Here is a 72,089-nt window from a genome sequence, read left to right as displayed (position 1 = left end):
ACAGGGCATTTCCCCCTCGTCCTCGACGCAACCGTGCAGAAGGTGCTTTTCAGAAAGGTGCTCGTTGACGATGGGAGCGCTCTGAATCTCCTCTTCGCCGGAGCCCTAAAGGAGCTAGGCCTCGGGTTATCAGATCTCACACTCTCCGACTCCTCCTTTTGGGGTGTGGTACCTGGCAGGGCCTCCAAACTGCTTGGAGAGATCACCCTACCAGTACAGTTCGGCACGGTGAGCAACTACCGCGTCGAACACATCAACTTCTACGTCGCCGACTTCAACACCGTCTACCACGCCATACTTGGTCGGCCAGCTCTGGCCAAGTTCATGGTTGTACCGCACTACGTGTATCTGGTGCTGAAGATGCCTTCGCCTACAGGAGTTTTGGCCCTACGGGCCAACCTCTCCATTGCCTACGCCTACGAGACAGAGAGTCTTGCTCTCCCCGATGCCACCGACCGCTCCATCCAGATGGCCAGCGTGGTCACCGAAGCCAAGACGTTGCACGCCGACGACATGGAGATCCTAGATCTAGAGCCCCCCGTGCCTCTACCAAGTCTAAGGAAATAAAGGAGGTCGGCCTCGACCTCAACGACCCCTCCAAGAACGTGAAGATTGGGGCTCACCTTGACCCCAAATAGGAAAGTGAGCTCATCTCCTTCCTACGTGCCAATGCCGATGTGTTTGCTTGGAAACCTGCAGACATGCCGAGGGTACCACGGGAGAAGATTGAGCACTCCTTAAATGTCTCGCCGACCGCCAAACTGATCAAGCAGAAACTCCGCCGATTCACGCCAGACAAGGAGACTATTAGGGTAGAAATAAAATGGCTCTTAGCTGCCGGATTTCTAAAAGAAGTGTATCATCCTGAGTGGTTAGCAAACCCTGTGCTCGTTCAAAAAAAGAATAAAGAATGGAGAATGTGCGTTGATTACACTGATCTTAACAAACACTGCCCTAAAGACCCCTTCGGTTTGCCTCGGATAGACGAGGTTGTAGACTCCACCGCCGGCTGTAAACTGCTCTCCTTCCTTGACTGTTACTCCGGCTATCACCAGATCTCCCTCAAGGAAGAAGACCAGATCAAGACGTCATTCATCATGCCCTTCGGTGCATACTGCTACACCACCATGTCCTTCGGTCTCAAGAATGCCGGGCGACCTATCAAAGGGCCATCCAGATGTGCCTCGATCAACAGATCGGCCACAATGTCGAAGCTTACATCAATGATGTGGTCGTCAAGTCCAGGACCACCGATAATCTTATCTTCAACCTCGAAGAAACGTTCGCCAACCTTAAAAAGTACCAATGGAAGTTGAACCCTTCAAAGTGCATCTTTAGAGTTCCGTCCGGTATACTGCTGGGCTACATCGTCAGTGCTCGTGGCATCGAACCCAACCCTGACAAGGTCTCCACCATCACCAACATGAAACGGCCAACATGCGTCAAGGATATACAGAAACTTATAGGCTGCATGGTTGCTTTAAGCCGCTTCATATCACGCCTCGACGAAAAAGGGCTACCGTTCTTCAAACTCCTCAAGGCCTCCGAGCGCTTTTCCTGGTCGGAGGAGGCAGATATAGCTTTCGAGCAGCTCAAGGTATTCCTAACAAAGCCTCCGATCATGATAGCACCATGGCCAGATGAAACTCTCCTGATCTACATCGCCGCTACTTCCCGCGTCGTCAGCGCAGCCATCGTGGTTGAACACGAGGAGGCCGGGCATGCCTATAAGGTGCAATGTCCGGTATACTTCATCAGTGAGGTCCTTAATGAGCCCAAAACTCGTTATCCTCAGGTCCAAAAGCTGCTATACGCCATCTTGATTACATCGCGTAAGCTCCGCCACTACTTCGAGTATTACAAGATCGCCATGGTCACCGAGTTCCCTCTGGGGGACATCCTTCGTAACAAAGAAGCCAACGGCCGTATCATCAAGTGGGCTATTGAGCTCGACACTTACTCAATCAAATTTAGAAGCAGGCCTACGATCAAGTCTCAGACGCTTGCTGATTTCATCGCTGAGTGGACCGAGATCCAAGAGCCCATCGCCGCCACCTGCCCCAAGCACTGGGTGATGTACTTCGACGGCGCCCTTAACATCAACGGTGCTGGTGCGGGCATTCTGTTTATTACGCCGACCAAGGATAAGCTCCGATACATTCTCCGGATACACTTTCCGGCCTCCAACAATGCCGTCGAATATGAAGCATGTCTCCATGGACTCCATATAGCCGTTGAGCTTGGCGTCAAATGCCTCATGGTATACGGGGACTCCGCGCTGGTCATCAACCAGCTTAACAAAGATTGGTCTTGCTCCAGCGATAAGATGGATGCATATTGCGCCGAAATCAAGAAACTTGAAGGAAAATTTTACGGCACCGAGTACCACCACGTGGTACGCGACCAAAATTAGCTCGCCGACCACTTATCCAAGTTGGGCTCTTCTCACGCCACGATCCCACCGGGAGTCTTCATTCAAGATCTCCAGGCGTCGTCCATTAAGGAAGATAAGGAAGTTCAGGAAGTTCCCCCTGCCGAGCAGCTGGTACTATCGGTACCTTCGCCGGCCGCCGATTGGAGGGAACAATTCATCAAGTACCTCACCAGCACCGAAGTACCTGCCAACGAGACTGAAACCGAACGCCTAATTCATCATAGCAAGCATTACATGCTGGTAGACGGTAATTTGATGAGGAAAATTGCCAATGAAGGGATACTGTAGAAATGCATCATCCAAGAAGAGGGAGTGAAGCTACTTCTCGAAATTCACTCTGGTTCCTACGGCAACCACATAGCCTCGAGAACACTAGTCGGCAAGGCCTTCCAAGCTGGTTTCTACTGGCCCATAGCCATCTTCGATGTAGAAGACCTCGTACGACGTTGTGAAGGATGCCAATTTTTTGCTAAGCAAATACACGTGCCGGCACAAGAGCTACAAACCATCCTAGCTTCCTGGCCCTTCGCATGCTGGGGACTGGATATGATTGGGCCTTTCAAGCCAGTGCCAGGTGGTTTCCGGTACGTATACATCACCATTGATAAGTTCTCCAAGTGGATTGAGTATAAACCGCTCGTCTCAGCTACTACAAAAAAAATAGTCGAGCTCTTCGAAGATATCATCCACAGATTCGGTCTCCCGAATAGCATCATTACCGACCTCGGAACTACATTTACTGGCCATCACTTTTGGGACTTCTACGAAGACCGTTGCATCTCTGTCAAATATGTCTCCATTGCTCATCCTAGAGCCAACGGCCAGGTCGAACGAGTGAACGGCATGATCCTTGATGCTCTCAAAAAGAGACTATATCAGAAAGACGAAAGGCACCCGGGCAGTTGGCTCAAGGAGCTACGAGCTGTAGTCTGGGGACTGCGTACTTAAGCTAGTCATAGCACCGGTGTGTGTCCATACTTCTTGGTTTATGGCTCAGAAGCCATACTACCAGCGGACATTGCCTTCCGAGCACCTAGGGTGGAAAACTATGATGAAGAGCAAGCCGCAGCTGTTCGAACAGAGGACGTCGACAGGGCTGAGGAAGAACGCCTAATCACCTGCGTCCGCACAGCCAAATATCTAGAAGGCTTGTGGAGGTACTACAACCGCAACGTCAAAGGTCGTTCATTTGCTGTCGGCGACCTCGTTCTCCGTAGAAAACAAAAAACCGAAGGGATGCACAAGCTCTCCTCCCCTTGGGAAGGGCCTTATGTCGTCAAAAAGGTCACCCGACCAGAGTCTTATCACCTATGTGGCTTAGAAGGAATTGGTGTTCCCAACTCGTGGCACATCGAGCACCTCATACATTTCTATCCTTGAAACACCATAGATATGTACTCTCCACTTTATAATGAACAAAGTTTTGGTCTCCGTAAATTGTCTCTACTTTTTCTCCATTATGGTCTAATCTCCACTTGTGGTTGCCGAGCTCCATGCTACTCCATTGCGAACTCCAATACGAAATCACCATAACTGCGCCGACCAAGTTTCTCCAAATCTCCAACGTTATCGCCGAACGGTTTTCTCCAATATCGCTGAACGATTTTTCCTAGTCGCCGACACATTTTGGCCTAAAATCACCAAATAAGTCTTCTCCAAATCAACGAACACGTCTTCTCCAAATCGCCAACGTATTTCGCCACGCGTTTTCTTCAAGTCGCCGAACACTTTGCTCCAAATCTCCAAGATATTTCGCCGATCAGCGAGCAGCATACTTCCTTTTCTGTTCTCTTCGGAGAAGACCCAGTCTTCAATCTCTCCCTACATGTGCTACGGGCTCCGCGCTCTGCGTTATGGGTGGTTGGCTGTGATTCCTTGGTCTCGCCTGTTCATCCTACACGTCCATAGGCTCCACGCCCGACGTTAAGGACTACGGGCTAGCCAAGGCCGAGAGCTCAGCACAGAACTAATTGCTCGGACGCCGCTTATACTATCTATATCTCCAAGTTATTTCGATAACTGCCGAGCAGCACACATTATGTACTTTCGAGCAAACCATAGCTATTCGGACAGAGGACGTCAACAGAGCCGAAGAAGAATGCCTGATCACTTGCATCCGCACAACCAAATACCTAGAAGGCCTACGAAGATACTACAATCACAATATCAAAGGTCGTTCATTTGCGGTCGGCGACCTCGTTCTTCGTAGAAAGCAAAAAACCGAAGGGATGCACAAGCTCTCCTCCCCCTGGGAAGGGCCTTACATGGTCAAAGAGGTTACCCAACTAGGGTCTTACCGGCTATGTGACATGGAGGGAATTGATATCCCCAACTCATGGCACATTGAGCAGCATATGTGTTTCTATCCTTGAAATGCTCCAGATATGTACTCTTCACTCCATAATGAATAAAGTTTTTGTCGCCATAATTTGTCTCCATTATTTCTTCACTCCAGTTTAATCTCCATTTACAATTACCAGCTCCAAGATCCAAACTCCGATAATTATACATGATCTCCATAAATGCTTCACCCCGTTTCTCCATACTAAAATATCTTTAAGATATTCCGCCAACCATCGAGCAGCACACGTTTCGCTCTGTGTTCTTTGGAGAAAACCATGTCTCTGATCTCTCCCTACACGTGCTACGGGCTCCAGCGCTCTGCATTATGGGTGGTCAGTTGTGGTTCCTCAATCACATCTATTCCCCCTACACGTGCATAGGCTCTAGCGCTCGGCATTATGGGATACGGGCTAGCCGAGGCCAAGAGTCTAGTAACGAACTAACTGCTTGGACGCTACTTATACCACGTATAAACATGTTAGGGTTAACAACACGTCTCTTTTTCACTGAAAACGCTAGCAAGCCACCTGAACATGCACATGTCGTCTACTTACAACATTTATACAAATACACAAATGTTTGCTTAGGCCCTCGTGCATTTAACCCCCCCCTTTCTAGTTGTCCCATACAAGTTCCTCTCTACTCAGGTTATTGGGCTTGGCCCTCACCGTCTACCTTGCCAAATAGATCGACATCATCGGCCAGCCTCTTTGCCGCGTCCTCCACCTCATCTTTTAGTTGCTCCTCTTTCGTCGCACCCGTCCCTCTAGTGAATCCAGCCCCTATCGCTCAAAGATTGATTATAGGGTAGTGAGACCAGACCACCGCCAGGGCATGTGTCATGATGGAGACATCGGTGTCTCAGTAGAAGCCTTTGAAGTTCTCCCACGCCGCCTTGCACCTATCAATGATGGCGTCCGGACATGGCGGCCTATCATCGGGCTAAGGAGCTACCTCCATATCGATACAGTCGAGCACTGGCGTGACTCTGGCCACCACGGCATCAAGTTTTCCCCTCTAGATTTTGGCCTCTAGCTCTAGCATGATGAACTACGCCTTGGTTCTTCGATGGTATTCTGCAGACACCAAAGGGATCTGTGAACGAAGAAATCATTATAGCAACAACTCCGACCATGAACTACTCACCTTCTAGATCCTCGGTCAGTTTCTCCGCTCGCCCAGATCTCCTTCTCCTCTTGGAGTTGACCGATGACTTGACGCAACCGGTCGAGCTCTGCATCTTGCTCTACAAACATAATGGTCGACGGCAACATCAAGACTGTTTGGCAATGCGAGAACAAACTCACCGATCCGCAATACCTTTCTTCTGTTCGGAGATGCTTTTTAGCTACTTGGAGGTGCACTCAAGCTGTTCGGAGACACTTTTCTTCTGCTCAAAGGTGTGCTCCAGCTGCTCGGAGACGGTCTTCAACTGCTCAGATAAGGTGCCCTTTTAGTACTCTAGGTCCTTGGTGTTTGATTCAGCAAGATCCCTTTCATGCTGGGCCCTCTAGACGTTCCTCTCCATCAGTTTCATTGCCTCCCTCAGTTTCTCGTTCTCCTCAGTGCGGGGCTCCATCCTCTTGATCAACTGTTGTCGTTGCGTGGCAGTCCGCGCTATGCCCTGTAAAGCAACAAGGTTATAACAGATCATAGTCTCCAACACCAAAGACAGACACCGCTAATGCAACACTAACCTCAATCTACTTCATAGCTATGCAAAGGGTGGACCGTAGCATCTTCACCTCCCTGGTGGTGTCCTCCTCTTCTACGACCACAATTTCCTCCCCTCGCCTGCAGAGGATGCGAACGGCTTTAGGTCATGATCCTTCACGCTCAATCTCCTCGACCTCATCCTCTTCCTCCACAGCCGGTGGTGCTCCCTGGGGGCTTTGTGGCCGCATAGAGCGACCGACCACATCCTGTGGCATCTCAGGGCACGCTGCTTGCTCCTCCGACGCTGCCGGACTCTATGGCCTAGATTCCAACATGACATCGGCAGCTCCCGCTCCTGCTCTCACCTTTGAACACTCAGCGGCTCTCGCCATTGCTCCTGGTGTCTTCGTCGAATCACCCGCCATTGTTGCCAAATGCTCTCCACCTCCAATTCCATCAGCAGCGGTGGTCGAATCCTCCACAAACCGACAAACGCCCAGGGACTCTGGGACAAAGTCTGTCCACAATGTCTCCACACTGAGAACAGCCCTCGGCTTCTCGCCAGTCTGGCCTGAAGGATTCAGATCCTCCGCGCGCCCCGTTCTGCATCAGATTAGCTCATCGATCAACACAACTATAAAAATCGGATAGCTACTGATCCCAAGGCAAAGATACTTACATGTCAGCTTCCCGATAAATGGTTCTGAACCAGCGCTGTCTCTTCGAGCACCCAGGCACTACTCTGGGTCAACCAGCGTGTCCTGGGTTGGAGGTCTTGTGGCCCCCGCCATCGACGTCTTCCCTGCCTGCTTCTCGGGGACTTCGTCTCCTCCCTTCGATTGCACCTCCCCGCACATGTTGCGCGATGACGCTTTAGTGCTCGGAGGGGGAGCTACTGGAGTCTTGTCGTCGTCTGACCACTCGGACATTGCCGCACTCTACGTTCGAGCGGTCTGATCACCACCAAATGAGATGCCGACCGGCTTGTGGGGAGCTACATCCGCCGTTCTTATCTTCTTTTGGGCCGGCTCATCTTTCGCCACCCTTTTCCCCCGAACTTTCTCTGATGTCAGGTGGGAACTCTCCTTTTGACCAGCACCTTCGCCTCTGAATTCGAATGAGGTGCTGACGGCACCTTCCTCTCGTTGAGTGGTCGGCCTAGCGTCCACTGCTTTTGCCCAATCGCTCCTCGACACGCCCGAGAAGTATGTCACTCGTTCCTGCCAATGGATCTTCCTACAAGTGAATCATTCCATTGCTCAGCGCTGGCACGGGATAAAAAGCACCAGGAACAACAGATGAGATTTTTGCCTAAGGAGGTGGGTTCATGCAGTTGAAGGGTTTCGGCTGCCCTGGCATGGTGTATGACATATTTGGAGCGAATAGTTCAGCAGCCTGGTGAATCACAACCTCCTTCCCCAGACTCTCCGTCCTCTCCCAGGTGCCATTAGTATCTCCTTTGAAGTCAAAGCCCGCATGAGCCCTCTCCTTGTAGGGCTGGATGTGGCGCAGTATGAAGTTCACCGCCACCACCACTCCGCTAATCTTCATACCCCTCATTAGCTCGAGGAGCTCCTTCACCTACTCCATATCGGTACTGGTCGATTTCTCCGACCAGCTCCTTTGATTCTCCGAAATCTGGTCGACATCGCATCGGATGGCAGGATCACTTTGCTTCATGTAGAACCACATGGTATTCCACCTCTTCAACAAGGTATTTAGCAGCATAGGAATGTATTCGACCGCCATCCCATCATGGAGCTATAGATACACATCGTCGACAACTTTGGAACCGCCCCCTCCTTTCTTTTTCAGCCAAAAAAAGTGTTGGAAGACATTGAAATGGGGAAGAATGCCAAGATAAACCTCGCAGAAGTGGATAAACATAGACATATGCAAAATAGTGTTCAGATGAAGATTACATAAGCTCACTCCCCAATACTTCAGCAAATCCCGCAAGAAAGGCTATACCAGAAGTCCTAATCCACGCTAGAAATAATCCTCGAACATAATGAGTTCATCAGTGTGTGGCATCGGATAGGGCTCACCGTCGGTCGGATGCCATCTGGCGTTGACACGGTTAGGAAGAATGCCTGCCTCCACCATCTCGTTGAGCTCCGTCTCCCCCATGAGTGACGGTACCCATTCCTTGTCACAGCTCGCCCCGGTGGTCGTCTTCTTCGCGTTACCACCTCCCCTCTTTAGCGCCATCCCTCAGATCTGAAGTGCGTGTCAATGCGAATAGGGGAGCGCGAGAGTGAGGAGGAAGACGAAGTGATGGAGTGGCAAAGGTGGGAGCATGAAGTATGGTGACACAGTTATAAAGACACCCTCCCCACTTTTTACATTCAAGGGTTTTTGGGAAACCGCACCATGCTGATTTTGTGCCCTTCTGAATTCCCCAAAGCAGCGTGCTGGGTCATTATCTGGGCTTCCATGCAACTGTGGACCATATCGCCCATCTTTCGACGCAACTTTGTACTGCACACCAAATATTCGCCGATCACTCTGCAATACCATCAAGGCTTAGTAATTTCTACTATACAGTCATTACTTCAGCTTTTTCTCCACGATTTGAGTAATCAGCACTTCCTGATTTATCCGAGATTTTTACTTGTGGCTCAGGGACTATGTCATCATTATGATTCGGTCACTCACCATACTGGGGACTTTTTTTTGTTACTATTGTTTCTGACCCTGGCACCACGTGACCACGTCACCTACTGTTAGGCTTGAGAACTAAGTGGGCACACTTCACCTTGCGGTGAATGTATGCTTTTCATTTCAGGGCTCAGCCCATGGATTGGTTGCCTACTCAGCTGGTCTTTTGCCTTTCTTCTACTTTCTAGACCCTGGCACCATGTGACCACGTCACCTACTATTAGGCTTGGGGACTAAGTGGGCACACTTCACCTTGCGGCGAGTGTGTTTTCTTTAATCTGTTCATTGGAAGACTCTGTGCCTCCCAAAGTTGAAGATTATCTCCCTTTCTCGTGGTCGGACTCTAAGTGGGCACACTTGGTTCATAGCGAGGAAATTTTTGATTTTGAACTTGAGCTCCTTACATCCTTCTGGCAAGCCTTATTTGGGTAAACCCGTGCTCAGCCGGACAGTTAAGCTGGTCGGTTACGGTCCACAACTGCTCGGTGACTCATTAAGGTGGTCAGACTATGAGTTTGACTGCTCGGCTTTGTTTACACCTGCTCAGAAAAGCTCAAGACAGTGTTGCACAGTGGATACAAGGTGCTTAGGGACTAGCTGTGGGGGGTACGACCCTGGATACCCACGGTAGACTACATGAGCTACGCCGCTAGGGGTGGTCCAGCCCATAAGATGAAGCCTTGCGAAGCACGGTGTTGCTTGGCGCGCCCCGCAAGTCTCCAGGAAGATATCCTGAAGATACGGTGTAATCTGTTAGGATATGTTACGATCCCGTGATCCGTATAATCTGTTATTACTTACCGGTTATCTCCTAGATCTAACCGACTTGTAACCCTACCCTCTGGCTATATAAGGCGGGTAGGGAACCCCCTCAAAACACATGCAATATCATATGATAGCCAATATAACCAACAGACCATAGGAGTAGGGTATTACGTCGTGCAGACAGCCCAAACCTGTCTAATTCTTGTGTCTCTGTTGCCTTCTTGTTCTTGATTACGCGCACCACTGTCGATCAATCTACCATTGTGGGATACCCCTCAGAAGACTGCCGATAATATTCTGTCGACATGTATTATGCATCCACCCCCTCATTAGTGTTTGTTTAGGTTTAATTTGAAAGGTTTAAGTTTAATTCGACTTGTGTTTGTCATCTAATTCATCTGCTATGCAACAAGAACTTTAAATTCTGGTGTCGTATTGGTCTCAAACTTTTTTCCATGCTGACATGTGCCACGAGTGAAGGAAGCACCAAGTTTGGGATTTTTCTGAGATAGTTTGGTACTTTCTTCGGTTTAATTAAATTTTCGCACGACGTCATCGATTAATTAGAGGTTGAACTGAGCCTACCCCCAAAATGATCTGGAATGGGGCCAAAATTTTCCACAGGGTCTTATGTGCCGTCGGGACCAAATTTTGATCGAGGTGGATGCAAAATTCTAGTGTGTCCAACATGTAATTGGGCCTCTTTCGTCCCTTTTAGCACAAAGAAAAATATAATAATAACGAAAATGATTAGAAAAACCTAAGATCTTGTGTGGGGCCATAATTTGGGTGTACATGCTTGCAAAAAAAATTTCAAGCCATTTGGACATAGGCGGTACATACCTGCTTCACAAACCTATTCGAGCCATCTCATGTTACAATGACTAAACACATAGGTTCCTAAGGTTCCAGTTGTTCAAATGCATTCCGGTGTCGTATTGGTCTCAAATTTTTTCAGGCTCACATGTGCCACGGGTGAAGAAAACACCAAGTTTAAGATTTTTCTGAGATGGTTTGGTACTTTCTCCGATTTAATTGAATTTTGGCCTGACGTCACCGATTAATTAGAGGTTGAACTGAGCCTACCCCTAAAACGATCCGGAATGGTGCCAAACTTTTCTACAGGGTCTCATTACCCTAGGGACTATTTTTTGTCAAGGTGGATCCAAAATTCTAGTGTGTATAGCATGTAATTAGGACTCTTTTATCCCGTTTAGCTCAAAGAAAAATATAATAATAAAGAAAAATGATCAGAAAAACCTAAGATCTTGTGTGGGGCTATAATTTGGGTGTACATGCTTGCAAAAAAAATTCAAGCCATTTGGACATAGGTGCAATAGGAATATAAATGCGTGAATTTATTTAGTTTAAAAAAGGGGGGAATTATATATAATCATCACCATCGGTTCCAAGAAACCGGCACTGATGGGCCAAAACCTACAGTGACGATAGCTATCACTGTTGGTTCCATTTTGAAAACCTATAGTGATTGCTATATTTTAAAAAAAAATCAAAAAATTGTGCCCACCCTCGGGTTTGAGCTCGAGTCTCGGGGTCCAAAGTAGTGTGTCTTAACCGCTGCGATATGATAGTAGTTGTGTTAGCTTTAGTTTTTTATTTTCTTTTATTTAGTTATAGCATAGTTAGTTTATATTCAAAAATAAAACAAAATTAAAAAATTTGGCCCGTCCAGGGTTCAAACCCGGGTCTCAGGCTCCAGAGTGTAGTGCCTGAACCGCTACGCTAGGATAGTAATTGCATTAGGTTTAGTTTTTTATTTTCTTTTATTATTAGTAAAGTAGTTAGGTTATTAAAAATTAAAACAAAAAATTTTGGCCCGCCTGCGCTACACAGGGTTTGAACCTAGGGCTCAGGGTAAAGAGTGCGACGCCTTAACCGTTGCGCTACTTGTACGAGTTCGTTAGGAACTCGAAACTAAGTCTACATAAAGTGTATGCGGAACTGGCTGTGTTGCATCTCATCACTACCGGTTGCAGGCTTGCCCTGGCAGTGATGCACCTATGCTATATAGGCCGAGCGCGCACTACCAAAATATTTCGCCCCCATTCGAACGCCCACGCCGCTGCCTACTGCGCTCGCGCCCTCCTCTTCCTCCACACCGGCGGCCGTTCTTCACCATGGGCCCCACCGTCCCCAACGAGGAAGCCACCCGACGCCGTGCCCTGCCCCGCGGTCCTCCATAGCGTGGTGCTCCATGCCACTATGCCGCCATCAGCGCCGCCGTGCCGCTCCCCGCGCCACCGTCCGATGCCCGACGCCCATGTCTTCCTCGACACCGCCCGATGCCGCCCATGCCACGCCGACGCCCTCGTCTTCCTTGACTCTGCTGGAGCACCACCGGACCACCGCCGTCGTCCGTGCCCTTGTTTGGTCATCCACGCCGGCCGTGCCCTCATCCACGCCTGCATCTGCCAAAGCCAGCCATGAACCGAGGCCCTCAGGAGCGCGCGGAGAGCTGCTACCACCCCCACCCCCACGGTGAGTGCATCCGACGCTGCCCCTTAGGTGTTTGTGAAATGCCTGCGAGGATAACAGCTGTCTGTTTATCCCTTTTTCTCAAGATTTCATGTAGGAACACTTCAAATTTCCTTAGTAGCAAATGTTCTTTGATTTATGGCGAACAAATTAGCTTAAAACACTATGGTCATTTGAAGCACGGTTGAAGACATACTAGTGCTCAAAGTGGTATTGAAATGAGTTAGATGTTGAAATTCATGATTTAGTTGTGTTGTAAATTGAAGTTTGAATATCTGAATATAGTCTACAACTTTGCTTAGTCTACAACATGTTTGAATGACATAGCACTATCAACCTAATTTGGTTAAATGTATAGGCAACCATGGCATGGTATGTAGTTCATGTTGGTAGGGTACCTGGGATCTACCTTACCTAGGAAGATTGCTATGCTTAAGTCAATCGCTACTCAGGGAATTGTTACAAAAATACAACACAGAAGCTAAAGCTTTGAGGGCCTACTATGGGGCAAGGAGTGCAAACCATGGCCATCAGCCGGTACTAGAGATTGAAGAGGAGCCACCCGCCGGAGATATGAAGATTAGGATAATTGCTCCTTGGTCTAAGAAAGATGTCATGCTTTTATTTATGGCTACGGTCATTGCTTTTCTTATTTGAAAGTTGATGTAGGCTTAGTTTCGTAGAACAATAGGTGGACTTTGTTGTATGCAGCCAATCAAATAATGAATTTGTTCTATGTGAACTGTATGTGGACTTATTATTAAACTTTGCATTAAATCTCTATTAGTTTGGTAATATATATATGCACAAATGCTACTAGTAGTTGTATGCAGCCAAAACTGACCACGATCATGTCACAGCCGTGACTCATCGTCGCTCATTAACCCATCGCCCAAGAACCATTAGGCAACAAGGAGAAGCGGCTGATATCATTGGGATGCGAGAGCTGCATGATCCGACAAACGATGGCGGTGTCAATCAGGACAGTGAGAACAAGGTACCATGGAGCCCTACCACTTGTCTCTAGCTGGATCAAGATGACCAAGATGACCAGGTAACTTAGGTATCATGTTACTAGGTAGCCACACACGCTAATTAATTGAGAGGGTTTAGCTTACTTGGTGTCTCTAGCAGGAGGTTCAGCCGACCGAGCGGCCATATGGTTCGGGTAGCAGCAAGGCCAGAACCAAGTGAGGCATGTCAAAGCTTCCTACTGGTAGGAATGCACACCGGCACATCATTGATTTTGACCAAGTCGGGGAGCTGGTCAAACCACGTATAGTTTTGGGCAATTATAAGACTGTCATTGGGGCACTTGTAAGGGACTACATTCCGATTAAGTATAGGAAGTGGATTGGGAAAGATGATGACCTGGAGGGTTCCCGAAAGTGAGAAGGATGACATATGGGAGAACAAGATCCCACTATATTTCACTTTCCCACGAGACTATGACAAGGAGCAAGTCAAGAAAAAACAAAAGAAATCATGGGGACATGCTTCGAGACTTTCAAGGGGACATTGTACAAGAAATTTATCCTTGAGGGTAAAGAGCCAAATTGGGATGGTGGAGAGTACACCAAGCAAGAGGACTTTTGGTAGGAATTCAAACAATATAGGCAATCCAAGGAGTACTTGGAACTGAGCAAGAAGAATAAGGAGAATTCGCTTAAAGCGATGAATCCTCATAAACTTGGCTCTCGTGGCTACGCCAGTAAGATGGATGAATTTGAAAGTGAACTTGAGCAGGTGGAATGCCTTGGCGTTGAGCCTGAGACTGCCAATTGGGAGCCTAGATTGATATATTTCTATATGGCGAGGGAGGTACACCACGGCACGAACGGGAGCTTTAGCTCAACAAATCCAGCCATGAGCAACCTCGTCTAGAGGATCTCCGATGTAAATGAAGAGGTCAGGCAAGGGACCCGCACTTCTGAAAGGGTGAATGACGTTCTCACCGAAGCACTTAGAAACAAGAAGCACCCTGGTCGCGCTAGAGGAGCTGGTCTTGTTCCTTGGAAACTAGCATTCGAGGAAGAATCTTCCACTTATCTGAGCCGGTCGAGGGGTAGAGCGACACAAGGGTTCTGAAAGAAATGGAAGACAAATTTAAAAAACGGATTGATGAGAGGGTTCAAGAACGAGTCAATGTAGTTATGCAGTCCATGGGATCAGGAGTAGTACCAAAAGCTCCTATTCTGACTAGCTTTAGCCAACAGTTTAGGGGTCGCAGCAGTTGCGGATCGACCCCGCTCGATGATGAAGTGGCGAATGTGCCTCATCCGGTGGACAGCGTCACCAAACCCGTTAATGTCAGGTTGTACATCCGTCGGTAATGGACAACTGACAAGGTGGCGAACGGCCCGGCCTGGCCTACAGGAGACTAGACCATTAATGGCCGTCCAATTCCACTTGGTTATGCCTACGTCAGCATTGATACTATATTTGATAAGAAGTATAACAAGATACACATTGAATACCCCGCACAGGAAGACAGACTGCGCCTTGTTCAGAACAAGGGTGCTCATGTGGCCTAGCGCAAGCGCTTCATTAAGCTTGATCACTAGTTGTCTTTGGATGATGATGAGGACGACGGCAAATCGCCACCCAGAGAAAACTCTCCTACACCTCAACATCCTACCTCTCCCTCTCCCCCACTGTAGAGAAAAGAGAATTCTCCTCCTCCTCCTCCACCTCCTCGTCCATCCCCACCAAGATCCAAAGAAGTGCCATCTCGGCCTAGACAAAGCACAAGGGCAGGGTCAGCCTTGCAGAGAGTGTCATCTGCTTCGGTAGATAATGTTCCCAAAACAGCTAAAAGGAAGAAGCCGGTGGATGCGAGCGTTACGGCAATGTTGAATCAAAACAAAAAGGCACAGCCTGACAAGCCTGACTGCACGAAGGCATGCACTACTTGGTTTAACAGAATAGCCTCGCTTCTTAGGTGGATGAAGGTCACCGATATTGTCCAGGAAGACATGAGCAGGTATAATACAGAGAGATTCCTAAACCAAGACTTTAATGATAGGATAAAAATAAACAAGACTGCTGAAGAGTTGGACATAAGCGTTGAGGAAGCTGAGTTGATTTATCTACAAGATAAAGAATTTGAAAAGGCGAGCCTCGCATACCAATTTAGACTTGGGCATCCTTTGTTGGCCAGTGAGAGTGAAGTAAATGATTTGCCAACAAATATGCGTCAACTACATCAATATTACTTAGCTGATAGCATGAGCCGACAGTACACTGGTTTTGAAGCTCTCATCCTATCCAAAGTGGTGTTCAATCGACCTGAAGAAACACTGCATCATATCAGATATGACTGCTTTTTCAGCTCTTCAACAGGTGCGACCTCGACAACCAAATGATGATGTTGTGGACTTTGTAAGTACCGTACCAGTACGATGTTATAATAAACTACTTCTTCAACATTTTAACATATCCCATGCTTTATGCAGGTGGATGGCAGCATATTGCGATAAGGCTAAATATCATCACATAGGATTCATGGACCCAATTATAATAAACGAGAAAACATGCAGAGGCGATAAAGGATATGACAAGGCCCATATGAAAGAACTATTGACCACAGCTGTCAAAGGGTACTTGAAATAGAAAAAAAAATGAACATCCATCTAGCCTACAATTACGAGTATGTGTTCTCATCCTTTATTTTGGTCATCACTGCCGTTTTTTAAGATTTTGATTAACTAAGACTTTGTGATTGCAGTTCCCATTTCATCTTCGTAGATATCAAACTTTTTGAGTCACGTATTGAGGTGTGGGACTCCAAGATGAAACCACTTTCTCATGTCGATCCCCTATGTGCAGTGCTAAATGAGTAAGTGAACCCAATAACATATTTTTTAATCAAATAGCAGATTCTCTTATTTTTTATTTTACACATTATATGACAGTGTCAAGGCAAAAGTGGATGGGCTCTCGACGCCCCCATTCGAGATTTTCTGCATGGAAATGGATACCCTAGAGCAGCCGATGGCAAACAACGAATGTGGATTCTACGTAATGTGGACAATGTACCATTACATCGGCGGCAAAACAAAAACCTCAGATGAACTGGTGTGTATCCTTCCCATCTCATGTATTTCCATAAAACAAATTACTATTTTTCTTACATTTGTTGATTTCGAGACAGCGGCAAAAAAATAAGCGCCGCTGCCTGTTAGAACCCGAGATCCGAGGATTCTAGGATGCGCTAGCAGGCTTCATCTTGGACGAGGTGTGTAGTAAAAATGGGGTATTCTCCCTTTTTCGGGCCAAGAGCAAGGACAACAAGTTATATGCAAGAGCTGCCACCGATAGATTACTGTGATAGGGAATCTTGATGGACTTGTGATCATGTCGTCGTCTTTTATTAGTACTTTTTCATTATAACGTCTCATTTGTAATATAAATCGCGTGGGATTTGTAATGTTTAATGTTGATGGATTTGTTGGTCTACTAGCAAATACGAAACGAAACCCAATTCCACCAAAAAAAATATAAATAAATTATATAAAACAATAAAATGCGAAAAAAATCACTGCCGGCTAGTACCAAGCTATTTTTACTACACACCTCATCAAGCCGGCAGTGTTGTTGAAGCCATCACTACCGGTTTGAGAGAACAGCCGACAGTGTTTCCTTCACCAACACAGCCTGCTCGAACCACCATCCGGCAATGATGGCTTGACCAACACAACCGGCTAGAGCCACCAACTGACAGTGTTGGCTGGCTCAACACTGCCGCCTAGAGCCACTAGCCGACGGTGTTAGCTTGAGCATCACTGTCGGCTTGAGCCATAAACCAGCAGTGTCGGCTTGGGCATCACTATCGGCTTGAGCCACAAGCTGGCAGTGTTGGCTCATATGGACAGTGCTGGGTGGTGCCAGGAACTGACAATGTTCATTGCTCATCACTGGCGGTTTGAAGTTATCGGCAGTGATGCTAGCCCCCATCACTGCCGGTATGCCACTATCGGTTCAAAATCCGACAGTGAAGGCCGGTTTTGAACCGATAGTGATGAGCTAGTCTGGGGAAAGAGGTCCATTTTAGAGAGTGGGGCATCCTACAACGACGACAGATCACTCTCACCAGGGGGTAGAAAATCAATGTAGGAGCTCATCAACAGGGTTGTCCCAGTGCATGAGGAGGCTGCCCAAGGGAGGTTCAAATCCAACACGGAGAGGGACGTGTTGACCTATATATGCACTTCGGAAACAAGTAGCATTCTAGACACACAAGAGGGGCGGTGTTGTTCCTTGGAAGATTGCACTCGAGGATGACTGAACAACATACCAGAGCCACTCGAGGGTTGCTGTTGAACGAGCGGTCGTGGAACAGAGAAGGGTGGAGCAAATCGTGGACAAGGTTAAGACTTTCATGAGTGTCGATTTTGAGTGGAAGATTGAACAGATCGTCATGGCAAGAATGGGTATTGCTCGGGCATCACATGATGTGACATCAGACAGCTATGACACCCAGGGCAGTTGCTGTCACTACTACATAAAGGGTTTGTAGGGGCGGCTCAAGACCATTTGTAGGGGCGGTTTGGCCAGCCGCCCCTACCAAATCGTCTCTACAAATCATGCATTTGTAGGTACGGTTCCCAGACCGCCCCTACAAATCGATTTGTAGGGGAGGCTGGTGTTATCAGCTGCCCCTACAAATCGATTTATAGGGGCGGCTGATACCTATTTGTAGAGACGGTTCAATCTAGAACCGCCCCTACAGTACGTTTTTCCACCAAAAAAATCAAATTTATAATTCAAATTCAACCAGAACCGCCCTGTTTGTTTCCGAGTATTCCCGTGTTCACGTTGCGAGTGAGCGATCAACGTCCCAAACCGCGTTCGCTCAACGTCCCGCCGAACGCCCCACGACCAACGTTCCGAACCGTGTTTGCTCAAGAGTATTATATAAACTACAAGCACAAGAGTATTATATAAACTACAATTACAAGTCTAATTCACAAGAATATATACAATCCATCATTAAATAGACATAATTCACAAGATAAAACCAATGTCAAATTCCATACACATTGTTATCAATATCCTAGAGCTAGCCTTTCAGTCTCACGGAGGTATTGGTACTGAGGATTTCTACCTAAGTCAGACTCTCGATCATGGTAGGTGCCTTTGACGTGTATAATCTGGTCCAATATGAAGTTGCAAAGGTCGCCGACGAGCTCTAAGAGTTGGTCATCCTTGTATGGGTCTCTTTTCATTTCTTTCTCTTCTTTCCACTACAAGAGAACAAGTTTCGGTTTAGTATTTTATACCATGTACGAAGTTTTTATACTACAGGTGAAGAGGTTCAAACTTACCCTTAAGGGGTGTCTCCTGTAGGCACCGGTGTTACTCATCATAGAACATACATAGTATCCACAATGTACACTCCAAGGTTTCTGCTTGGGGCATTGTGTGTTTTGCATATGGAAATGTTAAGTAATGCTTTTAACAGCCATGTAATGGAGTACTGAAGAAGTAAGTTACACTTACCGCACATAGTGTTTTTATAGCCAGCTTTTCCTTACTGGATCATGCCTTCCATGATGTTTAGTGACAAAGAACCTAAATGCCCTATTCGAATTATTTTAGCAAATATAACTTGTTAGTATCCAAAAGTGAACGTTACAAGTATGTATACAAACATATAAGCTAATGAGGATTGTCGATATGTATACGTCTTGAGAATCGATATGAAGTCTTTGTATGTCACCGAGTCCCTATCTATTGAATCAAAGACCCATGCCATGCTCCTTCCGACATCGACGCCTATACAATTCAAGTGGTTGTTGCATGGATTTAATCATAGAACTAGATAAGCTCTTTTGCATTGAATAAAATATATCGAACAAAGCTTTAAGTATAGAGTTGAACTTACTCGAAGTTGTATGGTAGCCATATAGTAGAGTGTTGTTGGAGAATTTTAAAAGCCAGGGCAATGTATGCTGAAACCTTAAGGGACTCTTCCCTTAGTTTCTTTGTACGGATGTGCTCTTTCTCCCGAATGGTCTTTCCAACAGCTAGCTCTTTGTCATCCAGTTTCCACTGTTTAGGGTAATTAAAATTTGTTTGTGCTATATCTTGAGGGTCTATATACCCGGCTTTCACACTTGGCATTTGTTTTACAATGTGCACTTGCATTCTACAAATCACGGCGTGGGTTAGTTACAACAAAATTCAAAGATTATAGTCATATCATATTGGGAGGCCAAGGACTTACATGCACCACGTGCGAATTAGATTCATCTCCATTGCTCCGAGGTGAAAGCATGTCTGCATGTCATTGAAGTCAAAGACAATTTTCCCGGCTGGGCTTCCAAATGTGTCAGTGGGGAAGCATGCTTGTACGAGGTCTATGCTCGTTGGGAGAACACGCAAGTACCAATCATGGAACCTTCTCATTCCAAGTGGTAGGCGTTGGATGTCCCGGTTTGGTAGGAAGGGCATGCCTCTTTCATATGTTTTTGGGCAATCCTTTGACCATTTGATGGCATCAATATTTGGATACTGCTTTGCTATTTGGTGGAGTTTGCTAGTGACGGCCTCCTCAGAAGCCCATGATGAGACTTTTTTAACTTGGTTCTCAGGCTTGAACTGGTCATGGGAATACCACTTGTGCACCGACAAGACGTCTTTCATCAGAACATAAATTGGTCTTATGGTGATTGGATGCTTCTTTTAAAGTTCCCATTCAGGCATGTCCTCATCTTCTTGTGCATCACCTTCTTCAGGAGGCACTCGTTGTTCATGTATCGGCTGTGCTTGTTGAGAAGACTATGGCATCTCATCATGCACTTGCTCGGTATGAGCTGGAGAAGGTTGTGGCTTATCAGGCACATGCTCCCTAGGAGGCAGGAAGAATGTGGCATCTTAGGAATGTGGTGGTCACGAGACGGTGAGAATATCTCCCCGACCTCAACAACTTGGTCCAAATTTGGGAGAGGGGGATGCGGCGAAGAAGCAGTCAATATAATGTCCCGTTTCTGCTAGAGGATGAACTGCCCCATTACATCTCCGAGTAACACCAGCCCCTCAGGAGTTGCATAGTTTATCCTCCACTGCATGAACTCGGGCTTCAAGGTATGCACCTCGACCTAGTGTAGTCCGGCGGTATCTTATTATTGTGGTGTAAGCCACTAGGAGGATGTGCCACACCCGTTGCCACCTCCATCATAATGTTATGTCGGCCGCTGAGAAACACCAAGGTGCAACTAGTTCGTTCTTGTATGCGATCGACAGGGGTTGTGGCTGCAGTGGAACCTTGGCTGCTAGGAACTTCTGGAGGGCTGCCAACTAATACCAGTTCTCCCGGCAGCGTCATTAATATCCGTGGCTCCATAGACAGTCCTTGCTCCTCCAGCGCCTTCGCAACTAGAGCCTTCACTTGGAGCTCAAGATTAGTCTCCCTGTCTCTGCCATGTTTCTTGTACATGTGCATGTCCTCTTTGAATCCTTGCTTCTAGGTCGTCCTTTTCCCTAGCCCCCTGGTGCGGCCTGTGTGCTCCTTGTTTCCCAAGCCAAGGCTAAGCTCGTCCCTCTCTCTGGAAGGATTGAATGAGCCCTTCTCCTTGTCTTCAGCATATTTCAGTATCCTTCATACTGCCTCTTGGGTCTTCGGCTTAGCAACAGCGGAGGACGAACCAAATGGGTGCGTGGAAGCAAGCGAGCATACCAATCCAAAAAGCAATTTAAGACTGAAGCACCATAATAATACAGTGTTGGTGATGCAGTTGGCTACTTGGATTGCATCTAATGTTTACTGAGGTATTATTTTTAGGCTCTTACTGCCCCAATGTCAATGTTGAACGCGATTGCTATAGAAGCTTACAAGAAGTATGTCCTAGTTTCACTCATTGTGAATGGACAGGTACACTTCCACTCTGCACTCTCTACTGTTGTCTAGTGCAGTCCTATAGGAGTGAATTTTTTAGGAAACTTTACCTAATGACTTGATAGTGACAGGAGAGGATTCTGTAGAGATTGATGTGTTTAAGAAACAGATGACCTCAGAGTTTGAGATGAGTGATTTGGGGCTACTTTCATTCTATCTTGGGATTGAGGTTGATCAGTAGAAAGATTTTGTCACACTCAAACAGTCTAGCTATGCTAAGAAAGTATTGAGTTAGTTTGGTATGGAGGATTGCAATCCTACCAAGATCCCAATGGATCCAGGAGCTAAACTAGATGACGATAAGGGTGGAGAAAGAGTTGATGTCACTAAGTACAGGAGGGTCATTGGTTTGAGATATTGGTTGCATACTTGGCCTGATTTGTCTATCTCAGTTAGGATGGATAGTAGGTACATGGAGAAGTCTACTATGAAGCATCAAAGAGTAGTAAAGCAGATACTGAGATATTTAAAGGGAACTGTGAATCTTGGGTTGGTGCATACTCAAGGTGGAAAGGAGGAAGAAATAGTGGGATACACTAATAGTGATTTGGCTGGTGATCTAGTTGGGAGAAGAAGCACAGCAGGTATGAGCTTAGAGACATAAATGACTCTTAGGAGGGTCATAAATGACTCTCAGGAGGGTGTAGAGCAGGTCGATTGGCCAAGAGCAAATCTAGATCAGCTTACATCATTGACTTAGCAGATAAGGCATAACCAAGATATATATACATTAAAAATGATTGAATTTTTTGTAACAGACTATAACCAACTTGTAAACCAATCAAGATAAGACTATATTTTTACCCTTATTTCACAGTTTACAAGAAGAGCTACGGAGCCCATCTATAGCAATATGCCAATACCTATAATAGACAATAGTTGCAACCCTTCTACTCACGATTAACCCGAATATAAAACATCATGACACATGACACCTCTTATTTGAACTAGTATAAAAATATGTGTCCCATTTACTGCTAAAACACCGATAGATAAACTACAAAACAACGATAGCAGTATACTATGAGAGATACGGGAGAATTGACTTAATACAGAATATTCATGCTCCATTGGCCATTGCTTTAATTATTAGTGCATACCATAATATTACGGGGAAAAAAGATTGAACACCATAATATTATCAATGATCTCATGCTAAAGAAGCAACTTACTTATAAGCCAACAGTGAGCGATGGACTTCCAAATGGTCGAGGAGGGAGCAGGGATGTCGGGGCACACCAGCACCAGGGCCAGCGGAGGCTGAGCAGACACCGGAGCGCATGGCGGGTACCAGAGCCGCTAGGGAGGGAGCAAGGACATCAGGGCGCACCAGCACTGGGGCCGGCGGAGGGAGAGCGGACACCAGAGCGCATGGCGGGTACCATAGCCGCTAGGGAGGGAGCAGGGACGTCGGGGCGCACCAGCACCGGGGCCGGTGGAGGGAGAGCGGACACCGGAGCGCATGGCAGGCTAGGTACAAGAGTCGCTGGGGAGGGAGCATGGGCACCGATAGCGGAAACCCTAGCTACCGTGGGAAGGGGAACGACGGTGAAAACCCTAGCCGCCGGGGGGAACAGCGGCACGCAGGGCAGGAGACAGACCGGGGGTTGGAGGCGGATCGGGGGAGGTACGACACAACGGAGGTAGGGCACGGAGACAGTGGAGGTAGGGCACAGAGGTGGCAGAGGGAAAGTGCACAGGCACCAGGGCACCAGGGCCACCGAGGGGAGGGAGCACGGGCATCGGCAGCAAAAACCCTAGCTGTCGTGGGAAGGGGAACGGCGGCTGAAACCCTAGTCGCCGGGGGGAACGGCGGCGCGTAGGGCAGGAGACGGACCGGGGGTTAGAGGCGGATTGGGGGATGTACGGCGCAATGGAGGTAGCGCATAGAAGCGGTGGAGGTAGGGCACAGAGGTGGCGGAGGTAGGGCACAGAGGCGGTAGCCTGCCGGTGTCGTGGAGGAGAATAGCGCCCGGACTTAGAAAAATTTCTGCCTGCTCGTGGGCTCTGGTTTATATACCAGAGTTCATTTATAGGGGCGGCTCCTGAGTTAGCCGCCCCTACAAATTGATTTGTAGGGGCGATTCCTGAGTTAGCCGCCCCTACAAATATTTTTCAATTTATTTTAATTACTAATTATGTAATTCATAAATATATAAAGAACACAATGTAAATTTTTATATTAGTTTTTTTATTATTCTATATATATAAATATATGTATATATAAACAATTTTATTATATATATAGATATAATTCTATATTTTCTTCTTTACAAAAACAATATTTTAAAAATTAAAAATTTGAATTTCAAAACAACTAATAGAATTTTAGCACAAGAAATGACCTCAAATGAAAATTTTGTAAACATAAAAGTTGTAGAACTCATCAATATGTACAACTTATATTTTGGTCATCTTTTTATTTGACAAAATTTGAAAAGTTTAAATTTTGAATTTCAATAAATGGTAACTTCAAACAAGATTTTGAAACCATAATGATTTCAACTAGAAAAGTCATGAACATAAAAGTTGTTGAACTCATCACTATCTACAACTTTTATTTTGATCATTTCTCGATTTAACAAAGTGTTAGTAAATATTGTTCACAAATCCACATATCACTCGTAGTTTCATAAACTATACAAGAGACATGTTGATTTGTGAACAATGTTTACTATCACTTTGTCAGATAAAGAAATGATCAAACTAAAAGTTGTAGATCTTGATGAGTTATACAACTTTGGTATTCATCGCTTTTTTAGCTGAAATCATTTGGTGTTTTTTAAATTTGAAAATTTGAATTGTTCAAACTTTGTCAAACGAAAACAATGACCAAATCAACATAGTAACTTGATAGGGCATGATTTTAGAAAATTTTAGGGAAAAAACTATCAAATTTGGAGTTAGTATGAGGGAGAAAGACTAGTTGCAAATTTTACCCAGAGATTAAAAAGAAAAATCATAACTGTTCATGATGATCAATGATGAACAAGTGTGATTTCTCTTTAATCTGTGGCTAAAACTGTTTTTCTCCCTCATACTAACTCCAAAGGTGATGGGTTTTTTTCTTAAAATTTTCTAAAATCATGATCTATCATTTTAGTCTAGTCATCTATCTTTGTTACTAATTTTGAACAATTCAAATTTTGAATTTCAGAAAATGACAACTTTAAACCTGATTTTGAAGCAATAAATGATTTCAGCTATAAAGGTAATGAATATAAAAGTTGTTGAACACATCACTATCTACATCTTTTATTTTGGTCATGTTTTTATTTGACAAAATTTGAACCATTTAAATTTTGAATTTCAGAAAATGACAGCTTCAAACCTAATTTTCAACCACTAAATAATTTCAGCTGTAAAGGTGATGAATATAAAAGTTATTGAACACATCACTATCTACAACTTTTATTTTGGTCATCTTTTTATTTGACAAAATTTGAAAAGTTCAAATTTTGAATTTCAGAAAATGACAGCTTCAAACCTGATTTTCAACCACTAAATGATTTCAGCTGTAAAGGTGATGAATATAAAAGTTGTTGAACACATCACTATCTGCAACTTTTATTTTGGTCATCTTTTTATTTGACAAAATTTGAATAGTTCAAATTTTGAATTTCAGAAAATGACAGCTTCAAACCTGATTTTCAACCACTAAATGATTTCAGCTGTAAAGGTGATGAATATAAAAGTTGTATAACTCGTCAAGATCTCCTACTTTTATTTTGACCATTTTTTTATTTCATAAAGTGTTAAGTGATTTCATAAAGTTTTAGTAGTAATAGAGTGGATGTTGAAATAGATTCATCTGGATGTTGCAAAGGGTAGTCTCACACACATGCATAAATATAGTCTCACACACATACATAAATATATAGTCTTACACACATACATAAATATATAGTCTCACATGCATGCATAAATGAAGTCTTACAAACACACACTTACACAAACGCTCCACGTTCAACAACTAGCTAGCCCGCTATAACGACTTTCCCCTTGACACCTTTTCATTCCCATGGCAATATGTCTTTGGGCAGGTTCTTTTTCACAACACTGATCTTCTTAGGAAAGTCTATGAATAGCGGTATCTCATCATAGTTATCGTAAGCTTCAACATCGTCCACGCCATCAACTCCGATAATGTGCTGTTTCCCGGAGGCAACTACGTGCTTTGTCTTCTTCTTCGGGGGAAGGTTACTTTGTGGGTCAGACATATAGAAAACTTGTGTGACATGTGAAGCGAGCACCCAAGGGTCATCTTGGTTGTCTAGATTCTTGAGGTCCAGAACTCTCAATCCGATCTCGTTCAGTTGGTGTTGTTTGATCCAGCGGCATCGAAACAGGGCCACCGTTATATTCCTTCCATAGTCAAGTTTCCATATCTCTTCAATGATGCCAAAGTATTGGATCTTTCGCCCTAATCCATCGAGAGCCTCTATTCGAACGCCGCTATTTTGGTTCACATATTTACTATCCTTTGCGTGGGTATAGTACGTATACCCATTGATGTCATAAGCATTCCAAGATGTCACTTGTCTCGATGGCCCCTCCGCTAACCTACTGATGGTAATAGAGTCTATGGTTTCTCCAAGCGGTATGTTTTGGTCCTTCAACCATGTAGTTAGTCGTTGCTTATGTTGTTTCATGACCCCAATCATCCGAACGACCATTTTTCTCTGATATAATGATAGCCAAGTGTTCATCAATGTACGGTTGCATCAGTTGTGTACTCTGCAAGACATTGTAATGCACCCGACTCACCTCTTTATAATCATGGTCGATGAACACTTTTCTACCACTGGTGCCCTTCCCAGCCAGCCTACCCTTGTGACGAGAATCAGGTTTACCAATCCCTTTCTGTACTTTTAGGTACTCTTGACAGCACTCGATGACTTTTTTAGTACTGTAACCCTCTATCATGGAGCCCTCTGGGTATGCTTGATTATGCACGTATCGACTTAGAACCGACATGAACCACTCGTAGGACCACATTTTATGAAAGTAGCAAGGGTCCAGCACCTATATCTGATGAATCATGTGAATCATGAGATGAGGCATTATATCAAAAAAGCAGGAGGTAAACACATCTCTAGTTGGTTTTGTGTCTCCACCACAAATTCATGTAGATCACTCAACTCTTGCTTGCCAATCGTCTTCTATGAGATCTTCAAAAAGAAATAGCACATGCGGGTGATGGTCATTTTCAAGAACTCTAGCTTTATAGCCCTGATTGCAATAGGTAGAAACACTGTCAACATCATATGACAATCATGAGCCTTGCAGTGTGTTATTGATAAATCCTTCATCGACACTAGCTTCTTCACATTCGCTGAAAACCTAGTCGGAACTTTGACCCCCCTCAGGAAAGTGCATATAGCTCTCTTCTCGTCTGGTGTTAGGTTGAAGCACGCTGCGGGCAGAGTGTATTTTCCATTAGCCTCAGGTACCGGATAAAGTTGTGGCATCATGTTTAGTTGCACCATGTCTTTCCATGATTTCAGACCATCCTTTGACTTGCCTGTGTCCATCAAGGTAGCAATGAGACTCTCAAAGACATTCTTCTACACGTGCATAGCATCAATGGCATAGGAGACCTCCAAGTCTGGCCAATAAGGCAGATACTGAAAGAAGATAGATTGTTTCTTGAAAGGTACGCCTTCGACAAGAGGTATGCTTCTATCTCTGTTCATCCCATCTGGATTCTTCTTTCCATAGACGACGCATATGTTTTTCACCATTCTATACATGTGTTCTCCGTTATGATGTCTCTCTGGAGGGGGTTCAATCTCCGGGGTGTTGTCATAAAATCTAAAGAACAACTTGTTGCGGTACTTGTGACTTGTCTTTAAGAAGTGTTGGTTCCTTAGGTAAACTATCTTCTTGCATGCATCCAGGTACACCCATGTAGTACCATCCAAGCAAATCAAGCATCACGTCTTCCCTTTGATCTATCCAGACAAAGCAAATAGTGCAGGGTAATCATTGGTAGTAACAAATATTATTGCTCTACATATGAAGTCCTCCTTTTAGAACGCATAGTACATTGGCTCCCCATGCCTCCATAGCCTCTCCATTTCTTGTATCAAAGGCTCGAGGAACACGTCTATATCAATGCTTGTTTGTTTAGGGCTAAAAATAAGAATAGTGAGGAGAAGGTACTTTCTCTTCTGACACAACCACATTGGGATGTTGTACATGGTCAAGATCACTGGCCAAGTGTTGTGGTCACTCATCCTCTCATTGAAGGGATTCATTCCATCGGTGCTCAAGCCAAACCGTATATTCCTTGGGTCATCGCTGAATTCTTTGTGCTTCTCATCGAACCTTTGCCACTGACTACAATCAGCCGGGTGTGTAATCTTATCATCATCCACCTTATGCTCATCATCCCACCATGTCATGAGTGCGGCTTCTTTAGGGTTTAGGAAGATACGTCTCAAGCGGTCGGTCACTGGCAGGTACCACATTACCAAGGCAGGAATTCTTCTCTGCTTTGCATCGTTGCCTAATGGAGTGTCCTCTAGGGGCTAAGATTCTTGTACCACCTTTTTTGTACCCTTCTTATTCCTCTTTTTCCCATGGAGGCTTCGTCCCCACCATAAAGGTCATTGTTCTTGTACCGGCTGGCCCCACACCGGGGACATTTATCCAGTGACTTGAACGTTTCACCACGAAAAAGTATACAGTGGTTGGGGCATGCATGAATTTTTCAACCCCCATTGTCAATGGGCTTATGACCTTCTTCGCTTGGTACGTGTTGGTGGAAATAGAGTTTGGTTGTGGCAGCACCCATGATAGGAGATGCAATAGATCATTGAAGCTACAGTCTAACCAGTCGTATTTAGCCTTCAGCATGAGTAGCTCAAGCACAAAACGTAGCAATGTCCAATGTGTCGGACAGCCCTTTTCAACACCATACACAGTCTCCTTCGATGCTTTTGTCACCCTTTCCAAATTTTCTAGACCTTTTGGGCTCTTTAGTAAAATCTCTGGTCCAAGGGCTCGAATCATGTCCTCCAAATCATCTTCATCCCCAATACGTGCTCCACCATCATTATTGACACCACCTTCATCGTTACCATCCCAACCACCAGCATCACCACCTTGTTCATTGCCAAACTCGGAATCCATTCGTGCATCAAGCTCTGCTGAATATTGGGACAGGGATTCTAGGGTTTCATCATCGTATTCCTTCCCATCCTCGTCGTTAACAATAACCGTTTCACCATGATGAATCCACACTATATAGTCCTCAATAAATCCTCGCATAATCAAATGTGATCTGATGATAGTCACATCTGTCCATGCCATACGGTTCTTGCAATCTTTACTAGAGACAAATAATTGTATCATTATTCTCTAGTCAACGTCGTTGCATGCTTCTTTGCAGGCTTCAATAAATTTATCCACCTCTTTACGGAAACCTGCCTTGAACCTTAACGAACCATACATCCAAGAGTTCATGTACTCCATCTTTTACAACAACAACAAAACAAACATTAAAGGACTACTTGTTCAGATATATATATATAAAATAAATTAAATTAATAATTACTTGAGAATAATTGTATATACTTTAGATATATATGAATATAAATCAAATATAATTACATGAAGCATGCAAACACACCATGATAGAGAAAATTAATTAATGGCTCATTTATCCATAAATAATTAAAATACATATTTGTTTATTATAATAAACAATTTCAAAGACAATAATTAGCAATAATTATATTTTACCCAATATCTTTCATGCAAACCCTAGTTCAATTTCATCAAACATAAATTTATAAAAACGAAATTAATAAAAAAAACCAAACCCTAGATCTAGATCTACATGCACATGAAACATCCATAAAACTAACTAATTGTTCACTAAAATAAGAAACATGGACCAAATAAGGGTATGATCTTGTTCCCCTACCTAATTTACCCTAGTACATTCAAAACTTGGGTCTAATTTGCTTCATAAGTAGTTCAAGCACCATAGAAGAGAGAGAAAAACAAAACTCTAATTACTCACTAACCAACCATTAAAACTTCAAAAAAAAGTATGGATTAGCATTTTCTTACCTTCTACAACCTCTCCATCAAAGGATTTGAGACCAAAACCTTCCCTCCTTAGTAGAGCAATTTTTGGGAGGTGTCCAAGACCTCCCCACCTTTCTTTCACGGGTTGGAGTGAGTGACCCAAGGAAGAAGAAGGGGCATGCAGCCATTTATACAACGGATATTTGTAGGGGCGGCTGGTGATTGAACCGCCCCTACAAATCCTAGGTATTTATACGTGGAGCATTTTTAGGAGCGGCTCAATCACCAGCCGCCCCTACAAATAGCAACACCGGGGGCGGCTGGTGAGTGAGCCGCCCCTACAAATCCTACCCATTTGTAGGAACGGCTCGTATCACCAACCGCCCCTGCTCTTCCATTTATAGGGGCGGCTGGTCTCGTGGATCCCGAGCATGCCACTGTAGAGGTAGCTTCATCACCAGCCGCCCCTAAAAAATTTGACCCGTTACTACAAACCATTTTTCACATAGTGTGGATCGACCCCGGTTGATGAGAATGAAGCAACTGCAATGTATCCGGTGGATTTTCGGTGGACAGTATCAATGAACCCACTCCCCGCAAGTTGTATGGGCCCCAAGAGTACTTCCCTCTTAAGGTGGCGCTAGGCCAAGCCTGGTATTTCGTCCAAGAAGGGCAGCTACTACACGGTGCTGAAATACCAAGAGGGTACGCCAAGGACCCAAGGTCGTTATTAGTGCTTGACCATCCCACCTGAGGAAGACAACAAGACACTTGGTGGGAACAAGGGGGGGCGCTTTGTGGCGTTCAAACAGTTTAGTAATAATGATTCCTCTTTGGATGAAGAGGGCAATAACGACGGTTGTTCCTCGACACTGCCTAGGGTTTCATCACAACAGCCTCCTATGCCGTCGCCGCCAAGGAGGGCTCCTTATCCTACAGCACTACCTCCTGTGCCATCGCCGCAAAGAAGCAATCATTCTCCTACGCCATCGCTAAGGAGAGATCCATCTCCTTCTCCGTAGCTGCTGCCACCGCAAAGGAGGTCTATTGGATAAGAAAAAGGTCCAACCCATTGATAAATTAGGATCCAGAAACTCATGGGAAGAAAAGTCATATGAGTGGGAGCACAACTAGCCTAATGCAAGGCTCATGTTGGCAGAACCCATCCTCCAAGAAAGCACAACTACCTGTGTTCAAAGGTTTAAATGACCCACCACGGAAACCCACATATCCATCGGACTTCAAATGGCAAAGCAACAAAAACTCTAACAGACAGGCTGGCTGGCGAGTACCTACACGAAAAAATAGAATTCTAGAAACAAGCCGAAGCCATGGGTATGACAGAGCAAGAATTGCGGGATATACAGGAAGGAAGACTAGAGAATTTGACAAGGCACCTCTTGCATACCAGTACGAGGCAGGCAAAGATCTCTTGGAGAACGCGGATGGGATTGCACAGTTGACGACAACTTTGCGTCGACTGCATGATTATTACAAAATAGAGACCGGTAAGAAGGAGCAACTAATGTTCAGAGTTAGAATCCCAGTAGAGATATTTCGTCATATAGAGAAGAAATAATGTGGGTCTTCTGGGACTGCTTGTTTAATTTTTATCAGAGGCGCCAACTCAACCTTCTGTTACATTCCTTGTGGACTATGTAGGTACCCTCGCCACACGATGTCACACTGTGTCTTGTATTTATGGATAAATATAAGAATTATTGATCATTTCTTGCTTATGCAGTATGGAGGCAGAAACGTGCATGGCCAGAGGGATTGATAATGTGGCCTTCTTGGACCCTAATAATAGAGTAAACCAGGACACATGCAACAAAATTAATGTCAATCCGCTTGATCTTATCAAGGATGTGACCCAGATATTCCTAAATTGCGAAGGAGTACCATGCATACTCCTGGCCTACTATTGTGAGTACGTGATTCTTGCCTTGCTCCATATTATAATTTAAGTACAGACTAATTTGCATTGGACTTTCGTGATTGCAGTGCCCATTACGTCCTCATAGAAATCATTCTAGAACAAAACAAGATGCCAAAATCATACTTATTAACTGCTTTTGGGAAACATTTTTATTTTAAGGATAGAGCACATACATTTAACCTTCTCAGTTTCTAATAATCTCACGCAGTGCCTTCATGGAGTACAGAAGGAAAAGCGTGATGTATAGACTGTACCAGAAAACTTTCCTGATGGACACTATGGAGAATTATACCCTACATCAGCTGCCGGCCAACGACCTTTGCAGTTTCTCGGCGGCGCATAAAATGCAGAAATTCATCGATGATGATTTGAGCGCAGTCGAAAAACTAGTGAGATTCATCTTTCCATTTTATTTACATTTGCCAATTCAATGAAACATGTCATTTTTTCGGTAACACATGTTAATTGTGCATCTTATTAATATCTTTTTGCTTCAATGACAGTACGAGCGTGAGCTGCTAGAGTCCGAGATTAGCGGAATGCAAGAACAACTTGTTGGGTTTTTCATGGATGAGGTGTTCGAAGAGAAATCACAGTTTTACATTTTATATGAAAGCGAGAACTAATTCAGAGTGTTTTATTTATTATTCGAGCTAAATCTTGTGTTATATACATTAAGATGTTTTAGGTGTGTTGTGTAACTTGAATAATCTTAGATATTTGGTTCATTATATTTGATGTATCTAGTGTATTATTATAATTCTCTGCTGCGTTATATATCTGGTTCATTATAATTGTTTGCTTGGTTACATATCTGGTGTATCTGGAGTCTTATAATACTCACTGCCAGGTACGGTATAGGCCGGCAGTGACACTCACAAATTCACTTTCGGGTGTGGTACCAAGCCAGCAGTGATGTAGTGAGTATCAATGTCGGGTTCAATCACGATCCCGTAGTGATATCTTAAGTCTTACTGTCGGGTAATATCGTCCCAACCCAGCAGTGACACTCCTTATATAACTACCGGTTCATGCGTCAACCGGACAGTGACACTCCAACCCGGCAGTGATGGTCGTGGATATCACTGTCGGCTGATGCTTTGACTTAACATTGATAGTCCATTACCATTGTCGGGTCGCCAAACCGGCAGTGACAGGACACCCCAATCACGGTCGATTAACCTTTGCCGACATCAATTCCGGATAGTGATGAGGGGCTTCCAATCCTTGATGTAGTAAATCATGAATTTCCCTATTGGTACAACTAAAACCCGACAAATATTCTGTTATGCAAAGGGCATATTCCCGTTTTCCATTATTAGTTTCAAGTAGTGCACAGGGCAATTCCCGTTTTCCATTAGTTTCAAGTAGTTGAAGTGCGCAAAGTGAGCATAGCTCACTTGGTTAGTTTCTTACTGGTGGAAGCTTTTTATCTGGATTCAGGTAGTCGACTTGATACCGGTGCTTGCATTTTTCTAGGTTTATTACAAGATTTAGTGGCAGCATTCTTTCAGTGCTAAGTGACATGGGCAACCATGCTAGCGCCTGGACGTCGGGACGGACCCTCAGCTCGCGTCCGGACGCCCGTGTATGTTGCTGCGCCTACCCATCTGCTGCTGCCCCTGACGCGTCCCGCGCCTCCTCTTGCTCTTTTTTGGAAACACGCGCCTCCTCTTGCTACTGCTGCGCCCCGCACCTGCCCGCGCCTGCTGCTGCGCCTGCACGGGAGAGCATGTGCGTGGGGCCCGTCCAGCTGCATGCGAGAGAGATGGAGCACAATGCGCGTACCCATGTGTTGACCTGACCGCATGCTGCACCGTGGGGGGGGCCACACCTGGTGGTGCGCCTAGTTATGTATCCATTGGGTGTTGGCCTGCTGTGGCGCTCTGCATGTGTGCATGCACTTTGACCAGGGAGTGCTCGGCCATTTGGGTAGTGACCGCCCGTTGCGTGCATGCTGACTGCAGCGCGTGCGTGCCCGTGAGTCAGAGCGCGTGGGGAGCATCACTTGTTGCAACATATATACTGAAACAAGGGGAAACAAATTGAAACATATGCTTGCAATATATGTGTATAGTCACTGCAACATATGCAACATTCAGATAAAATACTTGCAACATATGTTTGAAACAGTTAAAACATTTGGAACATATACTTGTCGGTGTTTTGTAAACCTAAATTTATAAGATTGCCGTGTTGCTCTAGAAAGACGATGGTAGCATCCAAAAGACATGAAGATTTATACTGGTTCAGTCTGGAGCCCTACGTCCAGTCTCAGAGATGATCGAGTCCGTGTTCCTCGCTTGAATGCTCTGAAGTTCTTATAGTGGGGATGCAAGAATGGTGGAAGAGAAGTTTTAGGAGCCCTACTACGGTGTGAATGAGTTGAAGATGTCTCCGATTCAAGATGGTGGGAAGGATGCCCTAGCTGCCCTTATATAGAGTCCTGGGGCCAGGGCATGTATAAAGAAGAAGGTTCTCTCCGATCGAGGTGTCGTAAGCCTGAGAGAGGAGCCTAGCTAACTTGGCTTGCAAGCTATGCCGTCTTGTGATACACGTCTGGGTGTGGTTGTCGTCATGGTCTTGTGCCCACATCAGTGGTAAGGTATGGCGTGGTGCTACTATGCCGGCCGTGGCGGCACTGTAGGCATGATGGTGGTTCGCCAGCCGTCCTTCAGCGATGTGGCCTTCGCCGTGATCTTTGTCATCGTCTCCTGGATTTCCTAGGGGCATCGTACAAGAGTTGGTGACCGCCCCCCGGTCATCGATCGCCTGGTTATCTTGAGGAGCAGGTGGCTATGATCCTGAGCTCCAGGGTCGTGGCCTACTGTTCGGTCTAGATGGCCTCCAAGTCAAGGCCTCCGTCATGGATCCCATCCCATAGTAGGTGGAATCATACATGAGTCTTGTTCAGGACCGTATCTGGACGGTGGGCACCTGTACCGGCCGTCACCGCTGAGGCGGTGTTGTCTTGTCTGAGCTGCATGGCGCAAGGATGGCGTCTGACCAGACCGAGGTGACCGTTGTCTCCTTGGTCCTTGCGGGGTCAAGGCGGCATGTCTGTTCTTGTCAGAGCAGGCGCGCCTAGCTGGGCTCAACCTCTCCCCATTCCTCCCAGGGGTCGTGACGGTGGAGAGGTTGTGTGTCTCTTGTACGTCGTGCGGCTAAGGCAGAAGGAAGGGGTCGTGGCTGACCCTACCCTTGGTGTTCGGCTTGGTTTACTTGGCTCAGCTGGGCCTTGGTCGTTTGGGCCTTCACTAGCTGATGTATCGTGGGTCGCTTAGCCTGCTAACTAATCGATGCCTTGAGACACCCGGGGATCATAACCCCAACAACTTGCAACATACACATATAGCCACCACAACATATGCAACATCTAGATCAAAACATGCAACATCCAGATAAAACAGTGACACATTTGGAAAATATACTTGCAACATATGTGTATAGATATTGCAACGTATGCAACATCTGGATGAAACATACAAAACATACACCTTAAACGCATAGACCAGTGCGGACTTCGATGCCCACGGTCACTAGTCACGGAGTAAAAATGGCGCATGAAGATGCGGGCCCCGTGCTCCTCTCACGAATTCCCAGCGTCGGTCATTTTCTTCTCTTTGGTCACCGCGCATGCACGGCCCCATATGCTGCATGCTCCCCACGCCGAGCAAGTGGTCACACGTGCTCCCATGCACTGACCACGGAAAGGACGGGTGCAGACCCTTCGACTGCAACATGTGCCCCTTTTTTTCTTGGTCATCACACCGCGCGGGTTGGTCCATCCAGACAGAAGGATGCCCTCAACCAAGCATTTCTGATATCTGTTTACGGGAAGACGCTTACGATGACTTCATCAGTCTCAAGATCTGTTGATCTAGCTTAATCTTTTCGAGATGTTCCTAGAGACAGGGATTATCTTCATATAAGGCCATAAGGGTGACTAATTGAGTATACACATGTATATGAGCGTATGATTTTGGGGAAAGGGAAAGCTATTTGTTTTCAAACTATTAGACAGAAATTATAGGATAACGAGAATAGACTCTCTCTCCCCCGAGCTCCCCCCAACGGGTGACTCGGGGGGGGGGGGGGGGCTCGTGCCACCGCCCCTAGAGCTCCCCTTCATGCCTTCCCTCCGACCGCCGTCGTCGCCCTCGGCGTGCGATGGCGGCAGCCCACGGCGGCCCAAAAAACAGGCAACCGTCCACAATCCCCGTTCCCTCCCCTACTTCCTCTACCACCCCTCCTCCTCCCATTCAACTCCGGTGATTCACGTGGCCAGCGGGGCAGATCCGGGACCTCCATGGCTGGATCCGGCGCCTCCCTCTCTGGATCCGGTGGTTTGGCGACGTCCATCGAGGTAGTGTCCGCCCTTTCCCGTCCTGATGGCGTAGGTCGCCTGCACGGCGGGTTCGGTGGCCCGGCAGTCCGTCGGGGCCGGTCTCGCTCCTGGCGGCTGCTGGTTGTGCAGTGGCCGCCGGGATCGGTTCTTGCGGGGGTGGCCGCAGGATGGCCGGCTCGGCCGGATCTCTGTCCTGGCTGCACGGCTGGTGGCGCAGTGGCCGGCTGGGCGGGATGTCGCGCCTAGCGATGCGGCTGCTGCGGAACTGGCGTTTGGGGTGGCGCGGCGCCGAGCCTTGCGGTGCCCGCGCTTCATCACCGCCACAGATCCCGAGCTGCAGCCCCGGCCTGGGCGCCCCTAGGCACAGCAGCCTCCCCTTGCTGTGGTGTGGAGAAACTATACTTGGGTTAACACCCTGCCCCGCCTTGCTCTGGGCTGGTGACGGTGGCGCTGTATGCGTCATTTCCTTCTTGAAGGCGTCATCGAAGCTTCTGCTCACCATGCCGGGGATGGTTATGGGATGAAAGTCCCCGTGTGCTTCTTTCAACGATGATGGCCCCTGCGGACGTCAGTTCCCTTCTTGAAGGCATCGTTGGGGGCTCCTGCTGCCGTGCTTCTGCTCCTTCCGCTTCCCTTGCTTGGAGTTGCTCCATTTTGTGCTAGTGCCTGATTGTGCTTCATGCTACTCTTCTCTTTGGTTTGTCCAGTAGTTGTTGGTGTTGCCGCAGTCGATTGCTTCTTTGTAGCGGATGCTTTGCCCGCTGCCGTCGCTTCGGTCTCCCCTCTCAGGCAGATACTTTGTTGCCTGTGAGCGTGACGGCCCCCCATCAGCGGATGCTTTGCCGCTTTGATGGTCGTCGTCTCTGGCGGATGCTTTGCCGCCATGCTGCTGTTCTGGTGGATGCTTTGCAGCCGTAGTCTCTTCTCTAGAGGATGCTTTGCCGCTTTGGTCATACTGGCGCCCTTGGCGGATGCTTTGCCACCGAGGTTGTTCGTCGTCTGGCGGATGCTTTGCCGTCGTGGATCTCTTCTCTAGCGGATGCTTTGCCGCTGTGGTCATACTGGCGCCCCTGGCGGATGCTTTGCCTCCGAGGTTGTTCGTCGCCTCTGCGGTTTCACTACACTACTGGCTACCAATGTGTTGTCTATATGTATTAGGCTCAGTCGTTTAGAGTTTTTAGGTGGAGGGTCTCCCCCACCTCGTGTTTCTTGCTGTTCGTTAGTACCTGTGAGATTTCGTTGGTAATCAAGTATTACTGGTGAGTCCTTTGTATCGTCTTTGTAACCTATGGTTACCTTTTCTCTTAATGAAAAACGGGTTGAACACCCGATCTAGATTTTGGGGAAAAAAGTAGTTCGAGTGCACTTTTTGACTGCTGCCGCGGTCGCTTGTACTTTTGAGGTTCTTTCCCGTGTGCAAGCTCGTGCGCTCGTTCGGTCGTACGTGTGCGTACGTACGGGATAAACATTGACTTGTCATCAAATTCTTACATATGTAAACACTGAGCCTGAGAGGTCAATAATCACGGCGCGACTTCATCTTCATGCGCGCCATTTCACGCATGACTCGATCGCTTGCTTGCTTTTTCGTTGTCACAAGCTGTATTCGTGAAGGTTCATGGTTGGACCAGCCAATGGTGGTCCATATATACATGTCCGTCTCTGCATGCCACTTGAAAGCTGCGTCCGCGCACGGACAGAGAAAGATAAGAATATATAAGAGGGTTCTCCCAACGAAGAAAACAAAATAAAGTTTGATGATGTTACGCGTTGCAACTAGCTAGATCTTTTGTTAAGCACGAGATTTTCTTTCTCGACATTGAGTAAATTAGGTTTAACACAGATATAGTGCACAAACCACATGTATCGTATTCCTAGCACGTCTATTGAAGTATAGTATAAGGATCTTAATATCAAAAAAAAAGTTCAGTATAAGAAAGTATATGATGATCTCAAGCAGCGCAAACTTTACCTGCATATATAAAAGACAGTTTATATCCAAACACCACTTTTATTATCCAAAGACGTCTGTAGCAGGATTTTACCTGTGATATAAGCCAAGGGGGACCCATGGCCGGTATGCAAGGCTCGCCTGTGGAAACGGTTTCCTTCTATAGATGGCCAGATGGGCCTGATGGGGCCACGCCCACTGAGCTGGCACTAGCACGGCCCGAAAAAGCACGGCCAAGCATGGCCCGGCCTGGTCATGGTGCCGTGCCTGGGCCGCGACTTCGGCCCGTAGGGTTGGCACGGGCACCGCACGAATTTTGGGTCGGCACTATGCGGCCCGATCTATTTCCACCATTGGATGAAATCCTGATGAACTACGGCCAATGGATGAAAAGTATGGAGTATATAAGCACCACTGCCTCCCCAAACCCTAACTTCTTCACCCTCTGTCCCTCTCGTATGCTATCCTGACCACCACGGCGTGGGCTGCGCTTCTGTGGCAGCAGCAGCAAGCGTGGCGTGGATGAGTCTGCGGCGGCGCGCGTGGCCGGGGGATGAGTCTTCGACAGCGGCGTGGTGGCCTCGCTCTGCGGCGGCCGGCTTGGCTGCGGCCGTGGTGGCACGCTCGGCTGCGGCGTCGGCGCACGTCTGTGGCGGCGTTGGTTCCTAGGGCGGATGCGCGGAGCCAGGCTTGTAAAAGCACGCCGGGCCACTGTGCTCGTCGGCACGGCACGACAAACAAGCTATAGTATCGTGCCTGGGCCGAGAGTTCGGCACGGCAGCACGATGCGGCACGGCACGGCTATGGCACCATGCCCAATAGTGCCGTGCCTAGCCGTGCCCATGCCCATGCCATGCCGTGCGCCCTGGTTGGCCATGTATATTTTCTTCCCTGGTTGTTTCATTCAAACCAACATTGTCTAAAGGAGCAATTCACTTCTCGGACTAAAACTTTCCAAACTACAAGGGTAAAGGTTTAGTCTTTATTTCCTTAAAGAGAGTTGGCACTAAAATGTAAAAATATGCCATTCCTATGTTCTATTCAAAATTTGTCACACAATTTACGACTTAATATGTGCTTATGACCTAGAGAGGGCATGTTGTTTTTAACCATTGCTTTAGACTTCAAATTAGTTTAAATTTGTGGTCAAGCTTACTTCAATTGAGTATATTTGCATAATTGCATGGTTCTTTCATTCTATGGCCCCAATTTGATTTTTTTTCTTTGCTCTAAAGGTGTTCATCATGCTGAATGTGGACTTTTAATTTAGATCTCTATTTTTTTCTTGCCATCTCAGTGAGAAAGGTCCATCACAAAATTTGTCACAGGGATGACCACAGTTCTTTCACCTTGATGGCAGGATGGTGATAGAAAAAAAAAAGGTTTCGATCACTTCTCGAGTGATGAACAAGGCTGAAACTAATTAATTTAACTTCATTGTGCATATGTGTACAATATATATGAATAAACTTTTTGTCTTGTAATTAATGTTTATTGACATATGAAATATTAATGATGACTGGTGAGTTGGTTGTGTATATATTGAATTCCCATTAAATTAAATAAACATACCACATCTCTGAAATGTGAAAAATAAATGTTTCTATTTGGTGGGAAAATTAATAAATGGTGTGAAACTTTTAAGATCTGAAACTCTTTTTTAGATGTGGTTGAAGTGGTTCCAAGGTAACAAATTTTAACTAGAAACTTTAAAATTTCATTAAATTTCATGAAAATTTGTGTTAGCTGCCCCCCTCCCCCATAAAAAAAGGGAAAATAATCGCATTTCTGACTCTGCCTCTGGCCGTCTGCTGACATGTTCATGCAATCATGTATGATGTATCCTCCATGTTGTGTCTAGGGTTTTAAATCTATCTATGAGGAAAGGTGGTCATCGATACTTGCGCGCGCAGGATACACCATACAGATCCCCAATTAGGAGTGAAAATGGACAAATGGTGCGGGTAATTCTCTGCTCCGCTCCGATCCGAATCCCAATCTAGAGGATATAGAGAAGAGTTTAAAATTTCAGCAATGTGTATAGCAAGTGATTTGATTTTCCTGCAGATTCTTGAGAGAGGCCCTCTGAGGCTCTGAATCTGGAGGAGAGAAGAGCCAACCTGCATGTGCCAGGTGCGCACACACAGTCACACACACACACGATCCTCATCAATGCCCAAGAAATCTGAAGAGACACAGACAAACGCAAGCAATTACTCCCTTCATGAGCGCCACAGCAGAAAAGGAGTCCTCCAGCAATACGTCAACCGGCCGTGTGTTCTTGGCTTGCACACGCAAAAGCAGCGCATGCAACAAAGCAAAGATCACACCCGGAGCAAGAGAGACGCCCATTCATGTGATCACCTGACTGACTTTTGCATTGGAAAGCAACAGTGCCAGATCAAAAGGGAGCACAGCACAGAGAGTGGCTTATATGAGGTCATGCAGTATATAAGCACTCACATGCAGCTACCTAGCTAGGGCACCTGTGCAAGAGGACAGGTAGGAGATAAAGCAGCTAGGGCCTGCTGCCTGCTGGCGTGTCCTAGTCCTAGAATAAAAGGAGGCCGATATCGTATCAGCAGAGGGTTCCAGGGAGAAGGCCGTTGTGCAGGGGCCGCCGTGGCTGTGTAGGCAGCAGCCACAGCTTCCCATCTTCTTGTTCTTCAACTACTTGCCTACTATATCTACTAGCCAAGCTAGACTAGCTCTAGGGGTAGCTAGCTGCTTGCTTGCTAGGTGTATCGATCGTCCGAGGTAGGAGACAGCAAGCAGCAGGCATGGGGAGGCCACCGTGCTGCGACAACGGCGTCGGCGTCAAGAAAGGGCCATGGACGCCCGAGGAGGACATCGTGCTCGTCTCCTACATCCAGCAGCACGGCCCCGGGAACTGGCGGTCTGTGCCAGAGAACACAGGTTGGTTCGCCGAACTCTCTCCTTGCTTTGCTCACTAGAGCAGATTTTCACTGAAGGGATTGTACATATATACATGTTGAGAGTTGTGCTTGGTTTTGGTTTTCATTGAGAGAGAAGCAGTGTGTTTGATTCTTTGATGTTACACATGTTTTTTTTAGGGTTGATGAGGTGCAGCAAGAGCTGCAGGCTGCGGTGGACCAACTACCTCAGGCCTGGGATCAAGCGTGGGAACTTCACTCCTCATGAGGAAGGGATCATCATCCACCTCCAGGCATTGCTTGGCAACAAGTAATCACCGTTATTCCTAAAATATGTTTTTTTTAAACCTCTTAAAATTGTTGATGTATCACTCTGTAAGAACCAAAAAAAAAAGTTACATTTAACCTAGCATAGATTTGTAACTTTCTTCAACTCATCAACTTCATATATCCATCATCAGCTTGAAAATCCATTCAGTTCTATTTCAAATAGGCTTGAAGCCTTGAAGTAGGTCAAGCAAATCCATGACTATTGACTAACTGTATAAAGCATAATCTATGGCTTCAAAAACTTTTTTTTCCACATCTGCCTTCCTCTTAAATCTTAATATATATAGTTTGGTATCTCATATATATCTCTTGTGCTTTCATGCAGGTGGGCAGCCATAGCCTCCTACCTCCCTCAAAGAACCGACAACGACATCAAGAACTACTGGAACACACACCTCAAGAAGAAGGTAAAGAGGCTGCAACAACCGGCAGCCGACTCCTTCCAAACCACTGCCTCCTCCAATGCAGTCACCTGCAGCCCAAACTACTACAGCCCCAGCAGCAGCAGCAGCCACCACAGCCTCCAAGGAATGCAGCAGCCCATGAACAGCTACCCCAACACCGCCTGCAGCGGCGCACCAAGCAACAATGAGACCACCACTACCGGCGTCTCCGACCTCTTCCAGGCATGGATGATGAGGCCGTCACCAGCAGCAGCAGCAGCGACAGCTAATAACTGCAAGCAGATCGCCATGCAAGAGTTCCAGGAAGAGCAAGACGCTGCAGCAGCCAACATCGTTTGCCAGGAACAGATGGTGATGACCGGCGGTGATGTTAACAAGTCGTCGACGTTGGAGATGGTGGTGGCGCCGGCGGTGATGGGAGCGAGCACGGCTACCTTCTCGCTGCTCGAGGACTGGCTGCTCGATGACATGCCGGGGCAGGCCATGGATGGGCTCATGGGGATCTCTGCCGGTTGCTGTTCAGATCCCATCATGTTCTAGCTCTTGTATTGTCGTCATATGAGCTATCATAGGCTTCATTCTAATGGGTTCTTGCACTTGTAATGTTGGTTGATCGAATGGTATGATCGGGGTAGTCGATCCTATGTTTCCGGTAATAAGCCGTTTGTTCCCTCGGGGAAAAAATCCTGGAGATGGTCCAGTTTATTTGGAGATATTACTAGTACTGACAGATACTAGTACTGACGGATATAATAAAATGGTTTCACTTCAGTACATTATTTGCATGTTCATTTATTTGCTTTAATTTGATGTTGTGTTCTACTTCTAGCATTTAGCTTTTGATGCCATCATAAGACCTTTTAATTTGTATGCTAATTTATGCTGTAGGTCATTCATTCTGATCGTATATGTCCGTTCAAAAAAATCATTCTGATCGTATATGGTTTTCAGAAGATCATTATTATTCTTATTATTAGCCGTGCTCGTGTGCAAACATGCATTTCACTGGGTGAACCTTATTGTTTTGTTTTTTTATTTTCTTGAAATTTGAACCTTTTGTTTTTAGATGAATCTTTTCATATGAATCACTCCTAGGTTGCTGAAAATGCTGTTGCACTGATTTAATGCAGTTTGGCTGTTTATACAAGTCAATGACATGGAGTATATAATCTAGATATGCAGGCAAATCTGCTCTTATGTCTATAAGTCATTAACATGGAGTATAATGCAGTAATATTTTCACCAATACTGCTTATTGCTTGTCTATGAAAATATTTTTCAGAGTTTTAACTACCGGATAGGGCTTCTAGGATTCATTTCAGGTAGGACAATGTTTTTAGCTAGTGTTTTACTTACATTATTACCAAGATGAGAATGCTAATACTAGTAACATTTTCAGATGATTGCTAGATGTTATTCTAGCACCATAGAACTAATTTCACTTTCAGCATTTATCACGGGCGGGCATGTCATTTTCTGTTTGCTAGTATGAAAATACATGTGGGTAAGAAAGAGGAATAACCATTCTAAGCACTTAATAATACATTAAGAAGCGGAGCATTGAGGAGGGCACAATTAGGCACAAAAAAAAGGGCTCTGACAGCCAGATAATACAAATTTAGGATCAAGAACATAACTATTAGTTTTTCTTTTTATCCGTCTAATAAAAATAGCGGCAAATATTTTGCCATCCTTTCAAAAAAAACATAACTATAAGTTGGAAGCGTAATAATTGGTGTCAGAAGACATCTTCAGCTCTGATGGTACAGAAATCGCTTCAATTTTAATAGAGTTCGGCCATTCTAGTAATGTACAATGATGCTCTAACTGAAATTGCCTAATGGCAAAGAAAGAGATAATGCAGAACATCTAGTTAAAAATTACAGCTAGGTTGCCTGATGTAATTTATCACAGTAAAGAGCAGGAAGAGAGCTTTGTTATATCCACCCTCAGCATGCAGAGACAAAGCTCATACAGTGTTCACAGTATCAGCAAGGGACCGCAATATACAGCCTAGGCCTGCCTTCTCAGTCAGTTTTTCATGAATTTTGAGGCACTGGTCACATGTTGGCCTATCCCCTGTAGATAGACCTCTATAAAGGTACCTGCATCACATTGATATTTAGAGATAAATAATCTTCAGATTAGCATAAAAGGAAGCATAGAAGGCAACAATTCCAAGACAGAAATAATGAGATACATGTGAGTAAAATGATGTACAGCTAACTTAATTTTACCACAGTTCTAAGGTGAGTGGCACAGCATGACAGCGACCTTTAATAATGTGAAACCGAGATAAGGATGATGTGATAACGTGGACAAGCGTAGGAATATTGAACAGCATACACATATGTTCATTCGATCATGTACAGCAATATTAAACAAGAAATGCACACATCCAACTGCATCCCATACTATCCAAAGCTTGTACAGGTATTGAGTCATACAACTCATTTTCATTTTATCAATAGTACACTGTAGTTTACAGAACAGAGCTTGTTCAGGTATTGAGTCATACAACTCAAAACTCATTGTCATTTTGTCAATGGTACACTGATGTTTATAGAACAGTTTTCACAAAACAGGTGTGTCATCCAATCCAAAGCATTACTTTGATCAGCAATTCCTATTCGAAATTACTTGTATGGCCAATCGAATTATAATATTTTTTTACACTGAACTGCTAATCATATGGTCGATCCAAACAAACATAAAGATACTGTTACCAAGGATAAAATAGATTGACTACATGCACTCTAGAATGCACTCATTTTTTACTGGAAGTTGTACAGTCCCATAAAATAATTCGAAATGTTCTATCATCTTGACCACAAAAAGTAATGGTATAATCCAATTCCATTGTGTGTTTTCTCTCATGTATTTTCCCAATAATTAACACACAATTAAGCAACATCTAGACTCCAGCAGCAAAACAAAATTTCCTAAAATCCCAACCAGCTACACAGCAGCACGACAAATCATAACAACCATGATAGAATGAAAATCACCAATGTCAGGTACAGCATAACTGTTCTAATCATCAATGGTCGCCCGCGGCACAAAACTGATGTCAAATAAAAAACTAAAGTTTTGTAGCAATACCATTATTACACGATCACCGTGGATCAATGCAACAAAATTTATAATACAGTGATTGTTATCTACTTGTGGAATCTCAACTAGGAATTGGTGATTGCCAGGACTCGAATTGCAAACCACTGACCTTCTCTGACCAGTAAATATGGATCTGGGAAGGAAGGAGCAGGGGAGACGTTGTATCTCTTACTTCATGAGGATATCGTAGTACTCGGGATCGAGGGAGTTGAACATGCCGTCGACGTCCCTGATCGCCATCATCGCGCGGTGCACCACGATCCAGTTCGCCGACTGCGCGCAACCGACATGAATGAACAATCCAAGAAACCCAGATCGAATCCACGGAAGAAACGAGACGAGCCATATCAAGACCGAACGAACCTTGCATCGCTCGTCGAGGGTCTTGAGCGGCGACCCCTCGAGCGCCGTCTTCAGGGCCTCCACCGGCTTCGACCTGCCCCCACGCCGCGGAGGAATGAGCGGGCGAATCAAAAGCAGGTGAGGGGTGGAGAGGGTCGAGAGGAGAGGGAAAGAGGGGCGTACTGCTTAAGGAGGGTCTCGATCTTTCGGGACTTCTGCTCGATGCGGGTGATGATGGCCTCCAGGTTCTCGTCCTGCGTCAGGGTACGCCGCCGACGAAGCCATCCCGCCGGGCGCCGGCGACACGGAGGTCGGGTTTGGCTTTTCTGTGTGCTGACTGCTGTCGTAGGTGAGTCGTATAGAAGGAATATGGGCTGCCCGGCCCGGCTCGGCACAGGCCCGTAAAGCACAGCCCAATCCTACTGGGCCAGGTACGGCCCCGGCACGCCCTCTAGGACGGGCCAGCCAGCACCCGGAGCAGGCGCCCAATCCTACCAGGGCCAGCTTCAAATTTTCATCTTTATTTAGTTTGTAACACTAAATTAAAGGCTGGAGTTAGGTGAAAGTTCCTTTCCTCAAAAAAAAAAAATGGTGAGAAGTTCAGCGTCTAACAGCATCATGAATTAATTATTGAAAAATAAAAAAACAACATGAACTTTGAAAAAGAAAAGGAATGGCCGAGTTAACAAGTACTCTGATTTAAGGATTTCACATAACAGCAGAAATAATGCAATTTCATTCCATATGTCCAGAAGTCGAAACAATAGGTTTCAAAAGGGAAGTCATAATGTTTAAACAAGATCATACATAAATTTCTAGACTGCAGTATTATATTATAGCATTACTAGACAAAAATCTCAAAATTTAATTCTATCCTAAATCACACATTTTACAGGCATCATTCCCATTTGCTGCCCAGAAAAAAAAAAAACATCACCACGGGGTGCAGGATCACCAATGCTGGACCGGTCTCCCTTTTGATGTGTTAGCTCAGTTGCTTGTTAAGCTGCCAATCACGGCTCATGGCTCATCAAGGTTTGTGAGGAATATAAAATCCTCGCTCTCGAGCTCTTCGTGGACCATATTTATTCTTGGAGCAGCAGGTAGTATATTTTGGTAACTGCTGGATTCCAGTGATCTCTTGCCCTAGAGATTAAGGAAAGGCAAATAATTAAGATGATAGCTTTTCGCTAGGGGAAAGTAGTTGCAGCAATAAAAAAACTTGTATAATGGAAGAATCTTAATTTGTATGAGGTAAATATTCAAGCTAAACTGATAGGCTCAAGTGAGTTCAATAGAAGTGAACATAATTAACCTTCTTAAGAGTGTAGAAGAAATAATGGAAGCCATCGCCAAAGGTACTGTACTCAACACACCATGTAAACTCAGGGGCTTCAAAAAATCGCCGTCGAAAGTGTGGCTGACATATGAAAAGTAGTACTTCATTGAGAACAGAAGATTAATAGATAAAAAAGAATAAGACATCAATTCCGCCTTCAGTTCAGATCCACTTTTGCATCTTTACTTATTTATTTAATCCTATAGGAAAGACAGTCTTTAACTATTTCACAATATCATCTTCCAGTAGCAATGGTGCGGTAACACATAGTTCTACGAGAAAAGTGGTTTCATTCAAAAAGAAACCCCATTCCTATGTAATGCGCACATTTATATACTGTAAATAGGTAGATGAAATATCTTCAGACCAAACCGAAAGGTGGAAAAACCAAAAGAAGACTGACACAGAAGATTGTTGGTAAATCTCCCTAACCTGTCCAAAGGTAATTGATACAAAGACTGCCTTCTGGCTTCAAAACCCTGTGGATACATTTAAGCATTTTCATCACGTTATCCACTGTTGTAGGATTGGGGTCCCATGGATCGCCACTGTCCACAAACAACACATCCTGTACAAAAGGATGGTCTTTTGTTAAGTGTAACATACAACATCATGTAAAATAATAGCGCTAACCATTAGAATGAATGGAATACATCATGTTGTGGGTTGTTTCCAATGATGATTAATTGATGACATGAATGTCAGACCAGGTCCTCTTCCCTGTCTGAATATATTTTACTTCAGCAGAAGTTCTGCTTTGAAACCATTTCGCAACTCCAACATATTGTTGTACTATTGTTAAATAAAAGTTGTAAAATGGATGTATTGCATCTAAAGACGAATCAGTTCATTTCAACGCTAGGCAACAAGCCATCCTTCAAGTTTTAATTTTTAACCAGGGCAGTACATGTTGAGATTTTGCACGAGCCTCTCTTGTTCTTGTTAACAGTGTGAACAATGGTGCTAAAAATAGCTGTCTGGTTATCTTCCAATACACGGTAATATGGTTAGCACACTAAAGCGTCGGCCAAACCTCGACATGTACCCCTCAAACTGAGGTCATGGGATTGCCTTTCTGGCCAGTCTGTAGTAGTTATATGACTTCAAGGCACTATGGGCACACATTAGATGCTTAACCGCCAATTATCCTTCAGGTTCTAGATTAAATGCTCATCCATTTTAATCAGTATTTGCGCAACTGTGCAAGAATTACTTGCAATACACAGAACGGAAGAAGCTCATGAATATTCCATACCATAGTGCCCTTCTCAATCACAAGGTCAAAGCTCTCTTGCTCAAACGGCAGATCGAGCATGTCCGCCACCACAACATCCACGCGACCACGCCTTCAAGAAGAAAGGACCAAAATCTCAACCCAAATGGTGCTGGGCATCTTCTACTAGGCGAGGAAAGGCCAGTAAATATACCTTTGGTGCCCTGAGCGGCGAGGCGGTCGCGCATCCGCTGGACGGCGACGGGGGACAGGTCGACGCAGGTGATGCCGCCGGCGACGCCCTCCCGCAGGAGCTCCTCCCCGAGCCGCGAGTTGCCGCACCCGACCTCGAGGACCTACACCCACGCAAACAGAGCTCCTCTTTACCACTGACGCTTCCGCGACAGGATAGGATTGGGGGCAAAAGGAGGAGGAGGAGGAGGAGGAGGGAGAGGGCAAGGGAAGGGAACGCACCGAGAGGGACGGGGAGAGGAGCGGCGCGACGAGGTGGCGGAAGTGGGAGAAGTCCTTGAACCACTCGTAGTGCTCCTCCTTCCAGAACCGCGCGTCCCTGCGAGCGGCGGCCGCACGGCCAGGCCGTCGTCCATTGTCGCGTCAGAGTCAGATCAGATTGCCTGCTGCTTCTGCTCGGTCAGGATGGGGTAGGGTGAAGAAGAGAAGGGAGGGAAAGCGAACCAGTAGGAGGGGTCGAGGTAGGCGGAGGCGGCTGACGGGGCGACGTCGTCGGCGGAGGCGACCATCGCCGGCGGCGGCGTGCGCAGGCGGGAAAGGGATGCGTTGCTGGGGTTGGGGACTTGGGTATGGATCCCGTTGAACCCTACAGCGGGGCAGCATCGCCGTCCGATCACTGAATGGACCGTCAGGGTCAAGATAGCAAAAAAAAAAAAAAAAAGGCGCGTAAGAAAGAAAGGGAACAAACAAAGGTTCCATTTGCCGGATTGAACCCGGGTCACCTGTATAGTACAAGTGGTGTTTTATTTTTTAGGTTCTTTTTTATTATTCCTGATGAATCTAAAAATCGTAAATGATTATTAATAAATCTGATAATCTTTATCTGTTAATAAAAATTAACCTGAACACACCAAGATGTCCTAAGAAAATTAGATGTAGTTGTTAATCTTGTTTATTTTTTTAGAATTCGGGGTCCGTGAAATAACTAATAGCTAATACAAAAAAAAACATAAGATGTGTGTTGTATATATAATAACTCGCAACACCACAAAATGTCGAAAGGTCATAGGAATTCAAAGTACATAGACTTACTGGGAAAATAAAAGACTAACATGTCACTGGGTTAAGGAAGAAAGTACAACCTATTGACCACATGTCGAAAAATGCATTTACCCTTTCAATTACTCATTGAATAAGGATAAGGATTTTCACACTCGAAAAAATTCTATGAGAATTTTGAATCATTCTCTTGGATATTAATTTCTCTTGGTTTGACGTGGTTTACGTGTTAGTGGTCCCGAAGACATAAAATAAAGTTCATATGATGGAATCATACACTACGCCACTGCATTCCGTACCACCCCATAGAAATGTAGAACAAAACTTCTTTGAGCACATAGGAAACTTTCCTACACAACTTAAATCATTAAGGATCTGTTTGGTCAATTTCCTTAACTGGACACATCTAAATGCGGCTTGCCAAAAGTGCGGCGGTGAAATCGAGCGCCAAACTTTTAGCGTGCATTGTCGTAGTTACACACAGCAAGCGACACTGCATTTTTGGCAAACAAAAGATGCGGCAGCAACCAAATAGAGCCTAATTCCTGGTGTGCATGACTAATCTTTGTTTATTCCAATAAGTTGGGAGCTTTCGCTCTACTTTTGAAGCCTGGAAATGATTTGCTCCATATATCCACGTTTTGCGCATGCATGAATACAATCAAATATACTACATACACGTGTACAGTGATTTTTTTTTTCTTCGTGGTGAACAAAATTCAACTCAAAAGTGAAAGTACCACAAGATTTCTCTGTGCTACCTTGACAATTCGCGTCCGATGGCACGCATGGCCATTGGCTACTACTCTACTAGTACATGAGGCCTTTTCCACTGCCGGAGCTGCGGGGCGGCGACTCCGGCGAGTTCCGCCAGCTGAGCACCGAGACCCCCGACAGCTTGAGGAGACGCTGCGCCACCGCCCCGGTCGTGGGTCGGCGCGCCGGGTCTTGCCTGACGCACCTCTCGATGAGCCTGACCACCATGACCACGGCGTCCTGCGGGCAGCTCCCCGCCGGCAGCACCGGGTCCACGAGCTCCTCCAGCCGCTGCAGCACGGCGCCGCCGCCGCCGTCGAGCTCCTCGACGAGCTCGCGCAGCGCGACGAACGGGTCGCCCACGCCGTCGCCCACCAGCTCCTCGGCGTCCCTGCCCGTGACGAGCTCCAGGAGCACGACGCCGAGCGAGTACACGTCCGCCTTGGGCGACACCACGCCGTGCTCCAGGTACTCCGGCGCGATGTACCCGCGCGTCCCCGCGATGCGGCTTGTCATCGTGAACAGCGCCTCCTCTTCCCCATCGGCGCCGGCGGTGGCGCCCGTGATGGCCCTCGCGGCGCCGAAGCCCCGGAGCTTGGCGCGGGGCCCGTCGCCGGCCAGGAGGACGCTGCCGCTGCTGACGTCCATGTGCACCCACGGCGGGCGCGCGTACTCGTGCAGGTACCTGAGCCCCTCGGCGACGTCCAGCGCCACCTGCACCCGCTTGCGCCCACGTCAGCGGCGCCGCCGCGCCCGTGGCGGCCGCGAGCAGGCGGTCCCGGAGCGCGCCGTGCTCGGCGTACTCGGTGACGAGGTACCACCGCCCGCGGTGGTGGCACAGGCCGATGAGGCGGATCAGGTTCAGGTGGTTGATCTTCCGCATCAGATCCACCTCCGTCGACACGTTCCGGTCGACCACCTCGACGGCCGCGGCGTCGCCGTTGAACGCCGCGCGGTACACCGACCCGCCGATGTAGCGGTCCGGGCTGAAGTCGTCGGTGGCCGCCTTGAGCTCCGCGTAGGTGTACACCTTCAGCGACGACTTGATGTCCGTCACGGAAATGCTCGAGAACGCCTCGCTGGTGGAGAGGGAGAACTCGCCGAAACCCGACGACGTCGCCGCCGTGTCGTCGCCTGCCTTACCTTCCTTCTTGGCCACTACTTCGGCGCCGGCTAGAACGGCGCCGGCTCGCCTCCTCCTCGCCCTGAGGGCAAGGAAAGCTCCAGCAGAGGCAATCGTAGCGACGGCAACCACCGCCACGGCAACGCCAATGTAGACCCCGACACGGCTACCGCTCTTCTTCCCCGGCGCAGGCGCAACCACCGGCGGAGGCGGGGGAGGCGGCGGCGGCGTCTGGATGCGCGACACGTTCGGCTGCGCGGCGACGGGGATGAGCAGGGTGGTGTATGGGAATATGGTGAACGGCGGCTGCAGCTGGTTGGCCTCCGCGACGGTCGCGGCGTCGACCCCGAACCGCGCGGCCACGGCGGCGAGCTCGTCGGATACGTCGACGAGGTAGGTGACGAGGAACCTGGCCCCCGCCGCGGCCTGCGCCGCGGTCGGGCACGCGCAGCGGAGCGGCACGGGGGCGAGGGGCTGGCCGGCTTGAAGGCTCTGCGGCGGCGCGCCGCGGAGCGCCTGCACCTCCAGCGCCTGGCACGACGTCAGGCCCTGGAACGTGTCGTTGGCGATGATGAGCAGCGTGTCGCCGGAGGCCGCGACGTACGTGCTGGCGTTCCGCTGGTAGAACCGCCCGTCGCCCGGCGTGGCCGTGCACGCGCACGTCGCCGGGACCAGCACCCGGGTCCCCGCCGGGAGCGGCGCGTCCGCATCCGCCCCAGCGGCGGCGGCCTGCTCGTTGGGCGGCGCCAAGACGGTGGCGGGGTCGGCGCCGAGGAGCGTCCCGATGGAGGCCAGGCTGGAGCGCTGCGCCCGCGCGGTGAAGGTGAGGAAGGTCGGGCACGACGGCGCGCTGCCGGCGCCGCAGAAGTAGCCGAGCAGGCCGGAGGAGTTGTGCTGGTTAGTGCAGTCCGCGATCTGGCTGCCGTAGGGCTGCTGCGCCTGGACTTGCAGCGGCGTCAACACGCCGGAGAGGATGGAGAAGAGCAAGAGGAGCATGGCGGTGAGGTCGTGGGACGAGGCCATTGCACGAGCAGCCTGCGTCGTTGGCTTGCCTGCAGAGTTCTCGGTTTCTGCTCAAGCTTTATTACTTGGCTTCTGACTGTACAGCAATGCATTCGGTGAAGCTTGTGCAGAGTTGAACTTTTTTTTCGGAAAAGTTCATCGGTTTTCGGCGAACAAGATTGCTAGGAAAAAGTCGTCATCCTCAGACAAGAGGCCTAGAGCCTAGTTCAAAACGTGGGCGAAATACAGAAATATACTCTCCTATACTACTCCTACTGTGAAGTGTGAACGAAGAAACCCAAACGATTTTTTTTAAATAATTTTCTCTGAGATTCATGCAAATTGCAGGACATGGTGTCACTGTATTATTATCCAATGATAGTGACGGGACAGGAGAACGGTCAATTGGCCTACTTGCGGGCACTATTGCGAGGTCTGAGCCGCCACGAGACGTGTTGAAACGTCAACAATTCAGTGCTGTACTTGTCAAAGCTACAGTCTGCTCTTGGTAATTTTATTTATGCTTGGTTTAGTTTCTAAAAATTTTCACCCCAAACTATCACATCGAATCTGGCGGCACATGCATAGAGTATTAAATATAAACGAAAAAAACTAATTGCACAGTTTGGTTGGAAATCGCGAGACGAATGTTTTAAGACTAATTAGTCCATGATTAGCCATAAGTGCTACAGTAACTAACATGCGCTAATGATGGATTAATTAGGCTTAATAAATTCGTCTCGCAGTTTCCAGGCGAGCTATGTAATTATTTTTTTTATTAATATCCAAAAAACCCCTTCCGACATCCCCGAAATATCCGATGTGACTTCCGAAAATTTTCATTTCGCGAACTAAACACGGCCTTAGTTGCAGAGCGAAAAGTTTTAGATGTCAAGTCGGTTGTCACGTGAGGTGTGGGGGTATCGTATGGGTTGTTCAGATACTAATAAAAAAATAAATTACAAAATCCGTCAGTAATCCGCGAGATGAATTTATTAAGCCTAATTAATCCGTTATTAGCGCATATGTTACTATAGCACTTTATTATCAAATTATGGACTAATTAGGCTTAAAAGATTCGTCTCGCAAAATAGTCGTAATCTGTGTAAGGTCTTGTTTAGATCACCTCCAAATTCCAAGTTTTTTCACTCTCTCTCCATCACATCAATTTTTAGCCGCTTGCATGGAGCATTAAATGTAGGTAAAAAAATAACTAATTGCACAGTTTAGTTGGAAATCACGAGATGAATCTTTTGAGCTTAGTTGGTCCACGATTGGACAATATTTACCAAATAAGACGAAAGTGCTACTATTCATCGGGTTGAATTTTTTTGCCATCTAAACATGGCCTAATTAGTTATTTTTTTAATCTATATTTAATATTTCATGCATGTATTCAAATCGATGTAATTGGGTGTAATTTTCGAGGGAGGAACTAAGGCCTTATTACAATAGAACTATAATAAACTCAAGCGAACATGACGTATAGAAGGCAGACCTCTTTCTCTTTGGAGCATTGTTTATTTATATAATCAGATATGCTATACATTAACCGGTTGTTTTGGAAGTTCAAAACAATCGGATTCTGAGCCGTATGATTGGTGAGGCCGACAGCGCGGAGGCCGTCCAGGATGGCCGGGACGTCCGGGAGTGTCGCCCCGCAGATCTGCTAGTTCTGCCGCTGCGACATGGCCAACGCGTGACACAGGTCGACAAGCAGCCGGCATTTTTTTGAAAGCGTCGGCGCCTGGACGTCCGAGGGATACGGATCATCGGACTGACGCACTCTCTCAGCGCGCCCTCCTCCTTCCCAGTTTCGCACTACACATTACCAGCACGCCCCCTGTGATGCGCGCAAGGAGTGGACCCATTGGCGATGGTACAAGGCCGGGCAGCAGCATGGACCGACGCTGCCGCCCTGAGATCGTGCACCCGCGCAAACTGCCGCTAGTACGTCTTCGTCGAACGAAGAGCCTCACTGAAAGGTTTTAATGGCTAGAGGGGGGCGGATAGCCTATTAAAAAATTCTACAACAACACTTAACAAAATGGTTAGACAATTATGAGACGAAGCAAATGTTATGTTAGCCTACTAAAAATGCAAGCCACCTACCAAAATTTTAGTTTCTATTGTCTCTAACCACACAATAGCTATGGCACTACACTAAGTTAGTAGTGCTCTCAAAGACTAACTAAAGAGCCACCATAACCAAACTAACAAGCTCTCACAACTAGCTACACTAAAGAGCTTGATAACTAGTTTACGGTAATGTAAAGAGAGAGAGCAAGATAGTTATACCGTCGTGTCGATGAGTGAACCAATCAATCACAAGAATCAATATTAATAAAGACCAATCACCTCGAAATCAAATGATGAACGCAATGATTTTTTACCGAGGTTCACTTGCTTGCCGGCAAGCTAGTCCTCGTTGTGGCGATTCACTCACTTGAAGGTTCACGCGCTAATTGGCATCACACGCCAAACCCTTAATAGGGTGCCGCACAACCAACACAAGATGAGGATCACATAAGCCACGAGCAATCCACTAGAGTACCTTTTGGCTCTCCGCTGGGAAAAGATCAAGAACCCCTCACAATCACCACAATCGAAGCCGGAGACAATCACCAACCTTGTCTCGACGATTCTCGCTGCTCCAAGCCGTCTAGGTGGCGGCAACCATCAAGAGTAACAAGCGAATTCCGCAGCGAAACATGAACACCAAGTGCCTCTAGATGCAAACACTCAAGCAATGCACTTGGATTCACTCCCAATCTTACAAAGATGATGAATCTATGATGGAGATGAGTGGGAGGGCTTTGGCTAAACTCACAAGGTTGCTATGTCAATGCAAATGGCTAAGAGAGTGAGCTTGAGCCGGCCATGGGGCTTAAATAGAAGCCCCCACGAAATAGAGTCGTTGGGCTCTTCACCGCACAGAACACGGGCCGACCGGACGCACCGGTCAGATTGACCAGACACTGGACTTCAGCGTTCGGTCGCGTGATGCACGCCACGTGTCCCCTCTCTTCAAATACTGAGCGCCCGATCCGAAAGGTTAAGTGATGACCGGATACGCTGCTGCGAAGTGACCGAACGCTGGACCTCAGCATCCGATCATTTCTAGTAAGCATCTAGAAGTGAGAAATCACGACCGGACACGTCCGGTCATGCTCAACCGGACACACCAAGCGTTCGATCACTCAACGTCATCATACGTCAGACTGACCGGACTCAGGCTCTGAGCGTCCGGTCAGTTTTTACGCCAGCATCCGGTCATGAGACCGAAACTACGCACCCTCTGCTACCACTGACTGGACGCACCGGTCCAACCGAGACCAGCGTTCGGTCACTTACAGTGACCTCCGTCTTTTCTGTATAGAGCACCGGTGGCACCGTCGGACTATCCGCACTCTATGGGCGGACACTCCGCTGGTGAAGTTCCTAACTCTTGCTCAAATGTGCCAACCACCAAGTGTATCACCTTGTGCACATGTGTTAACATATTTTCACAAATATTTTCAAGGGTGTTAGCACTCCACTAGATCCTAAATGCATATGCAATGAGTTAGAGCATCTAGTGGCACTTTGATAACCGCATTCTAAATATGATCACACTCGCTAAGTGTCTCGATCACCAAAATAAAATGGCTTTTACCATTTATACATTTGCCTTGAGCCTTTTGTTTTTCTCTTTATTCTTTTCAAGTCCAAGCACGTGATCATCACCATGGCAACACCATCGTCATGTCATGATCTTCATTTGCTTCACCACTTGGAGTAGTGCTACCTATCTCATAATCACTTGATAAACTAGGTTAGCACTTAGGGTTTCATCAATTCACCAAAACCAAACTAGAGCTTTCAATCTCCCCCTTTTTGGTAATTGATGACAACCCTTTCACAAAGATATGAATTGAAATTCAATTGAATCCATATTGCTTGCCCAAGCATATTTACCATGTGTAAAAGGATATGGACAAGTTTCATAAACTCCGAATGGTAACAATTGCTCCCCCTACATATGTGCTAAGAGTTTGGATGAAAGCTTGCACATATGCTTAGATAGGAAATATAGGAGACAATGTCTACCAAATGATGCTAAGGTATAAAAGATGGACCTTTGAAGCATGATACCAATCGGAGTGCACCATTATACCATCCTTAGCACCATGGTTAGCTTGATACCACTTGAAAACACTTGGAAATGAAATCACTAGATAAACTTATGCATGCTAGATTTTCATTTCATCATTCAAACCTACAACTAGCATACACCATACAAGCATGGATATGAAATTTAAAATGTGTGCCATGCAAGCCATGCAAGCCAACATATGAAATGCACATTCAAATGCAACATACAAGTTCATGAGCTTGCTCCCCCTACTTGTGTGCTCAAAATTTTAATTGATCCCCTTCCTTTATCATATCTCTCCCCCTATGTCAAATTCTCCCTTTTTGTTGTCTTTTCATTTTTTTAGTACACTAATATCTTTGTTTTTCTCCCCATGTACTAATATCACTAATATCTTTGTTTTTCTCCCCCTTTGTCATCAATGACCACAAAGGTTCCAAATGTAGATAGGTTGAGATTATCAATGTCAATCAATGGGGTGAGAATCATTTTCCCAAATTTGGTCTAATCCAGAATACTTGCCAAAGACATTTAACTCGGTTTGATCAAGGACAAGCTTCTTCACACCTCCAAATAAGGGTTATCTTATACCATGTTGAGTTAAACACTTAGAGCTCATTTTCTAGATCAAACACTAGGTTTACAAGCCCACAAACATGTCATATGCTACCACTAGATCAAAATAAGCATAGAAGCAATAGTGGTACCATACAATTATTAAATTCATTTGACTTTCATGAATGGGCCTATTAAATGTGAAAGATGTCTAGATGCACTAAACATGTCCTTAGCAAGGATGTATGTCATGCCAATCAACTTTTAACTTGGATTGCTTGAAGGAGAGGCATATCATATAAGTGGGGGTGCATCAACACATATTTGATAAATCCAATATGTTCAACTCATTCCTTAGCTTGCAAAACATTTTCTCATCCAATGGCTTGGTGAATATATCGGCAAGTTGATCTTCGGTGCCCACACTCTCAATGCAAATGTCCCCTTTTTATTGGTGATCTCTTATGAAATGATGGCGGACATCAATGTGCTTTGTTCTTGCATGTTGAACCGGATTGTTGGTTAACTTGATTGCACTCTCATTGTCACATAGCAATGGCACTTTCTTAAACTTGATTCCAAAGTCACTCAAAGTGGTCTTCATTCAAAGTATTTGTGCACAACAACTACCGGCGGATATGTATTTGGCTTCGGTGGTTGATAATGCAACACTATTTTGCTTCTTTGATGACTATGAAACAAGTGATCTTTCCAACAATTGATATGTGCCTGAGGTGCTCTTCCTTTCAACCTTGCATCCCGCATAATCCGAGTCGGAGTAACCAACTAACTCAAACTTTGCTCCTTTGGGATACCACAAACCAACATTTTGTGTATGCTTCAAGTACCTCAATATTCTCTTTATAGCCTTCAAATGACTTTCTCTTGGTGAGGCTTGAAATCTTGCACATATGCATACACTAAACATGACATCCGGCCTTGATGCGGTCACATAGAGTATGCTTCCAATCATAGACCGATACAATTTTTGATCCACCATATTTCCACTTGCATCACTATCTAAGTTGCCATTTGTTCCCATTGGTGTACTAATGGCTTTGCTATCACTCATGCCAAACTTCTTGATCATGTCCTTGATATACTTGCCTTGACTCACAAATGTACCACTCTTTAATTGCTTGATTTGAAGACTAAGGAAGTAACTCAACTCTCCAATCATGGACATCTCAAACTCATTAGCCATCATCTTTCCAAATTCATCACAAAAGTCTTGATTTGTTGATCCAAATATAATGTCATCAACATAGATTTGCAACACAAATAAATCTTTTTCCAATCTTCTTGATGAAAAGAGTGGTGTCAACCTTGCCCATCATGAACCCTTTAGAGAGTAGAAAGTCCCTCAATCTCTCATACCATGCTCTAGGTGCTTGCTTCAAGCCATACAATGCCTTCTTCAACTTGTACACATGGTCGGGCTTCTTGTCATCTTTAAAACTGGGAGGTTGCTCAACAAATACTTCTTCATTGATGTAACCATTGAGAAATGCACTCTTAACATCTATTTGATAAAGCTTGATGTTGTGGGCACAAGCATAGGCTAGCAAGATTCTAATTGCTTCCAATCTTGCAACCGGGGCATATGTTTCTCCAAAGTCAAGACCTTCAACTTGTGTATATCCTTGTGCTACCAATCTTGCTTTGTTCCTTACTACTATCCCATCTTGATCTTGCTTGTTTCTAAAGACCCATTTGGTTCCAATCACATTGTGTCCCTTTGGTCTCTCTATTAATTCTCATACTTGATTTCTTGTGAAGTTATTCAATTCTTCATGCATAGCATTCACCCAATCAACATCCCTCAATGCTTCATCTATCTTCTTTGGTTTAATGGATGACACAAATGAGAAGTGCTCATAAAATGAAGCCAATCTTGATCTAGTTTGCACACCTCTTGAAATATCACCAATGATAGTGTCCAATGGATGATCCCTTGCAATATTGGTTGGTTGGAGCATTGGAACTTTATTGCTTGCACTTGCTTGATCATTGGGTTGAGATGATGTACTAGCCACTTGATCTTGTTCATTATCATGAGAGCCACTTGTACTAACTTGATTTGTATCATCTTGCACATTTAAGTTAGAGAGCACTTGTACTTGATCATCTTCATCATCATTCACTTGCCTAGGCCTCAATTCACCAACATTCATGTTTTTCATGGCATTTGAAAGTTGAATGCCTCTAACATCTTCCAAGTTATCATTCTCTTCTTGTGAACCCTTGGTTTCATCAAATTCAACATCATGAACTTCCTCAAGAGTACCACTATCCAAATTCCAAACTCTATATGCTTTGCTTGTAGTGAAATAACCAAGTAGGAATCCTTCATCACATTTCTTATCAAACTTGCCCAATCTAGTGCCTTTCTTCAAGATATAGCATTTGCAACCAAAAATCCAAAATATGCAATGTTGGGCTTTCTACCATTCAAGAGCTCATATGGTGTCTTCTCTTTTAATGGGTGACAATAGAAGCGGTTGCTACAATAACAAGCCGTGTTGATAGGTTCGGTCCAAAAAGATTGACTCATATTATACTCACTAAGCATAGACCTTGCCATATCAATAAGTGTTCTATTCTTCCTCTCAACAAGGCTATTTGATTGTGGAGTGTACTTGGCCGAGAATTGATGTCTAATTCCAAATTCATCACACAACTCATCAATTCTAGTGTTCTTGAACTCACTACCATTGTCACTTCTAACTCTCTTGATGGTTGTTTCAAACTCATTGTGAATGCCCTTGACAAATGATTTGAATGTTACAAACACATCACTTTTGAAACATCCTCAATTTTCCACGAAGGGAAAATCCACAGAATAAATTATAATATGATGAAACCAATAGTTGATTCCATCATATTATCATATATCAGTCGATATCACAGTCATACATTGTAAGATTACAAGAATACAAGATGTTACATCACTGGGGAACACACCTATTACAGAGTTAATCTAGCGGAAGACTATCGAGTGAAGGCTCCTCCTTCACGGGTCATCATCAGAGTTGGCGTAGTGCAGCGTAGATTCCATCTCCGAACCAAACTTGAGCGTAGGCATCGAGACCTTCTAATCCTTCTAATGTCAGCATCTCTGAGAAGCAGGAAAATCTGCACACCGCCAGATGTGTGCAGGCCATGGTCAGCACCAATGAGCTTTAGTGGAAAAGATAAAACAAGAGGATCTGGCGATCCTAATATGTGGCCATGGTTTGCATCCTTAGCGCATGAGAAGCAAGTAACAGTAGTAATGTAATAATAATATCCAGTTTTTAACACATTCCCAGCCACACACATCCACATCCATCCATATCCATCCACCATCCCATCCCAACCATAACCACACCACCATCACCACATCTCATCTCACACACTCAGGTCGACAGGCCGACTCCCTCTCGGCACTTGTCTCAACGGCCCGCAGCCCCTGGCTCACGGCCGGAAAATACCCCAAACCCTGGAGGGAGGAAAGAAGGACTCATCTCCTATCTAGTTTAAGCGAAACCCAGGAAAGGTCCATAGCCGACAAGTCGACATATGTATCGATCGATCAACCAAACACTCTGCAGAGGTTTTACATACCCACAAGATTAGCCATCCTCGGAGCCATGTATCTCCTAGGTAGAATTCTGGTCGCTTGCTAGCCTAGAACGATGCCACCCTACCTCTCAGCCCTGGAACATCCCAAGTCTAGTCTGGGATGGCTGATACTGTGAGTCGTAGACAGAGCCGGGGCCCTCCGGATGTTAGGAGCCGGGTCCACAAGGCCTCCTAAAGTCTCGGTAGGGTGTGGGGGGAAACCGCGCACCCTGTACCTCCTTGCACACGTTCGCCTAGTAGTAGTGGCACCGCTCTACCAAGTAGTCCGACCGTCCCGCACCATATAGGGCGAGTGGGATGTAAGGCTTCCCGGTGAATCTGAGTACTAGTAAGTCCTTAGGGATGACCAAGCCAGAATGTCTTCATCAGGGTTTCCAATTACCGTGCCACCACAGCACCTCTACCCTGGGCTCCACCTCTCCGAGGTTCTCACCCGAGGCCACCTCCAATTACCATTTACCCGCCACAGGTATTCCATATCCAAGTGCCCAGGTAGCACCACATGGCAAGACTCGCCCCTAGGCTCGTCGTTATTCCAGCTCGGTCGACACAACCCTCACTCTCCATGCACCCAAGACACACGCAGCACGCTCTCACACCACCAAGTCCGGCACCCATAGCCAAACCATTCCCTAGGGGGGTGCACCACCAGCATCATATCCCCGATATAGTGCGAAGTGGAGTTAATAATAAATATAGTGGTGTCATATGCAAGCAAGCAGGCAAGTAAGCATATATAAGCGAGCGAATGCGCATAGCAGGATGACGTGGTAAAGTGGGTTGCATCAGGGTAATAATGGCTCAGGTAGTAGCATGCATCAAAGTTCTAGCAAAGGAATAATTATAAAGCGCTAGCAGTTCTAGATATTATGCAATGTCTAATAGGATTCTCTAAAAGAGGGTGCTGCCATGACACCTGCGATGTAGAGGTGGTAGTGGTACAATTCTCCATTCGTTGGTGTTCCATTAGCGGGGTCACCTCCTTCTGCGTTGACTCCATTCCGCAGTCCTTGTCGTCGTCCACGTTCTCTTGGTCCGATCGTCAGCTACTCCGCGAAGCGACATGCAAGGCAAGAGAGCACTCAACACTTGAATAGATGACGAGACGCAGGAAAATCCAATAACAGCCATCGAGACAATAAGAGATACACGGCTTAGCCCTCTCGACGGTTGTCCGATTTCCTCGGGCCAAAGGATCACAAGTGGTGATTTGCTAAGCACAAGCTTAAGTCATGGCCAAGCCAGTATGGCTTTAGGATAGATGGTTTAAGCCAAAGCTTATCCATAGCAACACCACGGCTCACGATCTTTCAATCCGGTGTCATTGAATTGACGGGGATTGGAAGTCGGGCCTCAAGAAAGAAGGACGACGAGGATTCGGCTCTTGTAGCCTTTTCCCGCAAGTCACAATTAGACGCAAGATGCAAACAAGAACAAATAACACTATTGTGACTTGGCTCCAACGTACTTCGGCTCGCCCGCTATGGTAGGAAGCGGTAGCGCAAAGAGATTATACATCAATGGTTCCCCTCGATCCACATGACACAATAACGTCAGGAGCCGAGAGGAGAGTCGCTCAATCACGACAAGAGATGCGGGGGTTAGCTAGGCATTTCCATGTCATGTTCTTAGACACATCTTCGGGAAAGATGGTTTTTAGACGGTCGATCGGGTTCGACACGCACGGGTCCGAGGTACGACATAGACCATTGCTTTGCTAACAAAAGGGAATAGTCTGGTCTTTGATCCAATCGTCACTGGGCAAGACGGGATCGAACAGAGCGGGCTATCGGGGCAATAAGAGCAAGAACAACCAAGAGCAAGGTCCACTTCTTCTAACACACACGCCACGACAAAGATGGGCATCAGAAGGAGCGACACTCAAGAACACCAATTGCGCAAACCACTCGTAGGGTACCCGACTTAGGTGCACTGGCACTAAGACATCTCTCTAATTCATAGCGGTGCGGTTGTCACCGCAGGAATCAAGGAAATGCGATGGTCATACAAGGTACAAGCATACGGGGGTTTGAGCACGAAGAGGCAAGTAAAAGTAAAAGAGTGGCGTAGCTCCATGGTCATGGCGAGGCGAACTCGCGGCCACAAGTTATACCAACGAGTTGGCACCCATCGTTCCACGATTGTTATCTCTAGGTCATCTCCCACAGGACTTGGTCATGGAGGGCTCAAGGCGTGCGGGTGATATCCGCATCGATGTTAGTATCGACATCGAATCCATCACGACCATGTTCTAGGGCCGAAGGCAGGAGCTAACACTCGTGGTACTATGAAGTCAACTAAAAAGTGAGGGGTCGAGTTACACTCGGCGTCACGGCCATGGCGAGACGAATTCCGCAGTCGTAACGTCCGAATGAGGTATGATCCCTCAGCCGGCTCGAAGGCTCGGCACATAGGCAACAACACCAACAACCAGCGATAAGAACCAAACACGACCGAAAGACGCAACAAATCGACATGACTGCGGAGTAGCACATTCCATAGCTGGGTGATGGTTAGATCCTGTAAGACAGACATGGATAGATAGGTTGTAAGAATAGGGCCCAACAAGGTAGATATGCGTATACGAAAAGATGCGAGATGGGGCTTTCCATGGTCTCGGTAAGACATACGACTAGGGTTCATGGTCCAGAGGGTACGGCTCGCAGTAGACGGGGTCATGGTGGTCTCGGCAAGCAAGGCCCTGTGGTCATGCGGTGTCTACCAGGGCTTTGTCCGTGAGTTGTGCAATGTGACTACTTCAACAGGCCTTTAGTGCGGGTCCCGGTAGATCTCGACGGCATGTTCTAGTGACTCGAGCTAGCCGGAACAGTGGTGAAACACGGGCACAAGGTTCCACAGAACCGTCAGGGCAACCAAAAGGGAATCCTGCAGTCCATGATGCGGCGATCAATGCCACGTGGTCCAATTATGGCTTCAGGGCTCACGATGAGGTCATGTTAACTCTTCACCACGGCATGGCTTGGCCACGACGGGGTTTTCAGGCGACCAGTCCTTTCCGGTGTCTCCTACACCGTGGATTTGTTTGGCTAAGTCCGGTCCCATGCTAGTGAGTGCGGGCGTGTCTAGGAGCGGTAGAGTTCCATTGCAACGTCAGAGACGGCGATCAAGGCTTGACTCATTCGGGCATGGTTCACGGTGGACGAGACATGGCTTTAGAGAATGCTTCAATGGTAGTCGGCAACCACACCGGCGTTCTTGGAACTCCGGTGGTTCGATTTGGCTTGGGTTAGTCACGTGTTTGTGTGTCCAAAGGCCAGAGGTGGCCTCGGTCTACGCATTCTATGGTTGGAATGCCATGGCTGGTGAGCAAAGTCGGGGTTGGAAAGAGGGGCACGGTGGTGGCTCACCGAGGTTTGTCGAAGTGGAAGGACGCGACCTACATTGCTCGGTATCATGGTCTTGGCGGAGCTTGTAGTTGGTCGCACCTGTGATCGTCTAACGGCTTTGGCTCATCCGAAGTGATCGGGCGATGAAGATGTAGCACTTAATCGAAGCACTTGGGAAAAGATTCGAGGTACAAGAGATAGACACACGTAATAGATAGATCGGCATGAAGGGAAATGGAACAAAGAAGTAGACCGGTGGCAAAGGCACGGCATAGGCATAAAAGATCATGATCATGTATAGGCAATGGGTATTGATAGATCAAATAACAATGTAGATAAATGATATTGATGATCAAGGTCAACAAGTATGAAAAGAACATGGAAAAGAAAGGCAAGGGTTTTAGGCGTTGGTGGCTCACCGGCTGTTCGGGCAAGGCACGGATTAGCGGGGAGGTGCTGCGGGACGGCGACCATGTACGCGTCCACGGCTCGAACGAGGAGACAGAGCACAGCGTTGCGGTAGCATGGATTCAGTGAAGACGAGGCATTGCAGTATGCGCTTATGCTTGTCATGGCCAAGACGGGGTTGAGGCTTGGCGCAGCCATGGCCTAGTGGTGGCACCCCAGCATGGTGTAGCAGGGCAGCGAGGCCGATAAGGTCGAGGTCGCAGCTCCGGTCGTGGTTCCATGTCGAAGCAGGGGCGCATCGTGGTCGGCTTCATGGTCGAGGACGGCATCGGTGGTCGTGGCCGCGGGCTCTGCTGTGGCCGGTTAACGCTGTGTCACGCCCTGTCGAAGCCCTCATGGTGGTGAGTGGTACCATGTAGAGGAGCCCGACGCGGTGCAGCTCCTAGAGATGGGTACTACAGAGACGGGGCATAGAGGCCAGCGAGGCGTGGTTGGCGTGGCTCGGTGAAGGAGAGGAAGGCGACGGTGGCTCATGGCGACGCGGTCGTGGCCGTGGTATGTCGACGCCATGGCCACGCCGGTCGTGCAGCCACATGGCGAGGACAGGACGGCATAGGCAGGGAGGACGATGGCGTCTGCGATGAGAAAAGGCGAGGCTTGTCTGTCACGGTGAGGTGCTCGGTGCGGTGGAACACGTCGTGGCGGATTGGCTTGGAGCAGCGATCGGTAACGAGGCCATGGATCAGGCGCAGAGTAGAGGCAGACGCGCGGTGGTGGACGGAGGACGACGAAGGGTGCCACAAGGCCTGTTGCTTCCCTGCAAAGTGAAGGATTGTGGCACGAAGGCCGGGCTTAGCACGAGTAACGGTGGGAAGGGAAAGGATGGGGTCCTGGGCTTTGGGTGCTCACCGAGGTCGAGGCGGACGGTGGTGACGCCGGCTCGACACGGGAGCGGCGATGCGGCCCACGGCGAGGTCACGACTACAGACGTGGTGGCACGATGCTGGCTCGATGGTGGCATCGTCACAGCACAGGCGCGCTGCTCTGAGGCGAAGTGGGCTCAGCGCCGAGGTCGCGACGGTGCTCCCGCGCGTGGGAATGACGATGACGGCGTGGGCGTGGGGGGCGCGGCATGGCTTGGCGAAGCGCGCTGGTGGTGATGCCGTGTACGCAGGTCGGCGTTCGAGTGGCCATGGCGCTTAGCTGGGAGCGGCCACGCGGCGAGGTAGCGGTGGGCCATGGCCAGCGACGGCTGACCGGCGTGGCGATGCAGCAGGGTAGGGCGGAGCAAGGAGGGAGGGAGAGGGATGGAGCGGTGGCGGCTATAGGGGGGGAGCTCTAGAGTGGGCGGCATCGGGGTACTTATAGCGCGCCAGCTAGGGCTTGGCGGCCGTCTCGGCGTCATCGTCGTTGATGTGACGGCCGGGACATGCGGCACGAATTGCGTGGGCGGTGGTACGGACGTCGAGGCGATGCCTGAACGCGCGCGCTCTGCTTTCCTTGTGGCGGCGGTGGCTGGGAGCGTCTGCGGCGTCGGGAGGCCATGGCGCTGCCCTAGGGTTGGCAAAGGCGTCGGCTGCTGGCCAGGCTGGGCCGTGGCTTGCCGGGCCGGCCGGCTGGCTGCGCCGGTTGGGCCAAGGCGGGTTGGTGCGGGGGCGACGCGGGGCAGGTTGGGCCGAGGCCAAAAGCGAGCGGGCTGGCGGGGCAAGTTGGGCCACGGCCAGAAGAGAGGAGTGGCGAGCTGGGCCATGGCTTGCTGGGCCAGAAGGAGGAGGGGGCTCGGCTGGTCATGCTTGGGCCAGATTTGGCTTTTCTATTTCCTATTTTTATTTTTCTAAATTAATCAAGGCTCCTATATTGTATATGTGTGTCGCCAACTTGTACACTTCCTAGTGGGGTCCACTAGAGGTCAACTAGGGTAGTGGGGTCCATGTCAAGGGCTGGCAATTCACGGGCATTGATTTACAAGGAAGGTCGATAGACTTTACGAATTAGATTAAGGGATTCGAATAAGGTTCAAGAGCAAAAGATGAATTGAGAGAGAGGAAAAGAGATTTATAAGATATTCTAGAAGGGATCAAAAGGATTTGCTACGGACTTGTGCTCTCCAACACATAACACTAAACCAACAAAAGAACTCCGGCAACTCCTACAAGTAATTCTATATGCATGCAACAATTTATTTATAAATTGTTCTTAGTTTGACCTAGCATCTACATGCTTCACTCAATTGTAGGGAAAATTTTAAAAAGTTCGTATTTTTGGCTTCTCCAAAACCCGGGTTGTTACAACTTTTGTCCACTAGAAAGAATACCCATGTGTATCTAGTATAATCATCCACTATCACAAAGCCATATTTGTTACCACCAATGCTAGTGTATTGAGTTGGCCCAAACAAATTCATGTGCAATAACTCAAATGCTTTACTAGTGCTCATCATGCTTTTCTTAGGATAGGTGTTTCTAACTTGTTTGCCGGCTTGACAAGAGCTACAAAGCTTATCCTTCTCAAACACAACATCTTTCAAGCCTCTAACCAAGTCATGCTTAACCAATCTATTCAATTGTTTCATTCCAACATGACCAAGCCTTCTATGCCATAACCAACCCATGCTAGACTTAGTGAATAAGCATATAGATAATTTAGCTTCATTAGCATTGAAATCAACCAAGTATAGATTCTCATATCTAAAACCTTTGAAGATCAAGTTAGAGCCATCTACACTTATGATCTCTACATCATCTACCCCAAATATGCATTTGAATCCAAGATCACACAATTGAGCCACGGATAGCAAATTGAAATTCAAGCTCTCTACTAGCAACACATTGGATATGCTCATGTCACTGGATATTGCAATCTTACCAAGCCCTTTGACCTTGCCTTTGCCATTGTCACCAAATGTGATACTATCATAACCATCATTGCCATTAGTATTGATTGAGTTGAACATTCTTGCATCACTGGTCATGTGTTGAGTGCACCCACTATCAAGAACCCAATGCCTTCCTCTGGCTTTGTAATTGACCTACAAAAGAAGATCAATTCTTTTTAGGTACCCAAACTTGCTTGGGTCCTTGAAGGTTAGTCACTAAGCTCTTTGGTACCCAAATGGCTTTCTTCTTTGAGCCCATCCATGGTTTACCAATGAACTTAGCCTTTACACCATTTGCACCCTTTGTAAGCATATAAAAAGAATCAAGCTTAATGGGGGATACATTAGCATTTTTGCTCTTATTTTCGCATTCATGCTCTACATGACCAACTTGCTTGCAACTAGTGCAAAACCGACCATTGTTCTTCACAAAACTAGTCTTGTGAGGAGCAAAGGATGCCTTGCCTTTCTTGGGGTATAGCCAAATCCCTCTTTGTAGAGAGAAGCTCTTTGGCTACCCAAGCACATAAGCAAGCGGTCCTCACCATCATAGGCCTTAGCCAAGGTGTGAGTGAGCTTGTTGACCTCCTTCTTGAGGTTCTCGTTCTCAACCATTTGTGAGGCATCACAAGTGAAACCATCAGTGCTAGATGAGGTGGAAGTAGAAGTACTACGAGAAGGGTTAGTGGGAGGAACAATGATAGGCATAGATAATGATTCATCAATTATATCACAAGTTAAGCCTATATTGCAAGTCTCAACATGCTTCTTTTTATTTTGCTCATCAAGCAAAGAGGAATGAGCCTTTTCAAGCTTTTTGTGAGCCTTGCCAAGCTTCTCATAGGCTTCCTCTAGCCTCTCATGAGATGCATTGAGCTCATCAAAGGCTTGCTTAAGGGCTTTTAGTTCCTTACATAAGCTTTTGCATTCCCTTCTCTTGATGTCAAAGTGTTCTTTAGCATCTTCTAGCATGTCAAATAGTTCATCTTTAGTAGGTTCATCATCATCACTATCACTTTCATTTTCATTTTCATTATCATGTTCCTCATCACTTCCATCATCACAAATTAGTACCTTAGTGGCCTTAGCCATGAAGCATGATGGAGTGTCGAAGAGAGAAGGCTTCTTATTGATTGCAATACTTGCAAGTGCCTTCTTCTTGGTGGTCTTGTCATCATCACTATCATCATCATCATCACTTGAGGAAGCATCACTATCCCAAGTGACCACATATGAACCACCCTTCTTCTTCTCGAAGGTCATATTGTCCTTCTTCTCTTTCTTTTCCCTCTTGTCCTTCTTGTTCTTCTTGTTATCATCACCATTGTCGCTATTGTATGGACATTGAGCAATAAAATGATCTTTGCTTCCACATTTGAAGCACCTTCTTGACTCTTCCTTGTTCTTGGATGAAGATTTCTTTCTTCTAGCACGGTACCCTTTCTTCATCATGAATTTGCCAAATTTCTTGACAAAGAGAGCCATCTTCTCATCATCATCATCATTCCATGAATCATCATCTTCACTTGATGTTTCTTGCTTTGCCTTGCCCTTGGATGATGTGGCCTTGAATGCCACACTCTTCTTCTTCTCATCTTTCTTCTTCTTCTTTTCTTCCTTCTCGTCATCATCTCTATATGTATCATCAGTCATTATATCTCCCAACACTTGGTTTGGTGTCATGGTGTCCAAACCACTCCTCACTAGAATAATGGCCAATGTGCCAAATCTTGAAGGTAAGCATCTCAAGAACTTGTGGGAGAAGTCCTTGTCCTTCACCTCTTCTCCAAGTGCTTTGAGACCATTGACAAGCACTTGAAGCCTATGAAACATCTCCGGCATATTCTCATCCCCCTTCATCTTGAAGCTTGCAAACTTCTCTTTGAGAATGTATGCCTTTGCACCCTTCACGGCTTGAGTGCCCTCAAATGATTCTTCCAACTTCTTCCAAGCCTCATGAGCCATCTCAATATTCTTGATTTTCTCAAATGTTCTCTCATCAATTGCATCATGAATGGCACTTAGAGCAATGCCATTGTTTTGGAGAAGCACTTTTTCGGCCGCGGTGAGATTCTCCGGATCACCAATCTCAATTTTGGTTTCAACTACCTTCCATACTTTTCTATTGATTGACTTGATATGTGTGGTCATCTTTGATTTCCAACATAGAAAATTTATGCCATCAAATTGGGTGGCTTCTTGGTGTTGTTGATTTGAGCCATTTTTACACCGAAGGTTGTTAAGCCTCAAATCACGGTGACCTCGGCTCTGATACCACTTTAAAGGTTCTAATGGCTAGAGGGGGGTGAATAGCCTATTAAAAAATTCTACAACAACACTTAACAAAACGGATAGACAATTATGAGGCGAAGCAAGTATAGCGCTAGCCTACTAAAAATGCAAGCCACCTACCACAATTTTAGTTTCTATTGTCTCTAACCACACAATAGCTATGGCACTACACTAAGTTAGTGTGCTCTCAAAGACTAACTAAAGAGCCACTCTAACCAAACTAACAAGCTCTCACAACTAGCTACACTAAAGAGCTTGATAACTAGTTTGCGGTAATGTAAATAGAGAGAGCAAGATAGTTATACCGCCGTGTCGAGGAGTGAACCAATCAATCACAAGAATCAATATCAATGAAGACCAATCACCTCGGAATCAAATGATGAACACAATGATTTTTTACCGAGGTTCACTTGCTTGTCGACAAGCTAGTCCTATTATGGCGATTCACTCACTTGGAGATTCACGCGCTAATTGGCCTCACACGCCAAACCCTCAATAGGGTGCTGCACAACCAACACAAGATGAGGATCACACAAGCCACGAGCAATCCACTAGAGTACCTTTTGGCTCTCCATCAGGGAAAGGTCAAAAACCCCTCACAATCACCACGATCAGAGCCGGAGACAATCACCAACCTCCGCTCGACGATCCTTGCTGCTCCAAGCCGTCTAGGTGGTGGCAACCACCAAGAGTAATAAGTGAATCCCACAGCAAAACACGAACACCAAGTGCCTCTAGATGCAAACACTCAAGCAATGCACTTGGATTCACTCCCAATCTCACAAAGATGATGAATCTATGATGGAGATAAGTGGGAGGGCTTTGGCTAAGCTCACAAGGTTGTTATGTCAATGCAAATGGCCAAGAGAGTGAGCTTGAGCCAGCCATGGGGCTTAAATAGAAGCCTCCAGCCATTGGGCTCTTCACTACACTGAACACGGGCCGACTGGACGAACCGGTCAGATTGACCAGACACTAGTGAAACCATCTAGGCTCCTAGTAGGGTTTCGGTGATTAATGACAATACAAGATTACTATGACTAATGTGTGTTTTGCAGAGGCAATTAAGTTAGGTTATGGTAATGGAGATCGATTGGGCAATCGAAGTGGTCATACCCCTACGATGGAAATCATTTCGGTTTTCAAAGGATGGACGACAAGGTTAAGGATGACTAGTTCTAAGTGTCGATTGGAGTTGGAGAGACACTTAGAGTAGTTTATGACTTTGTTTTTCCTTTGGCCATACTATTAAGGGGGGTATGGATGGGTAGCTTGACCTAGGTGAGTCTAGTGAGTTAGGTGTGGTGCACACTTGTTAAAACTAGCGCTAGGTAGCTCCTACATATGCCTTAGATCCAATGGAGCAAACTCATTCACATATGATCGAGAGTTGGAAGTGAATGGAGGGTCAAAATACTGACCGAATGCTGGCTCCGGTGTGACTGGACGTTGGCTTAAGGCCCAGTCAGTTCATTTGACCAAGGTGATTGCGTCTGGTTTGACCGACGCTAAGAGGTCAAGTGACCGGACGCTGAGAGGCAAGCGTCCGGTCGACTCCAGTAGGTTCCAGAGAGGAAAAATCACGACCGGACGCGTCCGGTTAGTGCTGACTGGACGCTGCCCAGCGTCCGGTCACACTGTAAACACTAGAGTTCAGGGTATTACTGACCGGAGCGTCCGATCAACATGACCGAGCGTCTCAGTCACCCCGCAGAGGCACATAACCGGTTCGTTTTTTAGCCGTGTTATAAATACCACATCCACTCGTGTGTGGGGGTACTTTTGCTCATTCCAACAGCTAGAACACCTTAGAGAGTGCCAAGAAAAGCAAGGTCCTAGTGAGGTGATTGAGATTTGAGAATCCCAAAGAGAGCCCCTCATTAGTGAAGATCAAGAGTAGCAAAGTGTGCATCCACCTTCTCATTAGGCTTGTCGTGGTCAAGTGAGAGTTCGTGCTTGTTACTCTTGGTGATCGCCATCACCTAGACGGCTTGGTGGTGATTGGGAGTTCGGTGATCACCCGGCGGAGCTTGTGGGTGACCCAACTCAAGTTGTGAGCGGTTGTGGGTGATTCACCGCGATGGAGTGTCGAAGAATCAACCCGTAGAGAGCACTTGATCCTTGCGCGGATCAAGGGGGAGCTACACCCTTGCGCGGGTGCTCCAACGAGGACTAGTGGGGAGTGGCGACTCTCCGATACCTCGGCAAAACATCGCCGTGTTCCTTCCTCTCTATTTACTTTAGCATTTACTTTGAGCATTTACTTTGAGCAATTCAATTCATGTCTTTACATTCTTAGAATTGCCATGCTAGAGTAGGATTGGAACTTAGGTTGCAAGTCTTTTGTGCGGTAGAACAATTAGGAACACTTTCTAGGCACAAGGGGTTAATTGGGCTAACCATAGGATTTAATTATTGCAAAGAAATTTAGAATTAGCCCAATTCACCCCCCCCCCTCTTGGGCATCTTGATCCTTTCAATTGGTATCAGAGCCTCGTGCTCACTTATTTAGGCTTAACCGCCTAGAGCAAGATGTCTCACGGGGATGGACCTCCTCCTATCTTTGAGGGAGATGACTTTCCTTATTGGAAAATTCGCATGGAGGCGTATCTAGAGGCTCTAGATGTTGGTATACTTAGAGCCGCCTCACAAGGCTTCCCAAAACCTCAGGATGCTACTAACCTACAAGGCGATGAGGTTAATTATGAGAAGTGGAATGCAAAGGCTCGAAACACCATCTTTAGAGGCCTTTGCAAAGATGTGTTTAATCGGGTGAGGAACCACAAAGACGCCCATGCACTATGGTCGGACGTTTGTGCGCTCCATGAGGGAACTAAGAGTGAGCGTGAGGAACGCTATCATCTTGTCATGAAAAAGCTCAACTCTTTTGAAATGCTTCCTAAGAAAGTGCTAATGAAATGTATTCACTGTTTGAATGTTCTTGTAGAGGAAGTCAATGGGCTTGGACTTACTCAAATGCAACCATCCGATGTTGTAAGAAAGATCTTGAGTGTCCTCCCCATTGACAAATATGGGCATATTGTGACCGTGCTACATCAAGGTGATCTTTCCACCGCTACACCGACACAAATCTTGGGGAAGATCAATGCTCATGAGATGTACATGCACATCACGCCACAAGATGGCTCATCCTCTACCAAGAAGAAAGATAAAGGACTTAGCATTCAAAGCTAGCCAAGAGAAGGGCAAGGCAAGACTTGAGTATGAGAGCTCAAGTGAAGATGAAGTTGATGATGAAAGTCTTGCTCTCATGGTGAAGAAGACCGCCAAGATGCTAAAGAAGCTCAACAAGAGTGGCATCAAGTTTGATGGCAAGAAGAAGAAGTTCTTCACAAGCTCTAGAAGGAAGCCAATCTCCGAGATGGATTGCTACAATTGTGGAGAACTTGGTCATCTAGCTCATCAATGCACAAAGCCCAAGAAAGACAAGTTCAAGAACAAGAACAAGGGCAAGAAAGATGACTCAAGCAATGAAGATGAAGATGAGAAGAAAAAGAACAAGCCATACAAGAAGAGAGATGGCAAGAAGAAG

At 46.4% G+C, this 72,089-nt stretch overlaps 1 protein-coding gene and 3 pseudogenes across 1 annotated transcript; 1 reads left to right on the top strand and 3 right to left on the bottom strand.

The window, feature by feature from the left end:
* Positions 1-40,016: 40,016 nt before the first annotated feature.
* Positions 40,017-41,890, top strand: LOC136485239 (transcription factor MYB60-like). Its single transcript, XM_066482161.1, has 3 exons — positions 40,017-40,448; positions 40,607-40,736; positions 41,082-41,890. Exons 1-3 carry the CDS (start codon positions 40,313-40,315, stop codon positions 41,698-41,700), a joined length of 885 nt encoding a protein of 294 aa, XP_066338258.1. The 5' UTR covers positions 40,017-40,312; the 3' UTR covers positions 41,701-41,890.
* Positions 41,891-42,853: 963 nt separating this feature from the next.
* LOC136485238 (actin-related protein 2/3 complex subunit 5A-like) lies at positions 42,854-44,901 on the bottom strand (annotated as a pseudogene).
* Positions 44,902-45,343: 442 nt separating this feature from the next.
* Positions 45,344-47,980, bottom strand: LOC136485237 (uncharacterized; annotated as a pseudogene).
* A 1,047-nt stretch (positions 47,981-49,027) lies between these two features.
* LOC136485236 (lysM domain receptor-like kinase 4) lies at positions 49,028-51,584 on the bottom strand (annotated as a pseudogene).
* Positions 51,585-72,089: the final 20,505 nt, after the last annotated feature.

This window comes from Miscanthus floridulus, chromosome 10 (genome assembly GCF_019320115.1).
Source record: "Miscanthus floridulus cultivar M001 chromosome 10, ASM1932011v1, whole genome shotgun sequence".
In the NCBI taxonomy this organism is placed as follows: domain Eukaryota; kingdom Viridiplantae; phylum Streptophyta; class Magnoliopsida; order Poales; family Poaceae; genus Miscanthus; species Miscanthus floridulus.
The sequence above is the reverse complement of the archived record's forward strand: the minus strand, read 5'-3'. Positions and strand labels throughout refer to the sequence as shown.

Excerpts from the sequence above, each read along its gene's own strand:
- LOC136485239 (XM_066482161.1), top strand. The coding sequence starts at position 40,313 with ATGGGGAGGCCACCGTGCTGCGACAACGGCGTCGGCGTCAAGAAAGGG. Across the intron at positions 40,449-40,606 it reads GTCTGTGCCAGAGAACACAG|GGTTGATGAGGTGCAGCAAG; the intron begins GTTGGTTCGCCG and ends TGTTTTTTTTAG. Across the intron at positions 40,737-41,081 it reads CAGGCATTGCTTGGCAACAA|GTGGGCAGCCATAGCCTCCT; the intron begins GTAATCACCGTT and ends GCTTTCATGCAG.